The 71,455-nt window shown below is 49.4% G+C and overlaps 1 protein-coding gene across 2 annotated transcripts; it reads right to left on the bottom strand.

The window, feature by feature from the left end:
- Window positions 1–37,405: 37,405 nt before the first annotated feature.
- Window positions 37,406–70,169, bottom strand: OLFM1 (olfactomedin 1; the record flags this gene model as incomplete). Of its 2 annotated transcripts, none has more annotated exons than XM_084272598.1 (6): window positions 37,406–38,242; window positions 41,349–41,455; window positions 48,545–48,764; window positions 51,260–51,415; window positions 56,831–56,980; window positions 70,104–70,169. In XM_084272598.1, 6 exons carry the CDS (start codon window positions 70,167–70,169, stop codon window positions 37,568–37,570), a joined length of 1,374 nt encoding a protein of 457 aa, XP_084128724.1. In that variant the 3' UTR covers window positions 37,406–37,567. The 2 variants fall into 2 exon arrangements, with proteins under 2 accessions (XP_084128724.1, XP_084128723.1); XM_084272597.1 differs by lacking the exon at window positions 70,104–70,169 and adding an exon at window positions 58,910–59,059.
- Between the last annotated feature and the right edge of the window lie 1,286 nt (window positions 70,170–71,455).

Below are 71,455 nucleotides of genomic sequence, written 5' to 3'. Positions count from 1 at the left end.
CATCTCAAAAAATAAACCCCGACAACCCCCAGGCTGCCCTGCAGTTATAAATAGCAGGGTGCCAGTCTGAAGCACCATGGTTTACCTTAAAGTCAGGAGTCCCACCAGGCTAGGTCAGGGATGGCTTGGGATGGAGAAGCTCAGTGAGGCCCTGGGGAGAAGGTAGGGAGAGGAATTAAGCACCCACTTGCTGCTTCCTCCCGTGCGAAAACTGGGTTTATGGGAAAGAGAGCTCAAGGGCACAGTTCAGAGCAAGGTTTGTTCAAGGAATTGGCTTGAACAGCCTTAAGATCTCCCTGATTTCTCATCCCCAGGGGCCCAGGAGGGGCTGTGTCCTCTCCTGCATCAGGGCTGGGGGACTTGGCACGCTCCCCTCTGCCACGGATTTGCTGGCGGTTCCCCTTCTTAAGTTATTTCCATTTCATGATGTCGCATTCCTACTCCCTCTCCAAAGCATTTCAGCCACTGAAGTGGGACAAATGGCTTGAAGCTGATTTCATATTTATTTGTTGTCCTTGAGATTAAATATTCTTAAATAATAACACCAAAAAGGCTTAGAGCAACAGATGAAATTCTTCTGAGCTCCCATTAATTCAGCGCAGTGAAGAGACATGAGATTAAAGGGGTGGGATCAGGCTCTGCCCACAACAAGGTATGGGATTTATTTTTCCTTAAACAATGGGGTTTTTCTGAACTGGTGCATACAGAGTTTCACATAAAAGCTTAAAGTCAGGGGAATGTTAATCTGCTTTTATGGTCCGTGCCTTTAATCAAAGGCCATTGTAATTAACGCACACACTAATAATTCCCTAAATGCAGGATGGATTTGATAGGAAGAGTTGGCACAAAAGGATTTTCAACCCCAAAATGCAGTTCAGGGTGTTTCTGGCTGTGGGTTCATCCTGAGTGAGGAGCATCCATCACCGGGGTACATGTGCCCTTGCAAACCCTGGAGCGTTTGCATCCCTGCGGTCCTGGGGGGGAAGCCTGGAGCGGGGGCTGGGGGGGGACCAGGGAGGAAGCTACACTATCCTTACACTACAGCGTGCCAGTTAAATTCCTCATATGCAAAATCCCAACTGATCTGGTGAATGATGAATGCCAGAAAAGGCAGCACAGGGAATAGGGTGCATGGGTGGGTGTTTTCCCCATCCCCGCACCCTCCCCCTCAGGAGATGCCACCCCATGTGGTGGCTGCCAAGCTGGGCCAGATGCAAAAGCCACATCTGGAAAGCAAGGCACTGGCATCACAGTGCTCAGAGTGCCAGCATGGGGATGGAGAGTGCTTGGAGTCCTGCCCCACCATTAAACATGGAGTACTTCCCTTAAGAAAAAAAAGCTTTTGGTTTCTGGGCAGAGGAAACAAGGAAACTTGTTGAATTAATCCAGAGATTTAATGTCCAGCTGTTGTGGAGTTTACAGGCATAAAAGATTATTGTGCTCGGAGGTCCTATGCCACAGAGACTAACAATTTTTGCTGCAATGGGGCTATCAAGAATTGGGATTGTATTTTATGGGGCTGATATACGACTCCATAAAGGACAGACAAGATCTCTTTCTTTTCTCTTTGAGCAGCTAGTGAGCAGGGCTACAAAGCTACAATAAACTCCGTTTGAGGATTCAGGGATTCCAAAGCAGCAACGCCAAAGTCTTCATATTATTACTATTAATTATTACTATTATTGCATTAATTTCTAAGGCATCAATCTCCATACTATCTGGGAACTGTGACATAAATTTAGCACAAAATTAGCATACATTAGCTAAATTAATGTAACATACCATATGTGGCAAAAACTAACGCAACATAATGTGGAATAAATTACAATAATTTAACATTGACTCTCAGGACTTGATGAGACTGTAAATCTTCTTTAAGAACTAAGATTAAAGCAAGAAACATTAAAAAGTGGATTCATTTTACAAAGGAACAGTCTTTGCGAACGCGGTGTTTTGAAACACAGTTCATTTAGTAAAAGGTTTCATCCAATTTGCCACTTAATAGCATTGCTTTGCAATTACAACATTCCCTTTCACCCAAAGCACCTGCAGCACTTTACAAATAATAATTCATTTGCACCGTGTCTTGTGAAGTCAAAGAGGAGCAACATCCCCAGGTTTTGAGCTGAATGAGAATGAGCTGTGGATGAATTAAACCGTTTGGCCAAGCGAGGCAGAGGCAGGGACTGTGCCTCAGAAATCCCCATTCCCAGGTCTTTGTCCTGCTCATCCATCGACATGCTCCTGCTGATCCCACTCGTGTGGGCGATGAAACCTCTTCCCAGCTCACTCTGCTTAAACACCAAACCCTAATTTCTACTCTCAGTGAACGGCACGAGCCCCATGGGGTGAAGGTGCTGGGCTCCAGCCACCCTGGATGATGCCCACCCCACTGCTGCTCTCTCCTCTCCTGCCTTTCCAAGGAGGACCTTAAAACACTTTCTTCCTACCACCACACACATTGTTGGAGGAGCCAACTGCCTGTAATGGAAGGGATGTTTTTACTGCAACAATCATACAGAACTCAATTTCACTCCTGCTGAAATGACCCCCCCCCCCAACACGAGCTGCTGATTTGGAGCAAACAGCGACCCTGATCTCTCACAGGTCCCCATCCACCTCTGTTGGGTACCAGACAATAACCACACAACACAGGGAAACCCTTCACCTCTTTCTGTGCTCCCACACGGTCTGCTAATCGGAGGAACACAACATCACTCGGTGCTGCTGGGAGGAAAACCAGCTGCAATTTCCCCTCCATGTAAAGCATTTTACTGCTGTTAGCGGAGAGCTGTGCTTCTCCAGGCCTCAAGGGGAGGAAGAGAGAGGAGGGAGAGTCAAGACATTGCCCTTGAAGAATGCAGGAGCAAGTATATTAGTCATAGAAAATCCATTACTCAAGATGATGAATGCCCTTTCCTGCTATGTTGCTGGTAGTTTCCAGAATTAAAACCAGGACACATGATGCAGCTCTGTAAGGACACTAATTTACATGACAAGAGCACAGATTACAAAACACGGTATTTCACTGGGCCACAGAGTCGGTCTGACCATTGGAGAAGTTCTCCTTTTCACCCTTCACCATTAGAATCCCACCAAAGAACCCCAAATCCCCCATGGCATGTGACAGACAGTACACACAGCTTTCCTCTCTGAAGAGTCATTGTACTGCTCCATCTGCACAGGCCAAGGGAAAGGGGGGTGCATCTGGGGGGGGGGTATCCTTGGTGGTATCAGAGAACTACTCAGGGCTGGCCATGAGATCCTGACTCAAAGAGCTGCATGTGAGGAAGACAAGGGGGGACCGGTGTCTCACACATGGATCATCCTGGGCCATGAGAGAAACCTGCTGATGTGCTTCCAGTGCTGGACTGAGTCCATGGAAAGCAGTAGCCCCAGCTGGCAGCAGTGCACTGAAATGATATTCCCAGGGAAATTGCCATTTTCATAAATGCAGAAGAGAGAGAAAGGGAATTTAAGCCGGGCAGAAGGATGACGAACGCCTCGGCATCCCAGGCACCATGCTCATTGGGAACTTGCTGATGGAGGGAAATGTTATTTTTCAATATTAAACCAATCTCAAACTGATTCAGAATCTGGTGACAGCAGGGCAATTTAATCAACAGCTCCAAAACATTTCACCTTTGGAGTGAGAAAATGTGCTATGGAAATACTAAATGCTCCAAAACCGCCTGAAATCTGGTTTTGTTTTCTCACCTGCCATCCTTTGAGGTGTTATGACACGATGACAAACTGTGGAAACACGGAGATTTTCTGAGGAATAAAAATGTAAAGTTTTGCTTATTCCCAGTTAGCCCTGAGTTCAATATTATGAAGCAGGATTTAAAGTTGTAGAGGAGGTGATGAAAGAATATTAATGATCTTCTTAGATGAGCAGTAAAATCCACTGATGCTGCTAATAAATTGTAGCTGCTTTTTTCGTCATTGGGATATTGGATGGATACAAGCTGATCTGCAAGACAATTTTTGTTGTGCTTGGCTGGAAACTGGCAGAGGAGAAAGGTTAAAATTGGCCACGTTGCCTGTACCAGGAAGGCATCACAAACCCCGGGGGTGATTCATCAACACAGAACAATGCAGACCAGGACTGAAGGAACTGTTATAAACCCAGGAAGGGTATCATCAAACCTCCGAATTATTCATCAGTCCCCAACCCAGGCTTCTGCTCGGGCTTTTTATCTTGCAAATAAGATGTCAGATCTCAGGAGGCTTAATTCAGCCTCTGCTTCCCCAATTTGGTGGGCCATCTATAACGATCTGCCATTAAATATCCCACATTCACAAATTTCTACATTTATTGGCTTCATTTTAAAACATCATGGCTATCTTTTTATGTCAGCAGGAGATATGACAGAGCTCCTCAATGAAGAGAACTGACTATAAAAGGTGCTAATAAAGAAATCAATCTAACATTATAGCACATATTTAGAATTAATTCTACCTATTCTCCCTCCCCCACCCCCCCCAGCAATAGACAGCACCTAATAACAGCAGGATCATCTGAAAAGGTATATCCCTTGATTTAAAAACTGATGTGTGTCAAGGTAATGGGATTAAAAATGAATTGCTGCTTCTAATAGCTTCCCACTGGCATCTATCTCAGTGTCAGGGCTTCCCAAATAACAGAACATGAAGACACAGCCTGAAATTAGCCCATCGCATTATAGGACTCATCCTAATGATCTTCTGAATGAATTCCTGCTATTTGGCAACATAACTCTACAGTTAAATACCAGCTTCTTTTTTTCCTTTTATGTACTGATAACAAGCGATGGGTTCTTCACTCAGCAACCGTGTCTTGCAGAATAAACCAAAGTGAATTCTTGGGGGTGTAAGGGAGGGAAATCGGTGCTTTCATTGGTCTCTTAGCAAAGAGGAGTGAGTAGCCCCTTGTCCTGCTCACAGGTACGGGGCAGAGCCTGGCCTAGTACTGCTTCTCAGGGGCTGGATGGCAAATGAAACTTGGGAGATCATCCAATGCTCCTCTCACAGAGGGTAAACGTCTGGCTGGAGACAGGGCAGCAGGAAGGCAGGCAGGGGCAGGGAGGGCAGGCAGAGGCAGGCAGGCAGGCAGAGCTGCTAGCTCAGGCAGACAGAAGCAGGCAGGGACAGGCAGGGACAGGCAGGACAGGAAGGGCTTCTGGCTTGGGCAGGCAGAGGCAGGACAGGCGGGGCAGGCAGGACAGGCAGGGCTGCTGGCTGGGGCAGGCAGGGACAGGCAGAGGCAGGCAGAGCTGCTGGCTCAGGCAGGCAGAGGCAGGGCAGGCAGAGCTGCTGGCTCAGGCAGGCAGAGGCAGGGCAGGCAGAGCTGCTGGCTCAGGCAGTCTGCACCAATCCCAGATTTATATTCCTGCGTATTGCCGCCTGCGCTCTCAATTGACGATCGTGTCCCGGTTTTAACTGCAGCCTTGACACCACTCTGTTTCTTTGGTGTACAAATCTGTCAAGGGCGCTGGCTGAGAGAGTACATAAAAGCCTTTTTTCCCCACTTGCTCGTGTCTCAGTGTTTTACATATCCGAAGAGGAATAAGACGACGATGAGTCTTTGATATTCCGTGGCACATCTCGTGCAAAGATCACTGAGTCTCTTTGGGGTGTCACTACCCAGCTCACGACATCACGCCCATGGTTTGATCAGGGTGGGAGAGGCAGCTTGGCTCCCTGGCCAAATGCAGGGGGTTGGGGGATGGGGGGGTGGTGGACTCTAAATAAATTTGGGGCTTTGCTTTTCCTCCTGGCAGGACAGACACACAGCACACAGGGGGCTCAGGCTAAGGGGGGGTGGATGCATTCATGCCCCTTGACGTTGATACCCTCAGAGGTCCCGATGCCTGTGAATCTCCCCACACAGTGGTGGGTGAAGCAGGTCTGACCCAGTCCTAGCACTCTGGTCCAACTCCAGCTTTCCCAGTTCTGGGTACAGACTGGGCGTGAGGATTCTTGTAATTGCAAGGACGATCCCTCTGGGTACCAGAGAAGACATTAAAGGAGTTGATTTCAATTTCCATCCTCTAAGGGGTTTATTAATAAACAGTGTGGGTAAATATCCTCCTTCCAATTATGACAAATACCTTGAAGGTATAGTGTCCTTTTAAACAAACATTAGATGCCTTATTAAATCTAAATTAAACGCTCACTAAGGGCCATTCATTGACAAAAAATGTTTCCAAAAGTAATGAGCAGGTCACCTCACTGGTGTATTACTGCTCGACCTTGGCTTCCCTGAGAGACAGCCCTAGATAATGCACCAAACATTTGGCTGATGAATGGCTCTGACGAAATGCTCTTGACCTTAGGAGGCACTCCAAAGTGATGAACAGTTAATGATGAAAGGCTCCAGAAAGAGATTGTTTTAATTTCTGGCCATAACATGCTATTTTCAGGCCATTGCTTGGGGAGGGAGGGGAGGAGAGCACAAGGAACAGACAGGAGGTTATACTTTGGTATTTAACATAACATGGTTTAACAGCATCACTGAAAGGCACTGTGCTTCTGGTTCAAGGGTGCTGTTAGGGGATGTACAGTGCTTTCTTCAGCCCCTCTAAAGCCATAGCAGGGAGCCTTCTTCCCTCAAAGCATTGATGGGTGTGACTCCTAACCCCCTCCACTCTTCTCCCTAGCTTACAGGATCCTCCGAGCTGTCTTAGTCTCCCAGTGAAGGTTCCCCTCACCCTTCATGCCTGAGGGGCACCAGCTGATGACGCATCTCACCCCATCCCTCCGTGTTCTGCCACCCCCAGTCCCTTCTCCCCAAGCTGCATCAGCCAAGGTGCCAGAGTCCAACACCTATTCGTCAGCTTGTGATTGCTTCAGCCCTGAAGCACTCGCTTTTCTCCCATTCTGAAGGCAATAAAAGTAATGAGAAGAATGATTGTGCCATCTGCTCCCCAAGCTTTTCACCTGCACTGGCAAGGCAATTTATTTCCCCGACTCTGTCAGACACCATCCCTTGGGCAGCAGCAGGCAAGCCCAGCAATCTGGGCTCCTTTGCCATCCCATATGGACTTTCCCCGGCACAAGGAGCTGGGCAAGAGGTTTGCAACTTGAAAAAGAAACATCAGGGTGCATCTCTTCACTTGAGAGGGACAGAGTAAGAGATACAGAAGTTGCTTCTGGGCTAGGGATGAGACTAGATCTGGCTCCACATTGCTTTATGGCTTTGAGCCAAGCTGACACCGATCTGGGGTGCTGTGTACCCCAAAATCTTTGCCAGTCATTCTGTGTGGTGCTACAGAATGTCCAGAGGAGGATGTGGGCATTTTACTACTCAAAAGAAGAGGTGAACAAAATAAAGTGAACAAGAGGTAAAGGGAATGGAGCAAACAGCTTGAAGATCATCACCAGGATTTTGTTCTCTCAGTGGGTTGGCTGGGAAATCAATGGAGAAGATAAAAAAAAAAAAAAGGGAACAAAGAGAAGCCTGGGCTGGAAGAGTCAGGCTGAGATTTGCTTGGAAAGAGTGGCTGCAAGCACGTCAGTGTCCCCATGGAGCGAGGCTGGAGCAAGGCTTGCCAGCAGAGCTGCAGGTCCCCACAGAGCCGGGCTTGGTGACAAGAGCAATCTGTGCGCACCCAGAGTGCTTCGTCCTCAGGCCCAAACGCTCCTTGGTAAATGGGACCGAAGTGTCACAACTCGCCCTGTGAATATTACCACAGCACCCTTGGGTAACCTCAGATACTGAGAGCTGGAGGACTTGCTTGAGGTCAGAAGAGAGAGGCAGTGGCTGATTGTGGCGTGACCCTTCGCATTAGCTACCAGCTCACACTTCTTCATCCATCTCTCAGAGGAAATGAGAGCGATTTTTTTTTCCCCTTTCCCTCCTAGCTGAGTGCAGAAAGATGTATTGGTTCAATCTAAAGGCACGGAAAACAGTCACAGGGCCTTGGCTCCAGAGGGATTTTTTGTTCTTTTTTATACCAACTAATTACATTTAAACAAATTCTCACTGTTGAGCTTGTTGGGAAGTGTCAGCTCCTGTTTTTGTCATCTGGCCTCACAACGCTCATTCTGGCTGAGCTTGCCTAGCACTTTCATTAACCTTTCAGGGCATTTTGCTTATGAAACAGTGAAACAAATGAACAAGGTGCCACTTTGCCTGAAGTTTCAGTTCAGCCACACTTTAATTGGCCTGTGGCCAGAGTTTTGAAGTGGTCCCATCTCCACCCTGTGTGTTCATCCATGCCTGCTCATCACAAAGCTAACCCTGGAGAAAGAGAGAGATGCAATGCATACAATACGTGTATGGCTCTCTCTGCATGGATATTTATAAAAATCAAGCTGTCTCCTCTGCTTTGGCAGGACTTCACCTTACTTTAAGGCATATGGTCTTTCATGATGGGGAAAATGAAGTTGCAAAGCCTTTCAGGGACCTTTCGTACTGCCTAACTGTAGGCATCTAACTAAAAAGCCTCATTGAGGACCTTAACCCATGTAAAGACAGAACAGTGGGGTAAGAGAGAACCAAATGGCTCCAGAGGGCTATTCTGAGTCACAGGAGACAGGGTAGAAGGACCTTGAAAACAATCATTGAGTCTGTTTCCCTGCCTCCAGGCAAGATCAGCTCGACCAAAACCACCCCTGACAGATGTTTGTCTGATCTCTCCTCCAGAATTTCTTCTGCTGCTATTTTAAGCCCATGGCTTCTTTTTGTGAGACCAGTGAACTTGTAAAAAAAAAAAATAAAGTAAAATTGAAGTCTCTTTCTCTCTGTGAAAAACTTGAACATACTTGCCAAATTATGTTTCCCTTCAGCCTTTTCTTCTAGACAGCAAACAAATCCTGTTCTTGTTTTCTTCTGCTGAGGTGATCTCTGGACCCCTTGCCCAACTCACTGCCTTCTTCCCCCCATTCCTACTGCTTTCTGTCCACCCTAGATGCTCTTAGCTCATTGTTAGGAGGTGTATGTTTTTCTTGATCTTCCTTCCAACCACCCGTGTTTGAGTGAGAGTCCTACAGACCCAGCAGCAACACTCCTTCACAAGTTATCTGCAATTGCTCACTGTCTCATCCAACCAGGAGGGAGGTCAGGAAAAACACACTGATTTTACTTCATGTGGTTCCTGCTGATTGGTGTGAGGGCTGCAGAAGAATTTATAAGGGGTTTCACTCTTCTTATCATCCAAGGGGAAACAGACATTCCAGGGCCAGTAAGCTTAAAGGAAAGCTTTTAAATGTTTCTGGCTTCAGGTAAGGGCTGCTAACTCCAGTGTCTCATAACAGATCCACCCATCACATCCCAAAAGAAAGTGTGCACCACAGGAAACAAACCTGAAGGTGAATGGTACTCAGCCAATCTCTCTTCTTGAAGCATGTTTCTCATTAAGCTCCTCTGCTGCCTCTTAAGTCTCATTCTGTTGTGAATTTGCTCATTGCTGTAAGGAGTGGCCAACCCTACAGTCTCTTATTTATACCCTTTGTCCCCAGGCAGAAACCACTACTTCATTTCCTCCAAAAATGCAGAAAAAACCTCCTTGAAACATGAAGTTCTTCCTGACCCACCAAGTGGCTTGGGACACTCAAACTCAAAGTTTCTCTGTAGTGATCACAACAGATGGACTTCTCAATATTTTTGGCTACAACAGCTCCAGCTGGTGATGATAAAGTGGGTGGAGAGGAAAGATATCTGAGGATAGGGCCATGGCACATCTTGAAGTCAGGCTATGCAGAGCCAGGGCAGCCAGTTTGGAATGGCAAAGCTTCCAGCTTTTCTCCTCCACCAACTTCCACTGCTCTGTGACAAGTCTAGTCCTTAATCACAAATCCCTGACCCTACATGTGCTGCTTGCCCAGCCAGTCTCTTAAGTAGGAAACCCTTGATGGGAATCAACTGGGCTTGGTCTCATCACAGACAACCCCTGCAGTCTTCACCTGTTAGACTGGTAAATGCATTCCACCACCCACTGAAAGTCTGGCCTTTCTTGCTCCTAGTAAAGCCCCCATGCAAGAGATGCTGCACATGGATCGATGGGGAGTGGGATGTCAGGAACAGGACATGGACAGCAGCTCTATGGTGCCCTTGGCTGCAGCTCTCCACCCCCATTAATTTGCCACACCCCAAAAGAAGGGCTATGCTCTTGGAGCATCTCAGAGCACCCATCTAAAGCTTCATTTCAGCTGCTAAAAATATTCAAGAGCTGAAAATCTCCTACATGTTTTTCCCCTTAAAAGGCAAAAATCCTTCTGCTGATGGCTTGTAATGTCCCTGCCATTCCTAGTGGCAAATAACTGGTGAGTCTCGAAGGGTGAAGGAGCTGACTCCTGCTACTTTTGTTCTTGCAGATGGGAAACATTAGCACTGACAACTTGAGCTGCACAATATGTTTTACTCCAGGAGGAGAGAAGATGGATGCTGCAGGGACAATCCGAGTAAAACTGCAAAGCTGTGTAAACCACTAACTCAAAGACTCAGTGCCAAGCAGGGAGACACCAACATCCTTACTTGGTGCTCCAGCAGTGACCTGACCCACTGTTATGCCTTGCTGTCCAAGCCAGCCCTTTGCTTCCTCCTGCCCCCATATCACCTCTGGCCCCAGAAAAGCCTTTTCCTGAGGCTGGTGCTGGACCATTTCTGCACAGAAGGATGAGCTACAAGTAATCTTCTTCAGCAAGATATGGAGGCAGCTTTTTGGCCAGAATCCAGGTTTTTATTAAAATCCCAGGCTGGGGGAAGGCAAAGCTGTTCTTCCTTTCATATAGCAAGTACTGAGAGGAAGGAGAGAGACACATTTCTGTTGAAGCCTTCTGCAGCCTGGAGGCTCTTGCTGCCCTGGAGGGTTTCTTGTGGGTATGTTTGCAGGTCAGCAGGAAGGCACAGGGTGGTGTGGATCAACTGTGGCAGGACATATGTGTCAAATCCCTTTCTCACTAGGTACACTGGTAGGTGGAACTGAGAGGGAGGGGAAGTTTGTTGTCTGCTTAATAATTTATTTATAATCCTAGCTCATGGAGAAACCAGACTCCTAGGATGGCAAATGCTCCAGCCAGAACAGAACTGCAGAATTCAGTCCAGTTTGGGGAGTTTTAGGGTGAAAAGCATTGCTATAATCTCTGTCCACAGGGTCACAGCATGTAGTCAAGAAGGGAGGTTGCATCCCCAAAGGCTGCTCAGCCCACAGTTCCCCAACAAGAATCACAGTGCCTGACTTGGGCACCTGAGCTTCACCCACAACAAACATCACCCCTCTGACAATTATTTGGTTTAGAGCAGCCAAGACACACCCCCACACTCCCCTCCACCCCCCCAAACCACCACAGGCAATTCTAAGTGCAAAACTGCTAGGGAAGGGTTTGAGGATTATCAGAAATATTCATGGCAGCAGAGAGGTGAAGACACACATCCCAACCTCCATGGGCAGTGTTTATTTTTAAGCTTTTTTAAACTTCTTTTCCACAGCTGGTGGAGGTAAGGCTCTAGACTATCACAGATGACATCATTAATTTGGATTTCAGGAAGAATTTGAGGAAGGTTTTTTTGGTGTCAGTTTATTTTTTTTTTAAGCTACTAGGCAAGCCAAGATGATGTATGAAAGCCCCGAGGGCACAGCAGGAGGACAGACCCACTGCCAGGTGAAGGCATTGGCAGGCAGCTTGGGATGGGCAAGCTCTTGTGCATTTCATGGAAAGAGCACTCAGACCTGGTTTGTCTCCAAGGAGCATAAATCAGTCTGACACCAGGAAGAGGAGGCATCCTACCTTTGGGAAGTGTCACCCTCATTCCAGAAGCATCATATCAGCTTTCCTCAGTCTCAGAGACTCGTGTTTCCCATGGCAGCAACACCAGGATTTTGGAAGCTGAGAGGCCATTTTCCTGCTCCTTGAGCCACCCAAGACAAGGCACCAGAAAGCACCTGTCCCATCTCCTCCTGAAGGAGAGGAGCTGTCTCTCCCCTCCAGCTCCCCCTTTTGCACTTCCTGCGTGGTGGGGACAGCAAAACATGGTCTTGATAGGACTGCTGTGGGCTGTAAGACTTAATGTCTTTTCTGGGGGATCGACTCTTCAATTTACTTGCAGTAACTTCTTACCATTGCTGAGTTTGAGTTTTCATAATGCTGTGATAGATAAAGGGGGTTTTGCTGCACTGAAGCTTTCCCACACAAGCAGCATTAATCTAGGCTTAGCAAATTCTTTCCAATGACTAAAGCCTCACCCTTATTTTGTGATCTCCAGCAGGGGCAGCTCACAGCATTCCCATGCCAATGTACATGAAAGCCACCAAACACCTGAAACTCAGGATCTTAGGGAGTAGCAGGAACCTGGAGCCCAGCCAGCCAAAGCCCTGAATTACCCAGACAGCAGGGAGAGGGATAGCAGTTGGGTTTGTAAATAGCTTGTAAGGAACACAGAGAGAAAAGCCCTTTTTCAGGAGTCTGCAGAAAGAGGAGCACATTTCCTGCACCTGCACACCCATACATCCTGGACCATGTCTCAGCTCCCAGAGACTGAAACAGCACTGGAAGCTGATTTAAAGGCAATGCTCCTTGGGTTGGGAAGGGCACGTTGCCATTCCTTGTGCTGACCTTCAAGGCCACAGGCTGGGAATGAAAAATAAAAAGAAAAAAGGAAATTAAGAGGATTTTCTGTTATTTGTTAACCACACTTTGGAGCTTGTTCTCACTGGGCAACATCTGTGCTTAGAACAAATCCCTGTCCAAATACAAGTAAGATGTCTGGCTTATAGACTTGTTAAAGTGATAGAGAGCCCGACTGTTCAAACGTTACAGCCTTGTGTGATTGTGCTACTCGAGTGCAGTCACTATCACTGGCTTTAATAGCTGTGATTCCTAACCCATCCCCTGACTTTTACAGGATGCCGTGTATATCCACGCAGAGTTTCTCTCTAAGGCAAATCCTGGAGTTCTTGAGGAGCAGCAAGAGCCACTTGAGAGATCTCAGGGTTTATCTTAAGCATCACTGCCATCAGAATGTCTTGTTATCAATTTACTTCATTCAGCTCTGAGATGCTACATTGCACTGAGATGATGTGGTCCCCTGGTCTTTATTTAGGAGCCAGTTATGGCAGTGACCATATTATATGTTTCTCCCTGCTTCCAGAAGCCTGCGGCTCTGCTGCATTCTGGCAGGGCTAGGGCCTTTCTTTTCATGATTAAGGAGGCTTTCCTGCTCTGAGAAAACAGCACAGGTTGCACAAGGAAAAGGCACCATGAGATCAGGTCAATGTACAACACACAACACTAAAGATGTGTCTGTAGTTCAAGTTAGATAAAGCAAACCCAGGAACTGGCTTTAAAAGGCAACCACATCAGCAAGTTCCACTTACAGACATTCAGACCTACTAATTCAGCAATTCCATTTTCAAATTAAGCAACAGCAGGAGGCAGTGGTGGCATGGGACAAGCATGTGTGATGGGTCTATGGGATCTCAAAGTCTTGCAAAAAGCCTGAACTGAAGCACTGCACTGCTCCAGTCCCAATCAGCACTGGCCCACAGGCTCAACAAGCCCAGGACAGTGATTGCTGCTACAGCCAGCCCAGTGAAACCATCCCAGAGCATCAGCTTTGGCAGCTGGCAGGACTGTACCAGAGGACAAGGATAGCCCAGTAGCTTGCAGGAAAATATTGGCCAGTTTAGCAAGATTGATAACCAAAATAACCCCACAGCCGGAGTGCAAGAGCCCTGACATCAGTATTTAATGTCCTGGGAAGTGGCAAATCTGAGAGAGCCGAGTCTGCAAGCCAGGAGAGAGAGGCTGCGAGAAAAATGTGCAGGGAACAGTCTATTAATACCTGCCTGTACTGCCATTGGCTTTAATCAACACTAATAATCCCTCACTGTCAGGAGCATTTCCATTCACCCTCTAATTTTAAATAATTATTATAATAAGGATTCTACTACAAAACACTAGAAACAGCATCCTCGTCACTAAAACTGTACCTAGTAATTGAAAAACAAACCGACAGAGGATCTATCAACTACACACACAAAAGAAAAAGAACATTAACCACCACACTGCAAAGCCCTTTATTTGTCATAATATATTAGGTGTTGCATTACACATCCTGCTGGAGCTGCAAACACGTAGTAACCCAGCTAGCATGCAGGAAGGGAAGACCTAGAGGGCCAACATCTTCTGGAGAAATAAGGTTTGTGGTAATATTGTCCTGCCCAAATTAAATGGTTGTCAAAATAACCAGTCTTATGTCCTGCTTGGAAACTTGAGGATAATTTTGGGTGTCTGGGAAACCATGTACTGCTCACAAGGTGTGAAATCCTTGATGGACATCAGCACCATCCATATCTGAGTTAATTTTGTGCATTGATTTTTCTTTCATTACATTAATTCCATCTTATTGAGGAAGCTACAACATCTTTTCCTTCGAAATCATCACCACTGTAACTCAGCTCCAAGATTCACTGTGCTGGAAGCTATGCCAGGAACCAGACTAACAGTGCAGATCTAATTAAGACATAGAGGAAGAGAGGCTGCTATCTCCCTTGTCAATTAATCAATTTCTCAATTAGGTAGAACGGTTATAGGTGGGCAGAGACCCGGGCAGTTGGGCAGTCAGGGAGATGGAGTATAAGGTAAAGAGTCTTTTAGGTTGGTTGCCTGTCCTCCACGTGAGCCAGACCCTGGCCACCCAGCAGACCTGCTTCCCCCCAAGCTGCCTCTCACAGCCACCACTTCCCCAGTGAGCATCTTCAGGGATGTTTTCCAGCTGCTCATTTGTGATGCAAAGAAAAATGAGCTCATAAAGAAAATAAAGCATTTGTAGATTGAAGTAGAAGGGATGGTGGTGGTGGTGGTAAAGACATGCTACGAACCATTCCCCATGGCCACCTGAATCCCTGTACCAACTTCCCTCACCCCAGCGCTGTTCCACCTCCACCATTTGGTTCTCAGGACAGGTGATCTGTGAGGATGCTGGCTTGTTGTGGGGAAGGAAATATTTTACAATTCTAAACCAGGTAAAGCTGAAGCAGAAATTGTGGTTTGTCTCTACTCCTTCCCTCCCCTGAGAAGCCTGCATGGAAAATGAAGCCTGTTAATTACTTGAAAACAACTCCCCAACATAAATGTAATTATTTTAAAAGCATAAAAGCATCAGAGAATGAGAGGGCAGTGGCTGGAAAAGTTGTTCTCTACAGAAACCAAAATTTTGTTATTAAGAATAACCACAGAGCCAGATTTTCTACCAGTCCTGCCCAAAACCTTTAAGTACTTCCCCATGCAGCACAGCAACAACATTACACTATGAGAAATCCTCCTCCTCTCATTACAAATGGCTGTGAAGCCCAGAGAATACAACAATTTGCTTCAAACCAGAAAGAACCAGGAGCAGGAACCCAGAAGTCTCAGCCCAGTTTCTCTTCAGCCTTTCCACAGGCTCAACTCTGCTTTAAAGAGCTGGTTTTATGTGCCAACGGCTTCTTCTCCTCCGCATTTTACTGTCCTTGAAAGCAGGGAGTCCTAGCTTTGCTTTAAATGTATAATTGATAATAAAATAAATAAGCAATCATTGCAAAAAGCCCTAAAACACTTTCATGCTTAATTTAAATGCACCAGTCTAACATTTGGAATAATCTCCTGAATAGATGCAGGAACTAAGATCACGTAAAATAACGTCAGCGAATTATCTAGTTGCCAATGCAACTTTCTGATAATAAAAGGCAGCTCAGGACAATTTACCATTGTTTAACCTAATTTATTTATCTGCACATAATCGCAGTGCAGCCCTAAGGGAAATACAGAGGGGGAAATAATTGGAGTTGATTTATTTGTATTTGTTTGCTCTGAATCGGAAAAGAAAATGAAAAGGTGGAATATTTTACAGAAAATCATTCCAGGAAAAAAAAAATGGAATGTCTTTTGAGGGAGCCAGTTTTCAGCTGAGGGTTGCCCACCTGGCTGGTTCTTCTGCAGGCAGAAAGCAAAGCAGACAGCAGCCATCCCAGTAGGCACCAGGGACCTGCAGTTCCCATTCCCTCCAGTGGAAAAATCCATTCTTTTATTCGATAAATCCATTTTTTGCTGCTGAAAATGGTGATTTTTATGGAAAGGCTATTTTCCTGTTAAAATGCCAACCCTATATGGAAATAATAGAGCAGAGCCCGGTAGCGAGGAGTTTGAAAAGGTTAAAGGAAGTCTAAAAGCTATTTGGGAAACACATGGCCACTGCTATGGGAAAGAAAATGCATCATTTCAGAGGTGAAACAAGAACACCTGGATGCTGCAGCCTGCCAGACTTGTTTTTGGAGGCAAGCAGAGAAGATGCAGCAGGAAAACAAGAGGTTGGGGGGAGAAGAATGGAAAAGCTCATTTTGTATCAGAGTTGATGCATTTCAGGCACACGCTTGCAAGGGAAGCAGAGAAAAGGCAGGGAAGGCTCAGCAGAGATCTGCCTCAGCTCTGTGGAGAGGAGCTAGGATGCTCCCTGGGGCTCTCCAGGGAAAGGAGAGAATGGTACTCAGGATTGGGCCTTGGTTTATCAGTTTGTAGCCCCTCACTGATCCCAGAAGTTTGGGGGATGGAAGGTGCCAGGTGTGGCAGCTGCCAACACCAGCTCAGTACATCACTAAAGGATGCTGTCTCACCTTTGAGTCCCCCAAACCCTGGGAGGTTGCCTGCACACGTTGTGGCATCTGAACCGATTTTCTCAGTGAGGATGCAAGGAAGGTTACACCAGACTAATCAGTTTGGGCTGAACTCACTTCTAGACCTAGATTAATTTTAGATTTAGAAAGACCAGAACTGTTCTCAAGTTCCAGCAAAACAGGAGGCAAAGCTCTTAGTTGCCAAACTGGAAATATGGTGACTAAACCAAAGACTAAAATATAACTCTCAGTTTTGGATTATAATGTCTACTGAGTTCCTTCCTGCAGAAACATGCTGTATCTTAGCATTTCACTGCACCTGAGTGCAAAGAGATGCTTCCAAGACTCTCACCAGGAACACCACAAGGACCAGCACAGGCTGGGAGCGCAGTAGTCCTCTCTCCTGGAGCACCTAGGCTCTCCCAAGCCCTCCTGGCTCCTGGATTTGATTCCATTGCCACAGCAAAACCTGTGTTGTGCATAACAGATAGTAGGAGTTCAGGAGAAACTCTCTGCTTTCTACATAAAAGAAGCCATCTTATATATATATCTATCTAAAAATATTATTTTTTTAAAGTCACACTTGGAAACAGTTACTTTGCTAAAGCCTTGCCTTATAGCTCATGCAGAGATGACTTCCACCCAGAAGCAAGTTTCCTTATCCAATTCCCACGGTGCTGCTGATCCCCCCCAGGTCCCACATTCAGCACATCCCAGCAGAGCTGCTCAGCACCGCAGGGTCTCCCCCAGAACCCCCTCCCACAGCATAGAGCTTCACAGGAGCTCACTGCTTGCTGCTGCTCAGCTCTGTGCTCGGGAACTCCGAGCTGGAAGCGCTTTCGGCCGCGTGTTTGTAGTTTTCCTCCCTTTGTTATCCGTTTTGCATCTTTATACATCAAAGCAGCCTATTTACAGCGGCTTTCCCGAGGAGGATCCGAACGGCTCCCTCGGCTGGAGCCACAGCCCACACCAAGCAAACACTCAAACCCAGAGATCCATCTTTGTGTAGGACTGCTCTTCCAAATCTGCCTAGAGCTGGAGCCAAGTAGGGTCAAGGAGCCCAGTTCTCCCAGGGATTCTCCACCTCGTACACCGAAAGGAGAACGCCTGGCATTTAGCTATCACTAGCCTCAGCTTGTAGGTTTGTCTCTTTGGCAAGAGCAGGAAGAAGCACATCATCACCACACTGCCAAGGCTGAGACTGCAATTAATGACTTAATTTGGGTACGGTTTCTCAGATTGCTTGGGTCTAATTATTCCACTAGATGGACCCATCTCATTCTCAGTGTCCTGTGCCCTGTGCTCTGACTGGCTGATGGAAAGGTCTTCCTGAGCAGGAAGGCATCTGTCACAGCATCCTCAAATATAAAGTCTCATTAAGGTTTCTTCTTTTGTCCCACCCCAACAACCAATCTCTAAGGAAACAGTTTGTCCTGGTTTCAGTAAAATCACGACACAGTTCCATCCAGTTCCTCACTTTAACAGAGCATGCATAACGACAATCTTGAGTCCTGTTCCAGTGCAGCCTGTGCAGGTAGGCAGCCCTCATGGGGTGTTCCCAGGGCTGTTTCTCATCTGCATGCTACCGAGTGTGGCAGTCACAAACACCAGAGAAAAGGAATGCAAATCCCTCACAGACTGCCCTGTTATTCACTGGCATCCTGGCCATTGCATGCCTACTTTTCCTGGGAACAGCTCTTGTGTTGTAACATGGGTGTCCCATCCTGACAGGGCAGGAACCTCTGCTGCTCCTGGCACCCAAGTAAGCTGCCCAGTTGGTATTTGTGTTCCCCATCCACCCAGGGGTTACAGATGGCATGCCCCTTCCATATTTTATTAACTGCTGCCGCTACCTAAAATCCCCAAGCAGTTTAATTTCTTCTTTCTTAAATCTACTGAAATGGAAAGTTTACCCAGAGTGATTTTCAGCCAAGATGACTCAAGACAGAGTCCTCAACTGAACTCACTTCACTCTCCAACGCTAAAGCCATTCTGAGCTCTTTTTACTTGCAAGTAGAGATGAAATCAAAGCACTGTGCTCTCAGCCGGCTCAGTTGAGCACAGTTGATCTTTACCAGCAGGATGCCTGGCCCCAGCCATGGAGACTGCTGAACCTTTGCCAAGTATTACTATGTGCAAGCATACAACTAATTCTTGTGACACCCACAACAGCCCATCAGAAGGAACTAGCGGCCCAGGGAGGATGTGTAACCTCATTTACAAGTAAGCTCCAAGCTGCTTTCAAGCATCTTAGAGAATCACTAGAAATACAGGAACCTTTCCCCCAAAACACTTAGGAAAAGCAACCCACTACAGCTATGTCCTGAGCAAAGTTAAAATATTTAGCCACATGAAAAGTAAGAGTGGGTTAAATAGCCATGTCCAATTTAACACTGTCAAGGGAAGCTGAGCTGTGTTTAACACAGGCTGTCACTTGTGGGCTTGAAGCCTGGCACCACGCAGAGGTACAACCCTTCCTCACTGCTCACATCCCCGGTGCTGCTGGTGGGTTCTTCCTCTATCCACACCAGTGACTAATAGACACCCAAAGTGGGGAGAAACCAGCCCACTTTTCTACAGAGGAGGTGACATTTGCATCTCTGTTGCCACATCATCACCAGTGACTGAAAGCAGAGGGGAAGGATGGATGTCAGAGGCAACTTCAAAGAGGTCCAGCTTGTTCCCTGCAACAGCCTCCAGGAGCAAACCCTGAACCCAGGCTCTGGAGAGCAAGTGCTGACAGGGCTGTGTCCTTTGGACAAGGGCCTCTTACATTGCTGGGAAGGGGCTGCCCAGCCTCCTCCACAGAGGAAGGAAACCAAGGAAGGCAAGCAAAGCAACGCAGTCAAGGTCATACAGAGAGCAAGGATGCCTGGTACTCACTCAATGCAGGATTCCTCAGTCCACCTGACAGTTACAGTCCACATCTTCCACTCGGTCCACTCTGGCTCCGGCTCCCTAGCCAAGGGCAATCCTCTCACTGTGGGAACTTCAAGGCTTTGGGCAGCTGGAAGCTCATTAGCCTTGTTTCTCACCTATTTATTTTTCACCTGTTTCCCCTTTCAATTAGCACCCTCTCTGCGGGGGTGGGGGGGCTAAGAGCAAGCCTTGCCAGCCCAGGTTTAACCCTTCCCCAGCCAGAAAGGATAGTATGAGACCACAGCCAGGGACACCTTCCCTCCTGGTGCTCAGGAGGTGGGTTTGGATGTACCTCCTTGCTCACAGTGATGGTTCCATGGCTGCAGAGCAGTTCGAGGGGATGTGCTTCCTGACTGGCTTTTACTTCTTGAGGCAACAGTGCAACTACACTTATTTTCCTGCAGGTTCACCCCTCTGTTTAGCCAAACTAACAATTCCCTCCTCTGTCAGATTTGCAAAGCAGCAAGCAGAAGGAGCTGAGGAATTGCTTGACCACCCAGACCCCCATGAGATGACTGGGCAAAGGAAGGAACAGTTTTCTTTTGTTTACTTTGACCCTAACAGTTTAAGGTTCTGCTGATAAATGGTAACTCATTAAACCCCCATAACTTAATCTCCTGTAAACATCTACCCACATCCTGAGTGCTGCCAACAGTAGGAAATGTTGTCTTTGCAACTATGGCAATCCAGAGGGATGTTTTAGTGCACCCTGAATCATCTCATCTAATTTATGTACACATTTATATATGTACCTATAGGCAGCACCTTCGTCTCTTCAGCTGGATGTTAAACTGGCATAAACAGAGCACCCAGAACCTGAAGCAAGTGAATCCCCTTGTTTCTTGTGACAGCTTTTGGATAGGGGTGTTTATTGGTACACCTGCAGTGACTCCTGCACTGAAGTTTTCACTGGTTCACAAACAGGTAGATCCCATTACTTGGATACCCTGTGGGATCTGGCAGGGTGTGCTGAGCCCCTGTGCAAGCACAGCAGCAGCCTGCATTAGTATTCCAGAGTGGTTCCACTCATCAAATTTTCCCTGGAATAATTATCTAGAATCCAGAACTGATCAACGAGTGGGTGACATGGCCCAAGAAAAACACACAGCTGGAAATATACCAGTATGTCTGATTTCTCCAACTTGCATTATAATCCTACATCATACTTTATAATGACTAACCCTCTGGCTGTGTTTTCACTCCTGAAATATATTAACGTCAGCTGCTTTGCCCGGCTCCAGGCATTAAAAGCACTGCTGGATTTGAACTGTAATCCTCCATGCATGTGTAATCCAAGCAGGACTACTACATGTGTGTATAACTGGCCAAAATGCCAGATTAAAGGAGCAGCATCTGCCTCAAAACAGCCTTTGGAATTCCTGTGCCATTCCCTGCACGGAAATGAAATGACTCACGAGTTTAATTTTCATTTCAAAGGAACCCAAATCCCCACTTCTCATCTTCTCCTTGAATTTTGGGGAGGATTACAGGGAACCTTTGGGACATGCTCTCCATACCCAGCACATCTGTACTCAGATGTCTGGGTTTGCTCTGCCGTGGGGGTGGGCAGGTGGGATCCCCCACACCCCAAAGACACCAGCCTCCTGATGGAGGGTGCAATGAAAGGCACCAAAAATCATGGGCTTTTGGGTTGGCGGGAGGAGGGATGTGTGAGAGGCGCCTGGAATTTGGGGAGGCTGCAGGATGGAGTGGAACAGCTTTCAATTATCACGAGCCTCAGACACAGGAATGAAAATAGCATCCTGTGGAGCTGCTGTTGCTACCAGCAAGGACAGCTTCCCAAGGCACGCACGCAGCAGCCTGTGGGTTCTCTCCTGCGTGGCCGTGTATCCTGCCTACGCACAAGCCACATTGGGCTGAAGAGAACCAAGATACTGAAGAGGACAAACTCCTTGAAGCAGAAGGAACGAGACTAGTTTGCAGCAGCTGAGGATCGGGCTGCTGGGTGTCATGGTTTTGCTGGATCTGGACACTGGTGTCTGTCGCCTGGACCTTCAGGACCAGATGCCACCCCACACTGGAGGTATTCACAGGCAGCTTGGGAAGCAACAGGGATTGCTGTCTCTGCTCCAGGCTTTACCTTTCCCCTGTCAGAGGTTGCAAGCTGAGCTCTGGAGCCAAACTGCTTGGTTGTCTGTCCTCTATCAGAGGGCAGTGTGAGAAGGACCCATTTGCACATCCTCACCATAGTCAACTTCTTTTCTTCTTGCCCTGCTCCTTCCAGCACCTTCATTTGCAATTTTCACTTGTTCCTGCTGTGTCTCCCTGGCCCATAAATCATACACCCTAGAAAGGCAAGCTGGGCTGACAGGAGACATCAGCAATAAGCCAGACAAGACAAGAGATACCATGGCAGCAGAAAACAGGACGGTGCTTTAATAATAGCATCTATTTTATTTATCATGCCATCTAAAAGTTCTCACTGTCTGTGTCTCAATGCTCTGTGCCGGGGACAGGAGGGACAACTGGAATGTAATAAGAGCTGACCTGAGCTGTTATGAGGAGCTTAAACAAAAGACGACTAGGAAAGGACCCAAACGTTAAAAAATAGTCTCCATACTACAGTCCTTCCAGTCCTGCCTTGTCTTTCTCACATCCTTTGGGGCTGATACACACTGGTCCCCATTTGCTATTAATGGCTGGGATGGAGTTCCTGGGGTCTCCATTATACCCATTATTATTATTTGTTCTTGGGACAAATGAGTGTGAAATGCCACTGACTGATGGAGAGTATCTACCACTGGCTTTGCTTGGGAGAAGGTGATGACCTGAGACACCATGTGATGACAACCAGACTCCTCAGGCTTACAAACCTTCCTGGAAGGACATGCCATGTGTTGCCTGAGAAAGGCTTGTCCAAAGTGTTGCCTTCCCTCAAGCTGTGCTGCTGCCTGACACACCACAAAGTGGAACAGGTCCTTCTAAGTACAGAGGGGTTTTAATGGCTGCAAGAGGTGAAAATATCCCAGATCCATTTATCTTTGCAAGGGAGCACCATGAGGATTTCATAATTAAACTGTGCACATCCAGTTGCTATGGAGCTTTTACCAGTCCCTGTATCCATCATCCGGAAGAAAATGGGTCAGTGTAGCTTTCCACAGTCATCAGTCCCCAAATCTGGTTCCTCCATCATAGACCGGTGCTTGAGCCCATCACATGTTCACACCAGCATCCAGGCTCAGCACTGAGCATGGACCTCACACTGTAGCTTCTAAGTCTCACATCCCAGCCCGTGGGAGTGTCCACTTTGTCACACCAACGTGGTGATTCTGAACTCAGACCTTCCAAGGACTCATCAGAAAAATCTGGCTTGATTTTTCATCTCTCAAGCAGTGCTGTCCCCAAATTTTGGAAGAAAATACCCCAAAGAAGTAGAAGACTACACAGCCTTGCTGAAGACCACAGCTTTTCCTTCATTTTTTGGTCATAAAATTCCAATTCCAGCTTTAGACAGGGATATTCTTCCTGGAGGTAGCCTTTCTCTACTTAAATCTCTGTTTAAAACCATCAAGAGTCCTGCCACCCTCTGAGCGATCTTTGGGAGAGTTGGCATTGCGAATACAACACATCCCAGACACTTCCTTCAAACAGCTTTAGGAAATAGATGTGTGTTTCTTGGTCACCTTTAACTAGGTTTACGTAAAAGGTCAGAGCAGCTGTGTCCTCCCTGGATCCAGAAGAGGAAAAGCCAAAACAGACAGCAGAGCAGCTGTCCTCAAGGTGGTTTTGACCTTATCAGACGTAGGAAAGCACATTAAAAAAAATATTGCTGGTACAATTAGGGCAGATGCCTCTGAGACTGGGACAGTGAAAACTCCTGCACAGCCAGCGTGGGCCCGTGACATGGGCTGGAGAAGCATCACCACCAAAAAAATGTCAAGCAATGGAAAGCAGTGGGGTACGTGCATACATTACAGGTTTAATTCTAATCTCCCAGCCCCCCATTTGGAGCAGTCAGAGGGACACGTTATTATCAGTGCAAGAACTTCCAGATTGTCTCTTTTTTAATCACTCAAACTGCTGGAGATGATTAGTGCTTTGCTCTCTCGGAAATAATGGTTCTTGGCAGGAAAGTCCATCCCAGGAGCTGACTGCATCAGCTTGCAGCCTCTGGTGAGGGACAGCCATCTCCTCCTGTGCACCCGGCAGGGCACAAGGACCAGCAGCAGGATGGGACCAGCTGGATCATCCTATGGGGGGCAGGGATGGGCAAGGACCCCTTATTTTATCTGTGGCTCGTGGCTAGTCCCAGAACAACAGAGGCACCATGAAAGCCCTGATGGGGAGGGGAGATGCCAAGGGATTTCTTTTCCAACAAACACCCAAAGCTCCTGGCCAAGATGGTAATTTATAAACCTCGTTAAGCCATCAAAACAAATTGGCTGGAGGCTTTGGAGCACCATGGCTTTTATGCAAACGAAGGCCTCTCTTGGGACACTAATGGTTAGAGCTCAAAGAGAAATAGGGACATAAAAATTATGACGGATAGTTCTATGGTAAGGAGGGACTTCCAAAGGGAAGAGGTGATGCTTGTGTGTATCCAATGGCCATGGAGACTTGGCCAAGCCTCCATCACCTGCTCACACTGGGAAAACCACCCTGAGCAACCACCAGCTGTTTGCAAAGCCTGGGAAGATGCTGGGGGACAACAGGGAAGGGGAGACCCCACATCCCCATCCCAAAGCTACGGTGTTGCAGAAAAAGAAACCAAACAATTCCCAACCCCAAGTATGGGCTCTTGTTAGCACAGTCCTCCTTCCCACTGCAGGGCTAAGCCAGGATCTGACCTCTTTCTGAGCAAAATGCAAAGTCCACTTAACATGGCTTAATTAAAATGTAGAGACTGGTGCCGTGCTCTGCAGCTGCAGGCACCTCAGCTTTGCCGTTAGTACCGGCGCGTGCTGGCAATTAAACAGCACTGGCAATTACTTGTTTACTGTTTTGTTGGACTCGCCCTTGTTTTTCACTCTCTTCCAAAAAAGGGATGCAGACCCCATGCACCCTTTGATGGAGCTGGAAACTGGGCCCTGCTCCGAGTTAGATTTGGAGGGTTATCAAAGACTTGGTGTACTGGAGACACAGTTGAACTGCAGGGAAAGAGAAAATTACCTAATTTTAATGTAAAAACTAATACTGCAACAGAAGAAAATTAAATATCCCATTCTTTGATATTTTCTAAACAAAGGAGCAGTCCCAGAGGTGATCCCCAGCCCTGCCAGAGGAGGAAAAGTATATTGTGCAACTCTGAGATTTTCCAGTGCTGTTCTGTGCTCCTGAGGTTATACCTTGTGCATTTATTTATATGCCGGTGACTTAATTAGATGTTCTTTTGTCTCAAGTGGCAGCAAGATGAATCAGCACTCTCTGTACGTGTGCAAGGTCTCTGCTCAGGACTGGCTCCCGGCAGCTCCATCCCTCTGAAAAGCCATGGCAGGGGAAGGTGGGGCTGCTCTTGCCCCTCACCCAGAACCCCAGCCCAAAGCCTCCAGTGCTGCATCTTCCCAAGGATGGCAGTACCACCAGCAATTAAAAGCAAGGGCATCCCTATGCTATCAATTGAGCTTCAGGCTGCAGAAACCCAAGCCCTGATCAGTCCCCAAGGTGATGGGCTTGCTCAGGGGCAGAGGGTGGGGGCACAGGCGGAGCTGGTCCTGCCTGTCCTAACTGTCTCATCCAAGGGACTCACTAGCTCCTTACTAGGAGCTTATGTCAGGCAGAAGAGACAAAAGAAGCAGATAAAAAGGCTTCCTAGGATTGACCTTTCTTTTATTCTGCCTTCACTAGTTATCCCAGACCAGAGCCCTGCATCCAGCATGCAGCCACACTTCCTAAGGTCTCCAGTGGGTTGCTCTCACCTTTTGGCACAAGAAACATGTTCTCAGAGAACCTGTTCTTTGCAGAGCTGAAATCATTCATCCAATACTCCATTAACAAACCCAGATTTAGGGGGTGGGGGGGGATGATTGATGCCTTGCTGTACCCAAGAGAACCAAGTGGGGCAGGGTGCAGCCTACAATGCCACCCTAAGGGCCTGGGTGAGATGAAGCCAGGGGACATTGGGTCCTGAGAGGTATTGAGCTTCTTCAAGGCTGTGTGAGGATGCCCCACCTCCCCTGAGCTGGTCCCCGAGGCTGGCCCATCACCCAGTGGGAGCAGTCATGTCCTGGTGTGTGGGCAGAGCCCCAAGCACGTGTAGGTGCAGTGGTTGCAAAGATTCCCTCCTTGTCTTCTGCACTGATTTTTCTTTTCCCAGCAGAAGAAACTGTTCTCTTGCTGTTGTTTTATAAGCTAAGCCCACACGGTCATGTTCAAAGTGATGCAAGTCTGAATTACAAAGTTTTACACATTTCCCCTACTATCTGGCTTCATTTTTCATCAATGTTTTCATAGAACGTTGCCAATATCATATTATAAAGAAAACGCATGACTCTGTCAGCCAGATGTCTGCACTCCAGCATGTTCATTTGCAACCAGCAAACTCCTCCTGGCTCAGGAGAGGAGCTGCCCACCCGATTCCTGCTCCAACAGCTCAATGGGTGCAAAGCATGAACCAGGTGCCAGTGCCCTGGGTACAGTGCAGGACACAGTGATTCTTCCCAGCTCTCTCTTGCTTTCACTTGAGCAGGATTTCTTGCTAGCAGATGGGAGTGGGTTGCAGCATTATTTGGTTGCTACCTATTTATGTCTCTCTCACAATATTCTGTTCCACCAGGGCCAGAAGCCATTTGCAGGGGTTGGACATGTGAGTGGGAAGTCCTTATGAGCTGCTTTTCTTCAGCCCAGTGATTATGCAAGAGAAGATGGAGCGTCCGACCTGCAGCATTTGACTGGAGGTCTGTCCTACAGAGACAGGTCCGTCAGGGGGGCAGGGAGGGCTCTGCCACCTCCCAGCAGTGTCTGGTGGGACACAGTGTCCTGCCCAGGGATGGAGGTGACAAACCACCCTGCTCTCCCTAGCCCAGCTGCTAGGTGCCTGCATCTCTCAGCGCTTCATGGGAGTTGTAGTCTGCTCCGGTCTCCTCCTTGAGCCCAGCTTGCTGACCGACTTTGCTCCTCCAAATGCAGTTGGTTTTAGCGCTTGGACAAAGCTTCTTTTCATTTGTATTTTCAGTGAGAAACTGTGATTTAGCAAGGAAATGCAAAGAACAGAAGCCCAGCTAACCTCGCATCCCACCACTGCCCGAATTTCCCTTGCAAACCAGCCTTCCTCAAGCGAGCATCCCCAGTACAAACAGCTGAACCACTGCATGGAGCAAAAAGCTCCTGAAATAGCAAGGGAATACTCCACCCTCCAGCACAGAAGTGAATTCAGTAGGAATAGGCTTTCCCCAGCCTCTGAATGTCTCTGGCTGCCCCCTGCCCCCCCATTCTGAGCACAGCTGCCTGGGGGAGCAGCTCCAGCCGTGCTTGGAGGCAGTCAGGGGGATTTGGCAGGGACTCACCTCGCTCACTGGTGTCAGAGCAAGCTTCTCCCTGTGCCTGGGGTTGCTGGCGTTATTACTTCCGCAGCAGAGGCAATATGATTTATTTAAGCTTTTTTTATTTCCCAGTGGCTCACCCAGTGCTGTATGTATAGGGAAGACAAACTGTCTCATTATTGCCCCAATCTCTAATCATGTCACATTTTCAGTCACTCTGCAGTGACACGTTGGTGTTTCGGTCTGATCTGGTATAAAGACAAAACAAAAAGAGAGGAAAGAGGAAGGGGAGCAAATGCAAGTGTGATGCCAACTCCAAAATAACATCATCCTGGCCTTTCCTCAAAGACCAACATGCACATGCATGACTCTGCTTGGGTCTGTGGTGTCACTGGAGGCAGCACGATGGTGGTGTGTGAAGTTATGTGCACTCATGTAGGAAATGTAGGGGTTCCTCAGTGGCATGTGCACCCTCTTAGCTCTGCCAGCGAGGGGCTACATGCCCCAGGTGAAGGGAGATGGCTTACCTGAAGAAGAGACCTCAACCTCTGCTGCTCATAGCATCTGTGCTGGGGGGTCTTAGGCAAGAGCAGCACAGGCTTGTAAAAGCTCCAGGAATCTTATTCCAGTTTGCAGAAGAAAAATGGGATTTTTTATCCCTCCACATAGCAAAACAACACAGAGAAAGCAGGACACCCCCCCCCCCCCCTCCCCGAACACCCCCATCCTCTTCAGAGCCAGAAGGTGCTCACAGAGAGGTCATTTACCGCCTCTGGAGATGAATTTATAAGCCTGCTCATGGTACAGTGCTGTGACACCTCTGGGCCAGCTCCACAGGATTTTCCTTTCCAACAGCAGCATCTCCTCTTTGGGATGGGGATGCTGGGGAGGGGGTGGCAGGGAGGGGTGTGAGATGGAATCACACCCAGCCTTCCACCCTGTGCACAGGCTGAGCATGTCTGTAGGCTGCAAGCCCCTGGTTACAGGGCCTCTTCCTTACCTGCATACATGATGGCACTCGTTATGTAGGGCAAAAGCTCCACAGAAAACGCTTGAGGATTTTTTATGCTATCCTTAAGCAAGGGAATAATATGACCAGATGCTTGGAAAGAGACTGCTGGATCCATCAGTGAACAACAGAGAAGCTGTAATGATTAAACATATTAGATAGTGAAAGACAACAGAGGATTAATTTCAGCACTTAATTAGAGTACCTCTAATCTTCTTCATCGCTATTTTCCTTCTCTTCCCTTCTCTAGCTTGTCCACATGTGCTTCCAGAGAGCATCCTTCAGGGATGAGGGAGGTGTGAGATCTGCCAATGTTTATTTTAACAGCTCCTTTTTTAGGGCTCTGCTGTGAACACGCTCCTCCTGTTGAACGGGCTTGTTGCTATGGGATAAAGTGATCCAAGTTCCTTGTTCCATACTTTTTCTCCCTTCTGCTTACATGCCAGTCTCATTCCTCACTGAAGGACACCCCAGGGTGTGCTCCCTAGGAACCATGGCCTGGCTGGAGAGTCCCATAGGGACCCACCCCTCCATTTCCTTAATTAGTGCTCCCAGGGGATTAATTAGCAGCTTTCTGCCCTTGTGGATGTTCAGGTGCAACTGGGCTGACACCAAACCCAACCCAAACTGGGAGGGTCTGGGCTGCTGTAGCAGCCTGGCAGTTTCTGCTGTGCTTGAGGACTCCTGCAAGAGTCAGGGTGAGTGTCTGACGTAACAGAGTAATTATGATATTGATTTAACAGATGGGAATTACAATATTAATACTGCATTTAATATTTAAAATGTAAAATGTATTAGAGCAAAGCTGTGGACTATCAGGTCTGGGAGCCAGTTTCCAGCAGCAGCTCCTGCTGCCCGCTTTCAGCAGAGAGCACTGCAGCTCCAAGCACAGTCCATTAGACACCATCACCCCTGGGACAAATTTCTTCCTGACCCTTCTCTGACAACCATTGTGCTCCCTTGTGCACGAGGGCTGATTGCCCTTCCACAGGTTTTATCCCATCTGGTTTCCTCTTCTTTCTGCTGAAGGCTGGAATGTTTTACAGCTCTTTATCCCAGCTTGGAGCATGCTGGGGTTGGGGTTCCTCACCCTGGCTCCCAGCCGGGGACAGGTAGCACCATACTCATCGCTGCTGTAATGAGCGGGCGCGGGAACATCTGGCGGTGGCAGCGCGGCTTCGATTCACTTGCATTATGATAACACAGTAACGATGGCTGGTAATTAAAAGTCTGACAGTTTTTCCTGTGCAAAACACAGGTTTATTGAGTTTTTGAAAGGAAGTGTTATGGCTAAAACCTGGGCACGGAGCCCTGTTCATTTACAACAGCTTACCCTCCTCTGTCTTTACTGCAGCGGCGGCTGCGCTCCAAACACCTGCACTCGAGTGGTGCGTCTGTCAGGAAGGTAGTAAGTACTGTGGGATGCTTGGCAGAAATTCAGGATCTTCTCCTGCAGAACACCCTGTGATGCGCCCTTTTTGGGGCCTTCCCAGGGATGAGTGGGGTTTTGATCCTAAAACTGTGGAATGCCAGTGCCCAGCCCTGTGCTCAGCAAGGAGACAGGTGCGCAGACCTGGCCTGCATCATCCCAGTCATCAGTGCTGCCATGGCAGAGGATTGCAGCCCTGTTTTGCTCTGTGTGCAGCAAGTCCTGTGTACCTCTGGTGACAGCTGCATCGATGATTCGGGCTGATTCTTCCTGCTGTTTCAGGGGAAATGATAAGAAAGAGGAAATGTGGAAGTTCAGAAACATTTCTTGGCCCCTGCCCCAAGCTCTTCAATGTGCCCTGCAGCCTGTACAATAGCAGCTGAAGGCTGCAAGCTCTCCAGCAGTGTTTGCAGGAGGAAATCTTGCTTGAGAGGACAAATATTTGTGCTCAAAGATGCTGGGCCTAACCTAAATGCTTTTTCTTCATGTAAAACCCTCCTGGGTTGCAGGACTCATAGAAGTCTCATTTCTCAGAGCCTCCCCTCCGTGTGCCCCGAATGGTCCCTCTCACCACGATGCTCCAGAAAGCCAGATCTGTCCTTTCATCCTTCCTCCATGCCTTCTCCCTGGTGATCCCACGCTTGTGCTTGCTCATCCTAATAGTCACAGAAAGCAAAGCCAAGTGCACGGTGTCACCGGTGTGTTTTCCCTGGACCTCAGTCCCACCGCTGAGCACAGCAGACTGCCTGGTGCTCACGGCCAGGATCGCTGGCAAATTCGTGCTCAGCTGCTAATTTAAAATCCCAGCGCAGCTATAGAGCCTCACCCTTGCAGCCTCACATTGCAGAATGGCAATAAAACTTTAATTGAATGCCTCCTTCAAAAGTGGGCCTCCCTGAGTTAATGTCAGCCCTTCTGAGTGACCCTCCGTGGCCACACTATGTCTGCTTTATTATGGCACACTGTGGCCAATTTGATGGGAAAAGGAGACTGTGCAGGCCACAGAGAGGAAGCGCTGTAACGTTCATTCAAAGTGACAGTGCCCTGGTGCAGTATGACTGGTAAATGCTAAATTGCCACAGATGGCAGATTTATGCTTCCTCTCCCCAAGGTCCCTTGCCTGCCTCGCTGGGGGCTTGCTCTGCATGTTTGAGGAAGGACCCACGTTGCGGCTGCAGGTGCTGATCTGCCTGTAGACACCTTTTTTCTTCAGTAGCTGGGTGCTCAGAAAGTGCAAAAATGGGTAAGTATGCAGAGAAGGGCATGAAAAAATGATCCTGGATGTGATGAGGTCTTTAAAAGCCAGATCAAAAAGCCAGAGGGAGGTAGAGAAAGAGCTCAGCCCTTGTGTGTCATGGGGGAGATGATTCATGGCAAAGCAGCCCCAATGCTTGGAGGACACTGAGATCTAGGGGGGAAGTAGGAGCCTACAGACCATTGCAGTAGTGCAGGGGCTGGAGAAGGCCCTGAGTCCCTGTCCGGGTGCCAGCTGGTGGCCTGGGATGCTGCTCTCTGCCCAGGCTAAAGCTGGTTTTGAGACTCACTTCTATCTCCTCTTGGAGGACAGCAAAGCCATGAAGCTGCTGGTGCCCAGAGCGGCCATGGCTGTCTGTGCAGTGAATCCCTTATGCAACGACTCCATTCCATTCCATTCCTTTCCATTCCATTCCTCTTTTCATTCTCTTTTTTTCCTCTTCCTCATTTTATTTGACAAATTTGCTTAAAAAACAGCTTGGGAATACAAATGACATGTTCAATACAGATCAGCTCTTGGCTTTACAACGGCACAGGCTGAGAACAAAAGCCCAGTGCCTGTCGCTTCGGCACGATGCTGTTTGTCACAGCCTGCACAGGTTCCTCCTTACAGCTCCGCTGTGCACCCAAGCCACTTCCCTCAGCCATCTCCCCTTGGTGATACGTGTCCTCCTACAATGATTATACAACAGACTCTTAATGGCTGTGAACTTGTTCAGCCTGGCAGACCTGGGGACTATTTTACAGAAGGAAGAAGCTGTTTGGGGTCAGTTAAAGCTCTGTGCAATGGTGTCTGTCCTGCTGCAGACAAGCTGCATCCTTCCCTTACATTCACCGGCTGTGAAGATGGCCAAACCTTCCAAATGGCTTGGGAACCATTTTTAAGAGGTTTTAAGCAAATCACTTAATCCTTCTGCAGGTTAGTAGAACCCTTGCTGCTCTCCTTGTTTCACACTGGGTCTGCAGGTTTTAGGAAGAGTTCAGCCCTGGGTTTATCAATCTGCCACCAACCTCCCCATTTTTTTTGGCCAACACAGTAGATAGACTCATCTGAGGAACCCAGATGAAGCCTGTATCACTCCGTGCTTCATAGGAGAGACCCATTTTCCTTCTGTGTATGCACCCAGTAGCTGCACTCCTTCAGCTAACAGCTTGCACAGTACAGTGAATGTAATCCATGCCCATCTGGCTTTTATTTATTCATGATGGGCCTGATCCTGCAGTGTGCTGTTGGGAGGAGCTGAGCCTTTTTCACCCCTGCAGAAACAGAGGGTCTCAGCATTTACCATTGTCTGGTAGGAACATATCCAGGGTGAATTAGTACAGAGAGGGATGCGTACATTTGTTTTTACAGTGCTGTAAAAGTAGAGTTATTAGGAAATCAGCCTATAATTGCCCTCTTAATGATTCTTACTCTTCTGCACTCATTCAGAGAGAGTCATCTCTATTGTATCAGGTATAAAAAGAGCAGCTTCACTGACATGGTTTATGACATTTTTAAAACCAAGGATTTTATGTTAATAACTATCCGCTCCTCGGCTATATTTCCCCAGTGAAGGCAATGTGTGTATTGGTGTAGGTCCAAGGCAATTTGTAAACACAGAGTATTAAAAGGCTCAACAATTCTAAAAAGTTTTAATTGGAAACTCAACAAATTGCTTCGCAACGTCTTAATGCTTCAATATGGAGCTCTCAGATAATGAGGAGCTAATTAAGGGGCCAGGATTCATTTTTTTATGATAACTGTCTCCATATGGGCTCTGCATTTGGTGCTTGCAGAACTAATGAAGGTCAGAGAAGTAAGAGCAAAGGAAGAAAGGGAAATTTTTATCTCTCAGTGTTGTGATGATGCTGAGCGACAGTCAGTAGCTCTGCTGGGTTTTAGGCCAGGTGCTGAGTGAGCTGCGTTTAGTCGAACGGGACAGTCTGTGGAAGTGCTGTCACAGCTCTAAGCTGCAGTTCACAGCCCACTGCTGCTCCCCGTGGGCTTTGCCACCAGCCCAAAAGCTGGGCAGGTATCCTCTGGGGATGAGCAGCAGGGCTCCAGGGAATGGAGGTGTCTTGAGGTGAAGGATAGAAAAGGACCACAGCTGGGTGGAGTGCAGGAACATAAGAGAAGCCTGTCAGATACACCGTTCACCCCGGGGCAGGCATGAACCAGCCAGAGAGCATCAGTTCATCCAGCTCAAAGGATGGAGCAGTGTGTCCTGGTTTTTGTCTGGGATAAAGTTAATATTCACAAGGATCTGGGAGAGGACACAACCAGAACAGCTGACCCAAGCCAGCCAAAGGGATATTCCATACATGATGATGCCATGCTCTGTATATAAGAGGGACCTGGCTGGGAGGAGGATGGATTGGGCACAAATTGTGTTGTGTATCACCTGCTCTGTATATTCTGTTATTTGTAGTGTTGTCTTTTCTTTCCTCTCCCTTTGCTGTCCTGTTAGATAGATATCAGAAAGAATATCAGGAAGATAATTAGCTATCAGGAAGAATTTCTTTACTGAAAGGGTTGTCACGTACTGGAACAGGCTGCCCAGGGAGGTGGTGGAGTCACTATCCCTGGAGGTATTTAAAAGGCGTGTAGATGAAGTCCTTAAGGACATGATCTAAAGGTGGAGTAGTCAGGGTTGGGCTGTGGTTGGACTCAATGATCTAAAGGGTCTCTTCCAACCCAGGTGATTCTATGATTCTATATTATTAAGCTGTCTATATCCCAACCTATGAGCTTTACCTTTTACTTCTGAGTCTTCCCCAGCATCTCACTGGGGAGACAGGAGTGTGTGAGCAGCCACAAGGTGCTTAGTCACTGGCTGGGGCTAAACCATGACAGCCAGCAATGTCATGACATGACAAAATCACATCTCTCCAGTTACTCAGCTACAGAGCTGGGACTCCTCTTGGCTGATGGAGCTGGGAGCAGAACGCTCACAAATCTCTAGTACAGTGCTTTTGAATGAAGCCCTGTAAAATACTGACAACACAGAGAAACACATGTATTATAGAAAGTACCATCAGATGTTTCTCTGAAGTAATCAGCTGACTCCAGTCACTAAATTTGGACCAGCAAACCTCGTGCACCAAATATTTAAGTCATAGGCTATAGAAAGCAATCCTCTGGGACGTACTTGTCTTTGAATGGCTCATCCACTTGAAAAGTAATACATACCATTAAGTATATGACCATATGGCATCCATTTATAGAATATTGCACTACAGGCAAATAGGACAAAGGTACACCCCTTAAAGCACTTTTCTCATCTCATTAACTTTGGGTACATGTTACAGAAAAGCTTCTCTGTCTTTGTTGTGTTCAAGGACATTTTGTGCTATTGAGTCTTGTATTCAATGAATTGCACTAGGAAAATTAGAATCTAAATGTAGCCGTGCCCTAAAGCAAACAGCATTATTTTGCCTTTCTGTAATTCAATTTATTTTTTCAGATCAATGTTTTGAAGGAAACGTGTTCTTTTGTCCTCAAATCTCTCCTAATGACAAAGCTGACTTTGGGTTATTTGGTGCATGGCTGTGCTTTGGTGTGGCAGTGTGCCTGGCCAGGGAGCTGGCCGATATGGATAATGCCCTGCCATGTGCTCCGATCTACCTGAATGGTCTCCCCAAAACTGGACAGATTGGCTGGGATCATCTCTGTGAGACCCTACAGAGGTCTGGGAGAAGAACTGCCTGGTGCTCAGGGTGAGTAGCAGAGCTCCGTGGCGTGTAGCTGGGGAGGAAGCAGAGTATGCAAATCCCAACTGCTAGGACAACAGCCAGTGCCGACAAGCAGGTGTAGGTGTGTAGTACAGCTGACAGCAGCCACAGTTGGGAACAACAGTAAAACGTGCAGGAGAAACCCTCCAGTGCACCCGAGGAGCTGTGCAGGTTGCTGCAAAAGCCTGGCCCCTCCTGTAAGCATCGTGTCCATCCCATGGATCGCAGTGGCTGCTGGATCCAGCTCTAAATCCTACAAAACCAGTGCCCTCCCCTTAAATGAATTTGGGTGGAAGAAATGCATTAATTAGATAGAAATGACGGCAGGTGCCTCACAGCTTTTTGGCTCAGCAGATTTCTCTTGTGCACTGAAGATCAATAGTGCTGCCAATTACACCCTGGGTGTCTAGCCCCCTTTTTTTAGCTTCTTGGAGGGAAAACTGCTGCTGCATATCGAAGATCTCCACAAACCTGGCAGTCCAGAGCACTAGAAATATACTGTGTAGAGGAGGAACGAGTCCTCGGAGAGCTGTCCCCATTCTGGATACAGCCAGCATTTCAGTAAGAGGAGGGGTGCTGACGCGGAGCAGCATCTCAAAGCCGGGCAACTGGCTCAAACATCTTCATGTGGAGGACTGTTCAATGCTTGTGGTTTAATCCAGCTCTGGGAAACCACATTACACCATTTTTATTTTTTTTTTTTCCTTTCCCCTCTCCTGCTGAAGAGCTCAGCAGGGACCTTCTGCTAAGGCCAAGAGGTTGAAATCCATATGTGCAATTTGCAGCAGTCACCAATTGCTTCTACTCAATTTCCTGACCTCAGTGATCCGTGCGCCTTCCAAGGGCCCTAATGCATCACTCTGCCGAGTTCAAAGGCTGAACCTCATCAGCGAACAAAGCTGCTCACATACCATTTGGCTGAAAAATCGTCATGCCTGGTGGTGCTAAACACAGTCACCTGCTTCCCTCTTTGGAAAGGAGGTGAGACCGAGCGAGCCCTTTGCAGCTCGCGCAGGGCTGCCCATGAGATCCAGCTCAGTGGGCTCCTTGGGTGAGCAGAGAAGGCAGGATGGGTCCTGTGCCTTCACCTGGAGCTGGCTATGGTGTGGGGGCTTGCTGGGTACTCGTCTTCTTGAGGTGGTGGAGAGAGATGGGGTCAAACATCTCACACCGGAGGGAGAGATGGGATCCCACATCTCACACCAGGCAGTGGCAGCAGAATGAAGCTGCCAGTGGTGCTGGATTCCCAGTAAAATGAGCTCTGCCACGGGGACAGCATACTGTGGAAGTAAGGGGAGAGCAGGAAAGCACAGGATTTATTAAGGGTAGTTGGGAAGAGCATGTTAGCACCCAGCACCTTAAGCTTCCAAATATGAAGAGCTTTAGGAGTGTTCAGCGGGAAAAGCACCTTGGCTCATTTCAAGGTGTGTGCTGCAGTACCGCAGCATCCTGGAACGCTGCGAGGCCCCTGCTTTGGCAGAAACAAGAGGAATGATTGTGTTGAGTGCTCAGGCCCTAGCAGCAACAGTTGCTCATTATCCTGAGCATCACAGTGCTAGCTGCGTTAAAAGGAAGGAGATTTTTCCTAGCATCAGGTTACAGCAAAGGCAGGATGAGAAGCACTCTAAGCATCTGAGAAGGAAAACGATCGCATTGCACCCAGCAGTCCCAGGTACTGTGTCTCCAACTCTAATGAATGAGGCAGACGAGGCAGTTTCCTCCTGTTGTAGCACTGATACTAAAGCTCTGCGGGCAGCCAGAGTCCCTGTCCCCATCAGCAGGCAGCAATGCAGACTTGCTGCAGCCACCTTCGCTTCCCCCTGTAGTGGAGAGCAGCCATAGAATCAGAGGCAGGATGTTACCTCCTTGAAGTAGTATCTGCTCCAAATGCAAACGGGAAGGCAATCCCACTGTGGGAGCCCTACAGATGCAGAGCCAAACCCTCCATTCATCCCTTCAGTTCCTGGCTCCTCACTGCCAGCCCCTCCAGCTCCCAGCTGCAGCTCCACACCAGGTAACAGAAAGGTAGGAAAGTCAGGGTGGCTGCTCAATGATTACCCAAGAAAAACCTCCAGCAACTCCTGTTAGGTCACTCATACAGATAAGACAATAAGCAAAGCAGGGAAGTCTCCTAATATTTTTATTGTTCCTTAGATAACTGTGGATAGTACAAAGTTTTCCTCTTAAAAAAAATTAATTACCTTCACACTTCCATAGACAGGGCTTCCCATGGGAATCTGATGCCACAGAATTTCCAGGGAAGCGATTTCCAACCACCATAATGCTATGCAGATAGTATAACAGTAAGAGAATATTCTTGTAATTATCAACATGAAATTGGTTATCTGTGTATAAGGGTGAACACTGATCTTTTTTTTTTTTTTCCTTTTTAGAAACAAAACCATCATTTATTAATCCAAACTACATCATTGCATTTACAACATTCATTGCATAAACTGGACATACAAAGTTTTGCCACCTCTGGTAAATAACAGACATACATTATACAATATATTTGCTGAATACATAAGTTCAAACAATATGGGTACAACAACTTGTTCATAATACATACTTAAACCATCGTGTTTAATAAGTTACTAAGACACAGATCCATGAGCTACTTCGGGTCTCAGCACAGTTAATCTAAGTGACAAGAACACAGTTGAGAGACAGTAGCTGCAATGGAAGGCGAAGAAAACTAACCTGTGATAGGTCTTGTTCAGACAGCGAGAGCTCCTCACGGGTCAGCTTTGTCTGCTTAGAAATACAAATCACACATCCATCACAGCTGACCGCGATGCCGGGAAAATGTCCATGCAACCCACACACAGAAGAGAGCGAGTCTCCCAAGGATAAACTTTCAACAGTCATTGCCTTACTTCTTTAGTATGTACTATAGGTTTGCTATCGGAACAGAAACGAAACAAAACCCAAAAACTTAAGTGGTTCTTTAAGTGCAGTTCCAGCTGCAAGTACATGGTTATTCGTGAGTCTATAACACAGGGCCAGACTTCTAGAAATGTAGAGGTAATGCTGAGCTGTCAGGTTTATGCTGAATAATCCTCCATGACGTTGGTCTTAATTTTGGCAGCTGTTTATACATTTACTTATTTAAAGTGTGTTTCCTCGATATTAGTTATTTTTCTTTTAAAATTAATTTCTCCCTTTTTTCCTTTTTTTAAATTTCTTTTTTTGTTTGTTTCTAAATCAGTTTCTAAACAAGGGTGGACTACAACTCGTCAGACCTGATGACGTGGAAGAGGGTGACATTGTAAAGTATTTGGTGCCCGTTGTTCCAGGCATAGAGAGCCCGATCCTTGGGGTTGTAGTCCAACATGGAAATGTGCGAGTACTTGTTTTGGAAGGGGATGTCGATGTACTCGTAGGTGGAGGCGTTGGTCTGGTAAGCGTAGTGCACCTTGGTACCTCCCGAGTAGCCGTTGGTGACGTAGAGCGTGCCGCAGATGATGAAGGCCTCCCCGGCGCTGCGTTTAGGGTAGCTGGTGTTCCAGGTCTGGAGGCTCTGCAGGGTGTTGGGGTCCAACTTGCTGATGACGATGTTGCCTGCGTTCTGGTTGGTGGCATAGACAGCCCACAGCCCGTTCTCATCCACCATGAGGTCAATGTCCGAGTGGCCACCCCAGGCGTAGTGGTACATGTTGTTGTAGCCGGCATAATCCAGGCTGCGAGTCTTGAGAATGGTCTCTGTTTTCAAGTCAAACCTGATAATTATGTGGCTTTGGTATTTATTGAAATAGATAGAGCCATTGTAGACCACTTGACCGGTGCCTGACCATGGGTGAGGGAGACGGTGAGAGGTAAAATTGTCAGTATTCATGAAATCTGCCATGGATTTATATTCGCGGACGAAGCGGTTGTTGTGGTAACTGTCCATGTACCAGACCTGGGCAAGCAACAGAAACATGGGGGGTTAGAAAACAGCAGAGCCCCAGCTGAGCCCTTTGCACGTCACCCTCAAAACTGAGCTGTGAGAAAAACACAAAGCAAAGAACCCAACCTGTTGGAAAATGATGTGTCCAACGCCTGCCACCCACGCCCAGAAATAAACCAAATTTTTGGAACCTCAAATCTGTCAAGAAATCAAGGGAATAGTAAAGCTTTCCCAGGGGGAAACCTGACATCTCCCCAGGAACCGGGAAGCCTAAGCTGCATTATGGACACTGTCCTTCCAGAGGGCAATTACCAACTTCTCCCTGGCTAAACCCAGCATGTATGTTGATGCTGCTTCTGCTCCCCAAAAGCCCCAACGTGGCAGCACTCAGTGTCATCAGCTGCTCTGCAAGATTTCCATTAATTCAGCATGCAGAAGCGATGGATGAGATTGCTCCTTGTCAAGGAAATGCAAGCAAAGTCCATATTGGTTTAAAAATCCTACATTTCTGCATCAAAAGCTGAAACCAAGGCTGCCACCATATGAGACAAAGACATCAAAATCTTGGTACTGGTAGATGGAGAAGAGATTTTTAGATCATCATTTAAGTGCCAATTCACTGGGGACACTGTCTAGACTCCTTAGAAAAAAAGGGCTTTTGTCATATGAAACCATTTTGAGGCAAATGACAAAGCTGTGCAGTTAATATAAAGAAGAAATATCCAGCCAGCGAGTGACATTCGGTATGTGGTTGCTGCCTAAATGCAAGATAGCTGCTCACTGGAGGAACTGCTTAGGAAGGAGAAAAAGTAAATTAAATAGCAAGAGGGAAGCCTTTAAGGAGGCAGATTTGGGTAATGCTGTCAAGCAAAGTTCTTTTGCAAACCCCTTGCATAATGTGATGGTATCGCCCCTGCAACGTGCTGTCTCCAGGGTCCCTTAAAAGAGCAGACAAACATTTACACACGGCGTGAGCATGTGAGCTGCATTTAGCTGCTCTGTTTGAAAGGCCAAGTGGGGTCTGCAAAAAACTTTGTTGGGAACTTCAGCCCTCTGTTGTTAATGTCCCTGGAAACACTGCAGAGGTGGGGAACGGATGCGTGGCAGTGGCTCTGACCTTCACGCCTCTGCTGCGGGCTCAAGGATGCTGCATGTGCAGCAGGGAAAAGCCATGTGTGTCCCTGAGCCCATGGCAGAGAAGTGCCTGTGGCCTGGGAGAGCTTCTGCTGCTGGATGTGGTGTTGGAGAGCATTCCTCACTTAATGAAATGCCCATCTTCAACTAAGCCAGCTTGGGAAATTGCAGAAAAAAAACCCCAAAACCCCTCCAGAAAACTGATTCTCTCTCTCTGTTGCTCCCATTTCATTGTTTGGTGTTAAAAATCACACATGTGCTCTGTCTTTGGAGGGACAAAGAGAAGTCCAGAAGAGCAGAACCCCATTGTCATCACAGCAGGGCTGCAAGGTGGTAGGACCCAACAGCCTTTCATGCTCTGGAGAAGCAGAGATTGATGGATACCAACCTCTCATCGCACCGGCTGGCTCTGAGCAACCTTCTCCTGCCAATACACATCAATCCCTGTGCTCAGCATCCACCCCGCTGCTGGGCTGCTCCTGTGGGACTCCCAATTTTCCCCAGTTGTGTTCAATGATTTCATGACATGAACAAATGACCACAGGAACCACCAAACACCTTCTGGGGCTCGACGACATGAAGATGGATATGATGAACTGGCAATCCCTCCCCATCCCCAGTTTCCTACTCTACCAGGAAGCCAATGAAGTTCACTTAATTGTGTGTTTCTAATAAAATTCACGGTGGATTTATGTATTATATACACATACACGCTCGTGAAACTTGAGCTAGAGTCCAGAGAAACTGCTTGTCTACTCTCACAACAAAAATACTCTGCAGAAAAAGGCATAAGGAAGAAAAAATACTGAAGAAAAAAAATACTGAAAAAAAAATACTGGTTTGAGACAAAACCCCCTGAAGCCATAGGGAGATGTTTAGCATCTGAATGCAACCAACACAGCCCGAAGGGGACAAGTCTGTCCCCTCTCTTGGGCAGAACAAGATGTGTAAAGCCTTCACACCCCACTTCATAATTTGAGGGCTATTGGTGGAATTTTGTTTAATAACTGTAAAATATGGAGGTGTCGTATTGAGGAACCGGTGCCAACCAGCTGGCTGCAGGAGTGAAGAGCCCGACATCTCAAGTCACTGCTGCTTCATTGCTACACATCCCCAGGCAAATGGAGCCACTCCCAGGGGTGGCTTCTCCAGAGCATTCCTCATCCTCTCTTAGCTACAGAAAGCCAATCACGGGGCAAAGCTCTCAAAATAGCTGCCCTACACAGGACCTGCTGATGCCCTCCTCCCTTTGATGAAGGATGCTGCATGCAGGAGGGAATTGCCACGCAGCCAAAGCTCTGTGTTTTCTGTTTTGTTTTGCTGCCTGCAAATCCTCAGCAAACACTCGAGATATTTTCCATTCCATCAGTCATGGGAAGCCTGGATTGATTTTCAGCCAGTTATTGGCCTCCTACCTCCGTGGGATCAAAATTGAACGGTCTGAATGGAAAAAAAACCTGACCAAAACAAAGGAAAACAAATCTCTCTCTGGCTGCAGTCAGTTAATTCCTCACAACAATGAAGGTGGAGCATGGAGGACAAATGCAGTCAGATGCCATTATTAGAGGTGCTGGCAGCAAAACAGCAGTGGGGACTGGGACCATGGGTCCCTCTTGCTTGGCCCCAGTTCCCTCCTGGCTGCCAGATCCAGATGAGAAAGACAGTATTTGGTTTCTCCTCCCACAAGGGGACAGACCTTATGGGGACACTTCTGAGACCACACATACTCATCACCGCAGTGAGTTTCACCTGGCCTGGGATGAGACCACTGCAGGAGGCTGCTCAGCCTCTCTCCCTGTGGGAGATGCTCAGCCCCATCCTGCTGCAGAGGCGGCCAGCAGAGCCCTGTGAGATGAATTAGGACCATCCACAGGTTTCGCAGGGCACAACCAACACTTTGGTGCTTGGATGTAATGAGTTTTCAATGGCCTCAGCCACATTGGTGGAGGTGGGCAACACAGGGACGAAGGTGTCACGGTCTTACCTTGTTCTCTCCCTCGGGAGCGAGAGGGTCTGTCATCCATGATCCAAACCTGGACCCCGAGGTTTTAATTGTGATCGGGTCACTTATTCCCGTCAGCTTGCCACAAGCTGAAAAAGAGTGCAAGGCTGGTAAGCACCATGTCAGACCACCACCACGACTCATTTGGCAGTGGGTCTTTGTCAGCCAGCCCCAAAACCCCAAGGAGAGGCACCAGCCACCACCCACACCGCTCTGCCCACTGCTCTCCCCCGCTGATGGGCAGGTCTGGTTTGATTTAATTAGAGATAATTACACCGAGAACAACTGTCAGATGCTTATGGTCATTTCATGCCTCCTGATAACAATTGTCCCTATCATGCTGCCCCCCCAAGAAAACAAGCCTGCCTTGAACCAGCGTGCTGCTGATGTCGCAGAATAGGAAATGAGAAGAGTGAGCCGGGGTGGAGAAGCCAGGTAGGGAAATTAGCTGAATAGCTCTACTCATTCTGCTGTAATAGAGTGGGCACAGCCAAGATAGAGAGACAGACGTGTCTGTTCCAGCCCTTGCTGGAAACATGGGTTTGTTGCAGGTTATGTGAAGGAGGGGGAAAAAAAAAAAGGTGGGAAATTATATGCAATGTAAATCTCTTCCCTGCAAAGACCATTTATGGGCTTGTACCAGCCACCTCCTCTGGTCCCTATCATGTCTGCACACTCAGGAGACACTAATGAATTCATCAGTCTCCTCCCGTCTCCTCCGCCAGGCTGGGCTTTGCCAGCTCCAGGAGAAGACTCAAGTGCAACAGGATGGAAGGCAGGAGGAGGTGGTGGGGTCTCTTGAGTCCCTTAGGAGCTGCCCTGGGAATCCTGCCTGGACTCAGCATCACAACAGGGATGTGCCCCCACGCAGTGCTGTGAAGCAGATTTTGAAGCACATTTAGTCGCCCCACACCACTGGTTTCATGCCACTGAATTCACTGGGCTCCTCAGCACATGTGTGAGCCCAGCTAAGTGCCTCGCTGGGGTTTTACGCCCTAAATATGAGGTGAAACAGCAGCATTTCTCCTCCAGCTTGCTGTGCCAGCTGCCCCTGGCAGTTTGTTTCCCTTCTGTGTGGGTCCATCCCCTGACACCAAACCCAGCATCCCTCTGGGGACACCAGTGAATAGATGCCTGCAATGCTACAGCCTCGGCGTCGAAGGCACAGCCACATGCCAGGTTCCTATCTCCAACAGTACCCCCAGGATTCAGCAAAGCTGCCATTCTGGTCTGCAACCCCAACATTTTAGCATATGTGTGCTAAGGAATGACAGGCAAAGAGATGAAGACACCGTGGGAGGGACTGGGGGCTGGTGTTGGATGCTCTGTTGCTACAGGAGCACACATTTAAATCCTGGACACATCGAGTGCAGAGCTGGTCCTGTGGCAGCATCTCCTGAGCAAGACAAGTTAAAGCCAGCAGCACCAGGGGCACAGCCACAGCCTGAAGTTCACAAGGTGTTTCCTGACTTCTCCTTTTTGACATGGAAGCCCTGGGCAGGCCAGGGAAGGGGAAGGTGAGGTGCTGGGATGGAGTGGCTGCCCTGGGTGCTGGGTTTGCAGGCTGAGCTGCAGCTGCTCTAAGTATGGCTGGAGGTACCCCAGGGCTGAGACTGGTGGTGGGAGCCTATGCAGGAGCTGCTGAAATATATGTGTAGCTTGGCCAGCTCAGGACAAGGTTCTTCTGCCCCCAATTAGCAGGTAGAATGACAGAACAGTTTGGGTTGGAAGGCACCTTTAGAGGGCCCCTAGTCCAATGCCCCCACAAAAAGCAGAGACATCTCCAAGTAGATCAGGTTGCTCAAAGCCCTGTCTAACCTGACCTTGAATGTTCCTGGTACACACACTCTGCAGTATCTTTTAGTGCCTCTCTCCTTGGCCTGCTCTCATCTGCCCCTTTGTATTCCTGGTTGTGACCACGGGACACATCCACCCACCTCAGCTCCAAGCTGTGGGCAAAGGGGTCTCCTCAGGCTGGGGCATGAAACAGATCAAGACACTCTTGCTATGCACCAGACATGGCCAAGGGGACCATCAGTCTTCCCCCAGCCTTCAGACAGCAGGCAGATAAAGAGAGATCCCACCAAAGAGCAGAGAGCTTTCCTGGCCTCACCGAGACACGATGTATGGGAATTAGTCTAATTCATTCAAAACTTCTCAGTTCAAGAGGAGAGCAAGGTATTGACAAGGGGATGCCATGGGTTAAAATCATAAATGCTTAATGTCTTGCAAATTCCTCTTGCAGAGGACTGGCCTTCCTCTAATCACAGATCTGCTCAACGCTGCCTGCCATTATCACAGCCCTCCATTGCTGTCACTTTATCTCTTTCCTTCCATTTCCCTGGAGAGAAAGGTTGTATGAAAGCTCATTGATTAAAAAAAAAGCAAAAAAAAAAAAAAAAAAAGGCAAAAAAAAAGCAGCAGCTGATAAGGGTAAACTAGTGCTGTTTGCAAGTAGTGAGGCCACATCTCATACATGGTTAGCTGGAGGCACATTCACAACAGCTCTTCAGCAGTGGAAGATTGTTGCTCTTACGCAGGGCAGAGTGTTTTCTTTCTATTGTAGGCACTCAAATGGTAGGGGGAAGTTTTAAATAGGTGCTGGAGCTGAATGTTTTAAGGACCCTTGCTAGTTAGGTCCCTGAAGTACTCACGGGCTTACCACCCAGGGATGCACAACACACTCTTAATGCCATCAGCTTTTTACCCCCTTCCATGGGGCCAGCAATCATTAAAAGCAGGAAGATCCCCTTACTGAGGGCAGAGGAGCCTCTTCTACTGCTTACCTTGGACACATCACAGTTTGAACTGGAGCAGTAGCTTACAAGCCAGGACTCCTGCATCTCCCTATCCTCCTGCACGAAGCAGCTGCCCGCATGGCCTCGAAGCACCCATCGACAGGCAGCACCTTCAGTCTCAGCTCCTCTGCAGACCAGGAGCAGAGCATGGGACAGGGGCTCAGAAGCAGAGCTGGAGCGAGAGCCCAAGGCACCCAACATCCTCTATCAGACTCTACTGACTCGCACCGAGGAGTTTTGAAGCCCTGGCTTCAATTGCCCTAAAACTCCTGCTTGAATGCCCAAGCAAAGCCGTCCTGCCCTGGGCAGTCCAGCACCTATGGGTGCTGAGCCTTCTGCAGCAAACCTGCTCTCCTGTTGGGATGGCAGGAGCATGGGATGCTGCAGGCATTTCAAGTCCCTCTGGGACAAATGTACAACAGGAAAACATGACCTGGTACCCATCCAGGAGCCCACAACAGGGGGAAAGCCTGTGAACAGCAGCTTTTGTGACACGCATGGAGGAACTGTTTTCACTCCAGTGACCCCAGCGCCATTCAGGTCCCTGAACCTGTGGCCCATGCATGTCCCTGTTCCTGGAAAACAGCACACATCAGCCTCTTCCCAAGTGACCCTTCGGGCTGGCCCAGCAAACCGCCTCCAACCTGCCATCCTACAATCCTGCAGCTCAGGAGAGCAGCAACGAAATGTCACCACCACACAGCCCCTTCCCCTAACCACACAAGGAATTTTCCAGCAGAAGACACGCTTTCTTCCAGCCAGTGAAAACAAGTGCTACCATCTTCCCAGGATACTAACACCCCCGCTCCATATTTCTCCTAAGGTCCAGCCCACAAGCAGCATTTAGCAACTCAGCAGCAATTTATCCGCCGACGCAGCCACCGTGCCGACACCAGCACCATCTCCTTCCAGACTCCACAGTTCTGCTCAGGCAGCTGATGTTACAGCTGAGTTCATTCCCAGCCTGGGCTTCCTACGAAGCTGAGGTCTGATCCGTGCCCCATCCCGGTCCCAGCCCATTGCAGCAGGGATGGAGCTGCAGTGGTTGGGTCGGGTCTTGCCCTCAGCTCTGCTGTACAGCCAGAAGCCCTCCCATCCCAAAACCATCTGGGACGAGCTGGCAGGGCTCTGTTCCCATCCCTGCACCAGCATTTTGGGCTGGGATTTTTTGCAAGAGTCAGGGAAAACTTGTGCAAAGCCATGAGCCTGCAGAGTGCAGCCGAGTTGAATTCCCCCTTGATTCAAGGAGTGACAACCTCTGCACTCCTCCAAGGCTCCTCTCAGGAACATTAATGGAAACATTAAAATCCCTGTATAAATAGTGATCTTTAAGACTGCAAACAGAATAACAGATTGAACGTGCCATTATTGATTTTTTTCTTCCCTTCACACCCATGCTGGGGTCAGGAAGCGTTTTCACTATTGATCCATCAATAACGCTCAAGAAACCCAAAATACAAACCAGGACCTTGTCTCAGGAAAACACCACTGAGCTGCTGAGCACCAGTGCTTCCTGGAGGATGGGGAGAGGTGAACAGGGCAGGAACATGGCATGTCCCTTTCTCTTCCCTTGTCCTGTGCTTACTGAAGCAGCTCTCTGATCCTGCTTTGGGCAATCTAAGATGTATCCTGACCTCTAGCAGGTCACGCATGCCAGGTGAGCAGCACTACTGGCCCATGGAGAAGCAAATCTAAGCTAAAACGTGCTACTTGAAACGTCAGTGGATCCCTCCAAGCAGATAATTTGCAGCAACCAGCAATCCACAGCAAACAGGGCCTCATCATGCAGCAGCAAAGTGTCTGTAAGGTTGTTATCCCAATTTAAGTCAATTAACTACCATTTTCACTGGTTTACACTCCGGAGCGATAAACAGCATTGGAAATTCAATCCATGCTGTTTGCTGTTAAGTGACCAAATAAATCACCCTCCTCAGTGAGCAGCAAACCCTCATGGGCAAACCCTTGTGAGACACAGTGTCTACCTCCATGAACACCCAGGGGTGCTGCAATGCCCCCAAGGTGGAAAAGCTGCCCTGACGCCATGGTCACAGAGACAGCAAGAGGAGAAAGAAGGGGCACAACCAAAAAGCCCAAATAAAGCCTCAAAAAAACTAATAAAATACTCCAAAAGTTTCTAGAAAAAGCTGCCTGTGAGAGCTTGCCATACTAGCTGCCTCAGTCTTACCTGGACTTAACCTTGGGTGGATGTCCCAGCTGGAGGACCTGAGCACGGGTGGGATGTGATGAGCCAGGATGTGGCCCAGAGCAGAAGGGGTTAGGCGTCCAAGAGGGAACTATTATTTTTGGAGCCCTGAATGGTTTGGGAGCTGCTGCTTGAAGTCTGGCTGAGGTCTGTGGGAGGATCATCACAGCTTCCCTGGCTCTGGTGGAGCCAGCCTGGGCTAGGCAGCTCCACTGAAGCTGGATGGAGAGGGGCCATGGGGTCCAGGACAGCTTTGTGTAAAGAACTATCCCTGGGAAAGGACTTCCACAGCCCAAACTCAAATCCTGGGTCCTGCTGTTGTTCCCTCTCCCTGTTACCCACAGCTCTTCCTCATCTTCAAGAGACTGGCTGAAGGCTATGGATGGAGCAAATGGGTCCCTCCTCAAGCATCATCTCCTCTGATCTCATCCACCTCTGCCTGTGGAGGAATGAGAAAAGGCCTTTGCAGGGCAGAGCTGCCCTGTGCTGGAGGTGAGGGGATGCTGGGGATTTTGCTACATGAACTTGGTCAACCAGACACTCCCAGGCCTGTTCTCCATCCTTTCTTATCTTACCCACCACAGGACTGTCATTCCTGAGACGTCCGTATGGTGACCATGTGATAAAGTTCCAGGAATTAGGTACTACTGACACAGAAAGCACCAAGTCATTACAACCTCCACCAGTTCTGTCCCCATTAAGCTTTCAGGGTGAAATTCAAGTGGGTGAGGACAGAGTCTGGACTTCTCTGCCACCCCCAAACCATACTGCCTTCCCGTGACCATCACGGGGTGAGGAGAGGAATCGCAGTAGTCATAGTGCAGAAGGTGACAGCATAACTCATATCTGTCTGCTCTGCCCTGAACCAAACCTGGGCACATCAGCACTCCTTAACAGAGGACAAAGCATCTCACTTAGCTGAGGGAGGTGGTACCTGCCCTCCGGGCAGCTCCCCGGGGGTATCTCAGTGCACGACTTGCTGCACACTCAGTTCAAATGCCTCTGAGAATCCAGGCTTAGGTGGAAACTCATTTTCCTCTCCGAGATGTTGAGAGGCAGCTTTTAAGGGACACACAAGGTATCAGAGGACAGGAGAGGGAGGCAGCTGGGCATCTAGAAACAAGCAAAAGCAATCCCACCAGCAGAGACAAGAGAGAAACAAAGCGTTACCTTGCCATGGATATAAAGTGCTCAGAAGAGATCTGATCCTCCATGAAGTTACCTGAGAGTGTAATTTCATATGTGCTACCAAAATAGACTGCAGAGCAGTTAATGTGTTTAGATTACCTAAATTGCTTAACAAGAAAGTCAATAATGTAAGTAGAAATTAAATCAAGTCAGAGCTTGGCCGACAAATGTCGGGGAGATTCCTTGCAGCTGCAGAAGGCAGTGCCCTTCTTCCCCCCTTCTCCACCCTCTGTTTGGGGCCAGATGCTGGGGCTAGCTACAGCTGCGTGTCCCCACAACACACCCACGGGGTTCAGTCAATTAATGCTCTCTGAGCGAGATTACAGATGAATCTCTTGGGTTTTAGCACTGCTGGTTACTTGGCCTGCTGGAAGGGGCTCCCTGTTCAGGGAACAGGAGAGGTGGGGAGGATTTATACCCTGCACATGGCACAGTCCGGACCAAACCGCGAACCCACACCAGCTACGTCATGCTCTTCTCAACGGGGATTTGCAAGATGCAAAAGGAAAAGGGGAAAAAAAGGGGGAAACCGAGTCACAGCCTGCACAGGCACGCTACTTAAAGCAGCTCAGGGACCTTCGCTGGTGTGCCAGGTCCCCTCAACAAAAAGATTGGGCATTGATGCACAAGCAAAAAAGGGGTGCATGTGTTTGCTTTGCATAAGCAGTGCCTGCAACAGGCCAAGCATCTCACCGGCCACTTATGCAAACGCTGCACAAAGTCACATGCCTAGTCAAGGGCCCGATCCTGAAGCACTTACGCCACGAGCAACATCGGTCATGCAAGTAATCCTTGGCAGGACTACTCCCAAGATTAATGTTACTTAGAGCGTAAATATTTACAGGATCGAGCCTGGCTGTGCCAGCTCATCCCTCACAGCCAGGCAAGGCACAAGGAGATGTCCAGTCTAGCATCTCTGCCTCCAGACGGGATGCGTGGTTTAACACCGATGGTGTTTAGCCAGTGCCACCATGTTGTTCTGAGCCTACCTAATTTTTGCATGCATGCACGAAGCCTTTCTTCAAGATTTGACACTCTGTTCTGAAGCTCTTCGTAGTCATAGGCGCCAATCTCTTCCTGGAGTTCGTTTAGAACTGACGTCAGATTCTGGACCTCCTCTTTAAACTGCAATACCAATTTTGCATCGGCTTTGTACTCTTCCAACACTGGTATCAAAGGCCTAAGTTCCTCCATTTTCGCTTTTATTGCCTGCAAGGTTAAAATAAGCTCGGTTCAGTGCTATGCGTGCAAAAATCTGCAACACTCTGCCTTGACCTGGTTGCTTCCTACGTGAGTGCAATGTTCATATCCCACAATTCTTATCATTAAAATTATTTTAATTATTATTTTGGTCCAAATGATGTATTGGAAAGAACATATTAAACAGGCTGCAGAACACCAAAATATTTGGGAAAGGCCTTTATTTGTCATTTTTAGAATGCAACATCTTAGGGTTACATGCTTCAGATCACATACACAAAGAGTTCTTTTTTTTTTTTTTTCTTTCCAAAAAATAAAAGAAAATAATATATATATGCATTGACAAGGGTTTCAAACTATTCATGAAATGCATCTACAATTGCATGCAAAGGAAGATCTTGGTTGTGTGGTTCAAGGTTCCTTAGTGAGATATGGTGCTAATTTGGAAAATAATAAAAAAAAAATAAATCAATGCATGGTGCAAAATGCTCTGTGGCCCTCTTTTCATGGTTACATGGGAGTGAACTGCTTCTTCAGTCACTGCAGCATTGAAAAAACTTGCTTTTAAGTTAGCCCTGTAAGCAAGAAAATGAAATACTGTTGAGGATCTAGCTCACTAACCTGCCTTATATAGATAGCCATTCATAGACAAATAACTCTTACAGCACTAAAGAGAAAAGAAAAAAAAAACCCCAACACAAGAGCTCCAAACCACTCACATTTTAATGCTGGCATTAGCAGAAACAAAATGCTGTGGCTGTTATTTAAAATGGTGCTTTGGCAGCAAATTAGACAAAAATCCCTTACTGCTTTTAGGCATGCTATAAAGAACATAAAAATCAAAGTCATTACCAAATTTATTTTGCAGAAACGAAGACTTGGGGTTTTTTTATCCCCCCCCCCCCCCCTCCTTTTCTTTCTTTAAATTAAATGAAGGCCTCGTTTAAAGGCACGGTACACAGCATTTTGTTAAAGGTGCTTTGCTCCAGCAGCTAATGAGTAGACATAAATATGCATGCACCTACCCGTTAATGAAGCATGTTAGTATACACAGGATACCTGGTGCTGCTTAAACCGCTGCACAGTGGCCAAGTTCACAGCGCTCAGGGCTGTGACATCTGTCTGTCTGTCTGCTGAAGCAGCTTGGGGATCAGAAATTGGTCTTCAGCCTCATTCCTTCCCTTCCCATACCCTCCTATTTAAGTCACTTTCCCTCCTGTGGTTGGCATGTGGGGAACATATTTAGTTTCTTATTTACTTGCACTTCCTGGTGCAAACTCCCTGGCAGGCAATGGGGAGGATTAAACTAGGCAGAAAAGTGTGGGGGAGGAGGGAGGGAGAACAAAAGGGAAAAAAATAAACAAACAGAAATGAAACTCAGGCTTCAGTCAGAGAGAAGGTCCTCACATCCGCGCTGCGGAGCTACAGTAGGGACCCAAGGTAACTGGAGATGGGGAGTGGGAGAGGTGGAATTGGTGAAAAGTTTTAAGAAACTTCTTCCCAGGGTTTTTTGTTTCATGTAAACTTGGCATTTTGGTATTTAACATATTAATTAAAAAATAAAATAAAATAGATCTGCTTTAAAGCAGCAGTCGGCTGGGCAGCTGCTGGGAAACAGGGATGGGAACCCGCTGCCAGGCTGATCAGAAATGTCCCCAGGTTTTACTAGGAATCTTCTCAACTTGTTTTTCCTATCTATTTATCCAAAACATTACTAAAAATTGAACCAAACATTGCTGACAGCTTCCTTTTGGCTATCTCAGTCATTATCAGCACAATGCTTCAAAGTTCAACCATTGCTCACAATGACAGCTTCACTTAGAAGGCTGGTATCTTCTCATTGCTATGACACCAGGACCAAACACACATACCCCAGCAGAAGGTGCTGGCTCTGCTGCCAACACCACTGCTTCAAAACTGGACATTTGCACATCCCTGAGCTGGGCAGTATTCCACCCTGAGGATGGCTGTACTTCGGTGGAGGTTTTTTTTGGGAGGGGGGGAGGGGTTTGATTTGTTTGATCACTTGCCCTGTTGCTATAACCATCCCAAGGAGGGACACGATTTGGTGACAGCCCACTGTGGTTTGCCACGTGCTGTAAAAATCAGAGCCCTAACTCCTGGCTCTCTCCAAGGAAACTGTGCCCTGGACACTGGGAAACTCACCATGCCATGGCCTCAGCTGCCCCAGGGTCTCCCTGCAGACCCCCTCTCATGGAACAATCACCCGCTGCCCTATTTAGGGCACCCAAGTAGTTTGTGGGTCCAGGAACATGGAGATTTACACTTTGACCCTACAGAAAAATGTATTGTGGCTGAGGATGCTGCACCCTGGATCTGTCCATCCTTTGGACAGGAGGGAGCTGTATGGGTGGGTGGCCACCAGCACTGTGTATGACTGGACCAATGGCTATGTGAGCCGATGGGACACTGGCCACAGTCCCACGTGCACCCCACTAAATCCCTGGCCACAGCTTTGTTAGCAGTTTGGAAAGTAGACATACCTTAAACTGCCTTGCCAGGTGCTGCTTGTGGCTTTCTTCCACTTGCTTAAATTTTGATTCCAGTCCCCTCATCTGGTTTTCCATCTTCTCAACGTACTGTAGGTCTCTTTGAGTCCGCCTGTCCAACACCTCTATCGACTGGGACATGTTTTGCACCTGCCAAATGAGAAGGGGTTCATTAAGAAGGTGTCACTTCCCTACAGCAAAGCAGCCCCAATGCTGAACGCTGACCTTTTCCTACACGGGCAACAAAGCTAAAGGGTAATCAGCCTATGCATTATTTACTAGTTAATCAACAGCATCTCGTAGCATCGTGACCCCCATGCTCTAAAATAGAGCAAATCGGTTTCATCAACATTTATTCTGCTGTGCTGCAGGGAATATTTTAACAATCACACATGCAAATAAGGGTTGTAGTCAAGCTAAAATGCATCACTTGTGATGGCCTCTCTGAGAGGCTGGGATGGCACCAGCCGTTGTGCAGAGAGCAGCTCTTAGCTGAGCAGAAGCACATCTGGCTAGGAGAAACACTTCTGCTGAGGTGCACATTATCATTTCTTCACGTACACAAGTGACACTCACTGATTGCCTAAGTGCAAACTTTACTCCCAGCTAGTAAAAACTTCATTACCCAAACAGCCCTACTGTTTATACAGCATCTGCCACAACAAATCCAGCTGCAGGTGAGGGCATCCGGAAGCTGGGAAGTACCACGGGAGCTCCCGCTCCGGCTGGCCCTGCTGGTGCCTGCCCATTTGGGCGGTTGTGCCACGTCGGCATCTTTTCTAGCCGCCCGATGCCGCATCCCCGCGGCTCCCCGCGCAGCGCCCATCTGGCCCTGCTGAAGGAATGATGCAAGAAGGTTGGCTGGGCTCATCGTGAGAAAAAGAGCTGAAGGTGTAAGGAGGGGGGGGAAGCTATAGCTAGGCTGACCTGATTCTGAAGGTTGGCTGCCATCTGATTTATTAAGATGTTCCCTTCTCTCGTTTTTTCAGGCTAGGGGAAGGTAAAGGAAGCTCTGATTTCATCAGGCACCTAAGCGCCTATTTAGCATCAAGCAATGGGTGTAATTTAAGGTCTTTGCACCAGGATGGTTGGGTTTGTACGTTAACAGGGCTCACCCCACTGACCAGTGTTCCTGCCACCGCCGCGTTACCCACCGAGATAACGGCTGTTGGCATCAGAGGGGATGACGCCTGTGTTTAAAATGATTCAGGCATCCAAGCACGCTGCTGCGTCATGGCCCTAACTAAAGGCATCCTGGTTCAGGTCTCTTCATCTGTGGGTGTCTGAGTAAAACCCAAATGCAAGCCAGCGCTGTCTTTGTGGATTCACTCCAAGACACCTCCCAGAGCCTGTGCTGCCACATCCGCTCCCGTCTCCGTCCTCGCCAAAGCCCCGTGCAGACAGGCTGGGATGGGGAATGAACGGTACAAGCGCAGTGTTGCCTCCAGCAAATCACACTGGGCTGCTCTGACTTACCTTGAGTGACAGAGTGAGGGGACAGCAGGACACCCGCACGCAGCCAGGTCTCGGAGACTACTTGCTGAAACCAGCATAGGTCAAATGCCAACTTTGGCGCCTGCATCTCTGAAGGGATGAAAATGCCCACTGCTCATGCACGATGACATGAAAACTATTACAGGGAACTATTAAAAATGTATGGACAACCTGTATTTCAAAGGCCAACAGTGAGGAAACATTTTGTACAACCGGTACAACTGCCCTGGGGATCTAATGGTCTTCTGCAGCAAAGGTGAAACTATTTTCAGTCTCAGAGTCCCAACACATCACCCAGAGATGAACCAGCACCCATCCTGACTACCACCAAGGACCTGCTCAGGGAGGCATGAGGAGCAGGGAAGAACAGAGCAAGACTCTATTGGTTTGAGAAGGAAAAGAGCAAAACTGAGCTCAGCCCTGCGCCTGCGTGGCTCCCATTCAGCTGTGCCTCCCCTGGGGTATGTGAGCTCACAGTGGACACAGCTGGGTGCTAATTTACCTGGGCTGGATGCAGAGGAGTTTGAAGACCTCTCCCTGCCCAGAGGCAGGACAAGGGAAGTCTTAGACAAGCATGACTGGTCTGCAGATTACTTTTATCCTGGTAATCCAGTCTATCCTTTGAGTCAAGCTGTATCTACACAGGGGAATCGTTCCAATGGCTTGGAATAGGAGTGACTTGTAGGGATTGTACAAAATTGATCTAATTTATCCCACTAATGCATAAGCCCAATTAACGGCCAAGCTGCAAGTAATCTGAAAAGAGCATTTCTGTAACGATATGCTGGTGTCTAACCCTGCAGGGGCTGAGTGAGGCTACAGGATGCTTCTTACGCTGCATCTTGGATGGCAGAGAGAAAGAGAGAGACAGACAGACTCTGCTAGGAAATGAATCAGAGCATCTCGCTCAGGCTTGTGCTCTGAATCACCTCTGGAGGAGTCTGCCTCTCCCCTGACTGCAGAGGAAAATAGCTTCCTCACATGTCTCTAAACTCAGAGGCCTAAAATTAGTTGCTGTGCTATTCTGGGGACGTGTTTTACAAGTCCAGACTCACGCTATTTGTTGCTGATATTGTTTTCAACCAGGCAAGATGCTGGCCAGGCTTGTAAGAAGTCAGTCTCCATCAGTCCTCATCTCTTCGTGCTTCATCAGCTGAAGATCTACTTGTTTTCCTTCATTAGCATATTAAGCCCTTGATCCAGCACAGTACTTTGGCACGTGATTAGACTTCAATGAGTCTGTTCACAGCCTAAACTTAAGCATGTATGTAAGTGCTCTAATGAACTGGGATGGAAGGATACAGTCTCCCAAATTCCCTTGGCTTCATCCACTAACTGCTATCCTCAAACAGCAGCTAAAATGTTTTTTTGCCTCCATTGGTGAAGCACAAACTCTGAACATGAAATCTCATTTTTCCATCAAATAAATGGGAGAGAGATGTGTGACTGTCTTGGAGGAAAAAAGCTTAGCATTTGAAATAGAAAACTGACACAAATGAAACTTCCAGTCCTTTCTTGACACTGAGTTGTTTCAGAATTAAACTGCAGTAATGGAGGGTCACTATTGGCCTGGTGGCTCTAGTATGGTCAAAGCCAAGGTTTAAACCTAGATCAGGCTTCCCTGTGGATCAGCCTCCTGTGCCAGCTCAAAAGAGCTATTCTAAGCCCACCGTGGGTTTGAATTAGGATGAATCTTTAGGTTTGAGTAGCCAGACAAACTGGTGGAACAATAGCACGAGACATGTTGGGGGAGATCTTTGTGGTCTTCAGGAAAAATTAGCAGATAGGTGAGTGTGGCTGATGGACTAGGACACGAAAAGTTCATCTTGTAAGGTCTGTAGAAGGCAAAGTGAAGTCTGAGAAGAGATGTCATTGTCCTCTCTATATACACCTCAGAGTGAATATCAAAGGAACAGAAAGAACTGTTTAATCTGGAAACCAGTGCTGGCAAAGAATAAGAATTGGCAGGAAACCAAAAATGGTTTAACTAGCAGAGGAGGAAGTCCTCCCAGATAACAGGGCCAAAAAACCAAACAAAAAAATCTGTTTGAAGATAAAACATAATCTGTTTATGAACAGGATTTAGGTGATGTCTTGGTTTGGGACCAGTCCAAGATCTGGACTCAGCACCTGACACATACAAGGCTGGAAGGACTCCGCGTACTCCAGCCAAAGATGAGCTCAGACACCTCGGTGTCAAAACATGGGCTGAACAGTTTGTGCGGTGGCGAGCAGACCTGGCTCCCCTCCCCTCACTTAACGCCTGCTCCTTAAACTGACGGGATGCCCAGGATTCACTTGCAAGCAGCATCATCTGCAGTCTCTCTGCGTATGCCTGTGCCCACGTGTTGAGGGTAGACGGGGTCCTGGCAGCTCTGAACCTCAAAGTACCTTCAGCTGCTGAAGCTCCAGGACAGAGGTTTGGTTTGTGTACACACACACAAACATGCAAAGGTAGCTTATTTCTTGCCCATAAAAACAGTGCCTTATTATTTCCATAGATGACTGCCAGTTCTCCCTTGAAAACCCAAACAAAACTACCTCTTGACACATTATTCTTCTTCATCTGCTGGCAGAGAGAAATCAGGAGATGCGAGTTTTCCCATCACAAAGCTAGAGTTAAAATGTCAGGTGAAGGAAGGAGTTTTCAGGTTTGAAATCCACCCTGGGAAGCTGGAAGCTCTTCCCTGCAGTTGCATTTATCCTATAGTGATTATCATTTCAGCCTCTGTCAAAATCAGATGTCTCGCACTAAGAGCCTATTCTTTATTTTGGGGTTTTCATATAGGTTAGCGTAGGAGTGAGATGCAGACAGATTAGCAGGCAGGTAACATATCTCTAGAACACATGCCTTGAAATACCGCTCCTCCCTCACTTTATTCCTTGGCAGCCAGGGAGCTGCATAAGGGAGAAATCACTGAGCACTTACACCCTCCACATGGGAGCTGCTGGTATCCCAGGTCTCGTACACCCAACTTGCCTGTCCATTAGCAGAGAGCATCGGGTCAAATCCTGCTCCTTTAATGCACGAGAGCAGTTCTGGGAACACGATGGCTCTTAGATGCCCGTGTCAGCTCCTAATATAACGCCTGCTGCCTCTTAGATTAATGTGCTGCTGGACCGATTGCTGCTATTGCTTAGAGGAGTAAAAGCTTGAGTGGGATTATTTTTAGAAGCCTCTGATATACTGAAGCATATTTTAGTGCTAAATATTTCCTTCCTCACTTCGCTGTCCTTATCACATAGGAAAAATCAGTTAAGTGTAGGTTTAATATTGTTATGAGTGACTAATACATCAACTTCCCAAAAGCAGTGGGATAAAAATGATTTCGTCATGCACAACGCGTGCCAACATGGCATTAGGGCACGAGGGGTAATTACACACCCAGCACAGGAGCCCACTTGTATTTTCAAGAGAGGAGCCCCATTTCACATGAAACGGCATTTCTTCAATGAAATCTATTATCTGGAAAATTTCTTGTTATCGGGAATGTTTCCCTAATGAGATTCTTTGATCTCTCCGGACAGCAGACTATTAAAAACTAATCAAGTGGATGTCAACATTAGGACCACTAACTGTCATTTCTTTGCTATTTGATGTCGACAGCTTGTACTGTTTTATTCGACCTCTTTAATATCAGCTTGGCTAGCAACACATGGGCTTTGGGTTTTTAATTCTATCTTCTCTCATCTTGTTCAGGCTCACCCTTTGAAACTGCTCGTGTTAATGTAATGGGAAAAAAAAACTGAGTAAATTGCATCTCTTGCTTTTTCTTATTTTTTTTTAGTGATGTAGTTCAATATTTCTGCTTTGATCTCAGCAGTTTTAACCTGACCTTAGGCCATGGTCCCGTTTCCTCTGTGCCTCTAGACACACTTAAGAGAGATTTAGCCTCCTGACTGCAGCTGATTATTCCCCACTACACGCACGGGGACAGCTACGGCACAGGAGGGCTGGGCCAAGGGATCCCTCTGCCCTGGAAAATTCAGCTGAGCCCAGCTCCTTCAGGTTTTTACCCCCCAATTTCATGCCAAACCAAACCACCTTTCCCAGATGGGGTGAACCATTACCTTTTCTAATAGTTGTCTCAGCTGCTTTGTCCTGGCATCACGCGAGCACATCGTCTGTTGAGGTGCCACCACTGTGCATATACAACGTCCTTCGCTATCCTGGGCAGAGCTGTAGACCTGCCAGCTTTCCTCTGGGTTGGTAGGCAACACCTAATTAACACAGGGAAAGATGGATTAAGTAAATGGGGGAAGGCCTGGTGGGGGTGTGGGAGGTGAAGGGGGCTGAGTGGAAGATGCAGGATGGATGTGGCAGGTGCTGGAGCTGTGCTGGAAGCGGAGGGAAGCTCCTCTGAGGATGCCCAGATGGCAAAATTCACTTGTAATGCAAAAATATGCATTGGGGACAAATAAAAGAAGGGTCTGAAAAGGAGAACAAGAGCTGAGGTAAGAGGGCAATGCGTGTGGGAAAGCATGGACACAAGGAACCCCACGAAGCAGCGAGGGCAGTAATGTGCTGTAAGGCACCGAACGCATCAGTGTGGGGAACCTGCTGCCCAGCCATCATTACAAAGCCCTTGACTCCTTGACACTGAGAGGAGGATGTGCCCAAGCTACCAGTGAGGATACAGTACCCTGGCTGAGCGCTGAGCAGGGATCAGTTTGCCTTTGCAGAGCTCTCCCGGATCCGGCAGCGGGAAAATCAGCTCTCCTCAGCAAACGGACACCGGGAGTTACATTTCCTCCCTCCTCTGCCTGACTGCCCCAGGGATGGGAAGGTTCACCAGGCAACCAATTCCCTCCAAACGTTTGATGGGTCCCGGGCAGGGAAAGCAAGCAAAGAAGGGATGCGGTCCGGAGGGCACAAGCAGTACCTCAATCTGAGCTTCCAGGACATGCCGCAGCAAGGGAGCCCAGCCACAACCACAGCACGTTCCCAGCCCCTTCATGTACCTTGCTCTGATCTTAATTTTTCTTTGATCTCACAGTACTTTACAAAATACATTATTTAAACCCAATTCAGCCCCTGATCGCTTTCAAGGCACCAACGTTTTGCCAACCAGGAGGGAAATGTTCTTTGTACTATTTCAATATATTACAAATAACCTTGCAAATACCCATGTTGACAGACGTGAACTGAGAGAGGCGGCTAGGCAGACAAACAAGTCGATTCTCTAGCTAAAACAACCAGGAAAAAAAATTATATATAGGTCTCATACTCCCTGGTAACGCAGCAAAAGAAACACATCCCAGTTTCATTCACAATCGGCAGAACCACTACATGAAATACTCATCTCGGAAGAGCAGAGCTGTAATACGTTAGCTCTTTTACAAGGCACAAGCATGCAGCCTGGAGGCAGAAGGTGCCCATTTTTTCCCTGCGAAGGGAAGACAGACAGAAGGATTCTTTTTCTCAGCCATTTCCGAAGTGGCGAGAGCAGGCACCGTACCAGCCCTCCGGCAAAAACGGGGACAGGAAACATACGGCGCGACCGAAACACACCGCGACTTCTCCACTGCGTTTTCCATCCCATTAACAACTATTGATTAAAAGCAGGGAAGCGAATGCGATCTTGCAGGACTCGCGCCTGGTGTCCCAAGCTGCTTCGCCCTGCGACTGCAAAGCGGCGACGAGGGAAACTTTGCAACCTTCTAGTTTGAAGCCACGGAGTGGGGGGTCACCCAGGTAGCACCCAGCCCGGGGTTGGCTAAACCTGAGAGCTGGAGGGGTAGAGGAGAGGTGCTCCCCGCATCGCCATCCCGCTCCCCCATCTCCTGCCGTTCTCTCCCCCTCCCCGCCGTCGCGCACCGCCCAGACCCGGCTCCCGCACGGCCCCGAGGGGCACTTGGCAAGCGATGCTCCCCAGCACCCCGAGGGGCGGCGGCTCTGCCTCTCTCCCGGCTGCTGCTCTCTGCGGCCGGGGATGGGGGGGTTTCCGAAGGGCCTCGCAGCGGAGGAAAGACAGACAAAGAGGAATTTTGGCAGCCCGGGGGGCATCCAAGTGAGGAGGGTCCGGGCGGCCGAGGGGGAGCGGGGCGGGTGGCGGGCGCAGCCAGCTCCGGGGGCAGGGATGCTCCCCCTGCTCCATCCTCCTGCCCGCCGCGCCCCCCCCCCACCCCCCCCAACCTCCCAGCACTTACTCCCGTGCTGCGGTCCAAGGTGCCGCCCGAGGCCGCCGTGAGTTTGGTGGTGTTGAGCCCCACGAGGGAGGGCAGCGTCTGCGACATCCAGTTGGTGATCATGGCCATGGTGCTGAGGACGACTCCAATCTTGAGTAAAGGCACAGACATGTCTGCGGGGGGGGGCGCCAGGCACCCTTCATTCTGCACCGGCGCCGGGCTCCATGCCGCTGGGGACGGGCTGCGCCAGCCGCCCGGCCGCCGCCGCCGCTCGCCGCCGGCCCATCATCCGCCGCCGCCCCGCCGCGGCCCTGCCCGGCGCTGGCGATGGTGCTGCCGGTGCCTTTGCCGGTGTCGCCGGAGCCGGTACCGAAGCTGGGCTGTTTCCCTGCGCCCGCCGCCGCCGGGCGCGCCCCAACCGGAGCGGAACGGAGAGAGCGGCTGCAGGAGGCGGGACGGGACCGGGGCGGGAGGGAAGGAGGGGCGGGGGGGCGTGAGCGCCGCGGAGCGCCCAGCCAGCCGGAGCGACTGCGGAGGGCGGGTGGGAGGCAGGGGGGAGAGGGAGAGGGAGGGGAGATCGGATTTGGAGAGGGGAGGGGGGAGCAGAGGGGAGGAGAGATTTGGGGGAGGGAAAGAAGTCTTTTTTCGGGGGACGGGGGAGATTTGGGGAAGAGGGAGCGGAGGGAAGAAGAGATGATTTGGGGAGAGCGGGAAGAATTGAGGCGAGTGGGAAAGAGTTAGGGAAAAAGACTTGGGGAGATGCGGAAAAGCTTGGGGAAGAGAGAGGAAGGTTTGGGAAGAGGGATAAAGATTTGGGGAGGGAGGGGAGCGGGGTGGGGGGACGGGGAAAGGAAAAAAAGATTCGGGCAAATGGGAAAAAAATTGGTGGTGCGGGAAGAGACTTGGGGAGAGCGGCACGGGATTTGGGGAGGAGAAAAGCGGTGGTGAGGGGAGGCTCTGGGCAGGCCCGGGAGGGGGGGGGGGGGGGGGTGTGCAGCTCCGGGCAGGGCAGGGCCGGGCGGGGCCGGGCGGGGGGCGGCTCCGGGCAGGGTAAGGGCCGGGCGGGGGGCGGCTCCCCCGTTGCGGCGCGGCCCCGCTGCGGCGCGGCACTGCGGCGCCCCCTGCCGGCTGCTGCGGGCGGTACCGGGCGCGGTGCAGCGCCGGGCCGGGGTCGGTGTGTGGGCAGAAGCGCCGTGCCGGAGGCTCCGCTTCTCCCGGGGCCAGAGGGGAGCTGCTGCCAGCCCGGGCGGCGGGGAGTGGCGTTCCCTGCCCTGGGGCTCGCAGGGGCTGCAGCCCTTCCCCACAAACCCACGAGGATCCGGGCAGGGCACCTGGTGGTCCCCAGACCTGCGGTCTTCCCAGGCTGTGGGCTGTCAGGGCATCATCCCCCCCATCCCTGCCTGCCCCCTCTCCACACCCTGCAGACACGGCCCTCTGTTAGCACGAAGGACACGACACACTTGAGCTAAATCCAAATGCCCTGGCACCTCTGCCTGTGCTCGAGGCAGCAGCCCTGCTCTCTCCCCATTCCTGCCCCAGTGCTGCTCTTGCCCCATTCCCAGCAGACAGGGCTGCATGGACTGGAGAGATGAGGCAGCATCAGGCGTGGCCAGAGCATCCCAGTCCCAAGTTCGAAGAAAACTCTCGGCTCTCTGTGGCTGGTGAGGCTCTGAGGCAAACCTTGCCGAGGAATCCCATCGGCTGTTGCACTGCAAACAGCGTACAGCCTGTCTGTGCAGCGAGATGGAGCTTGTCCATGACTCAGGTTTCCTGAAAGGGTTTGCAGAACTGTCCTGGTCACATGAGAACCAAGGTCTCTGACCAACAGAGCTCTGCAGCTCCTTGCAAATCCTTTTCTAACTGGACCTTTAAACGCCCTGTTTAATGCAAACTATGAAATGAATCCCCTGTTCCTCTCCAGAGAACAGAAGTGATGCCTCTTGCTCCACTGGTAAAGCACCAGCCTCAGCATGTTGGAGCAGACACCATTGCCCTGTTCCAGGAGACCCTGCACTGTCCATAGCCCCACCTCCCCCAGCCTGGCTAGCCCCCAGGAGACACCCCAGACCCACCGGGTTCTGATCAGCCCAGCCCAGCCCCAAACCTGCCACCTCCAGAACCACTCTTCCCAAAACACAGCTCCTTGGGGTCATGGGTCTCGCCCCCATCCCCTGGAGCTGGCTGGGATACAGCTGCAAGTAGTTACAGACTCTCCAGTACTTCCTTGCCGTACAGCATCCAAGCTGGTGTGCAGAGCAAGTCCCAACTGGGGAAGCAGGGAGCTGCTGAGTTGGCTTGTCCCACCTTAAAAAGACCTTGTCCCTAGCTGAGGACCTGGCCCTTGACGTGGGGTGATCCCAGCGCACCCTGGCACTGCTGCTTTGGGCAAAGGGAGCGGAGACTCGGTGACAGCCAAACGGAGCAGTTTCTGCAGAGAGCGCTCGGGAGTTTCTGTACAGCACTGACATGGAAACGCATCTAGCAAGTCCACCAGGTGGAGAGAAAGAGATGAGTTAGAAGAGGAGCGCTGACTCCAGGTCGGATCCTGTCCCTCTGACAACACGGTGGCAGAATCAGACGCTGGTAACTGGGAGGCAGCGGCTGGTGCGTGTCACAGGCTGCAGCAGCTGAAATGCCATTCCCTTCCCTCGCTTCCCAGCACCCTCAGACCATGTCACCCCTGCCCTTTTCCCCTGCTTATGCCAGAGCAGGTCTAATCTGGTTAAAGTCAGGTACCTGGCAGGTCAATCTGCTGCTGAAACTACTAAGAAAACACTCCTGCCCTCTAAATTGGACACTGTCCTGCTCAGGGCTTCCTAAAACACATAAACTATTTCCACCCCATGAAATTGGCATCACCCAACACCCCAAGCATCTCTTCCATGGCAAAACCTCTGTCAGGTCACGCAGCACTGTGCTCGACGAGGTCAGCACCAAGGAGGTGTTTCAGGCTGCAGTTGTAGGCACAGGTTCACTATGCAGAAGCCTCAGATGGCTTTGATCTTCTAAAATAAATCCCAGCTCCCCATTCTGCTCCCGTTCTAACAGGTGCTTATGCTATGCTCAGCACTGTAGCAGCCGAGCCCCTGATTGCTTATCTGATTTCATACCACATAAAACACTTGAGTGCTACACTTAAATCATCCTAATGTTCACTTTGAAACCGAGTTTTTAAGTAAAGTTTATCCCTCATATTTGTCTATGCCAAACACATACAAAGATAATTAGACCTATGGATACTGTGTCACTTAAAATGGTGTTCAGGGGGGTAACAAGAAGTCCTTTGCCTTGCTCTGGATTCCACCTGGACTAAAGGCTCGCAGGTGATTTCATTCAAGTGCTTTGCAATGATGAAAGCTCCTGCAGACGGGGACAGTGAGGCACGGAGAGAGGAGCAGCAGCCACAAATCCCTGCTAAGTAGGGGTGGGGGCCATTCCCAGGAGTCTTTTCCTAGCACCTGGCACCAGGAAAGAGGGAGGCAGTCTGCAGAGCTGTCCAGCTTCCCTGGAGCAAAGCCCTTGTGTTTGCTAGAAGAGGGGCTGTGTGTGTAATAACGGGGGAGAGAGAAATCCAGGTGATCTTTCTTTCTCTTGCTTCCAGTGTTTATGAAGTAGCCAAAAGGAATTAAGACAGGGATACAAAGAGATGGGCTGTTCTTCCAGACCTGTTCAGGAAGTTCGGTCACTTAACACATTAATAACCTGTGCTGGGAGCAGGATGCCCCTGAGTCCGCAGGGTACAACCCATGGCCCTTCCCCAGTGCTGCCAGGCTGCCCATGGCATAGCCATGCAAGCTAAGCCCATGTCAGCTGGCCCAAAGCAGAGACCTGACAAACCTGAGGCTCCCAAAAATGCCACCATTTCCATTTTTGGGGAGGTGAAGGCTAATTCAGAGGGAAGAGGCGGTGGTTGCTGCTGTGCAGGGAGATGCTGCCGGTCGCTTTGTGCTGAGCCAGGTCATGGGCATCAAGCAGGAAAATGACCTGTGTTATCTCAGTGCCTGAAGTAGGTGATGTGCAGACAGGGAAAACTCTTCCCTACCTTAATGACTTCCCTGGCTTTAGAAGCCCAGCATGGCAACAAAATGAAACAGCAAAAAGCCAGTAGAGACATGAACTTGATGTGTGAGACCTGATGCTGCCTTTACTCATGCTGGGGCAGAGGAAACAGGAGTGAAAACACAAAGGAGGAGACACAGATGACTCTTTTTGACCTGATAGCATTCACTGATGGACCTTTCCAGAGCAAAGCAGGGTCTGCCCTTAAAAATGCAACTTTCCACTGGAACATCAGCAGAAATCTCTTCACCAGCAGCTTTGCTGAACCCATTGAGGTCACGGTTCTCCTAATCACTTTGTGGGTCAGGGGGTGGCAGTTTTGGGTGGGTTTGTTTTTTTTTTTTCCCACAGGGCATTGCCTTGAAAAAACTACTGCATGATGTCACCAAGTTTTTCTCATCCTACACACTACAGCTGCCCTCCCCACAAGAGCAGCGAGCACCCTGTCAGGGAACAAAAGATCCTCTTTGCATGCACATACTCTGAGCAGAGAAAGGTGAGGAAAGACACATAAAAGCAAAGAACAGGGTCTTCCAAAACAGCTACTTAGTGGAAAATTCTGCTGCTGGGAAGTGATAACGCCCAGCGTGGCTGTCTGCCTAAAGGAGCCCTGCCAGGGACAAGGGTTGCAAACGCCACCAACTCTTCTTTGTCGCCTGTGTGGGACACGGTGGACATTGTCTCCCTCTCCTGGCTGGTTCAGAGAAGAGGTGCTGAAGTTTCTGTTGCTCCCAAGCTTGTGTGGAGATGGTGCCTGTAGCCCCCAAACGGGGAACTGCACGGTGAGAGGATGGGATCTGCTTTAAAATACGTACACCTGTATTCCACCAACCTCAAATCTTGTGCCGTTGCTCCAAGCTGGCTCAGTAAATGCAGGAGACATCAACTCAGCTAACACCTGACATCTCCAGCAAGGAGGATATGTCCAGCTGAGCTGGTTGTCGGATGGAGTGCAGTGCCCCAGGCACCTTACCAGGGCTGGCAGCTCCAGTTCTGTGAGCACAGACTCGGTAATTTGGCAGGTTCTGCCCCGGGATTGCTTTCCAGTACATGGAACAATCCATCCTCCAGCTCCTTCCAACTCCTTCTCCCTCCACTTGAGACCCACAAGATGAGCTGTGCCCTCTGACCAGGGGCTGCGGGAAAGGTCTGTCCTCTCTGGAAGGACCTTGCTGTGTAACTTTAGGGATCCTCCTTAGATACTTGGACTAAGTGACTTTTCTCCAGAGCTCCCTCCTCTAGTTGATGGTGGCTCTGAACCAGCCTCCAGAGGACTCTTTCCAGTGGAGCCCTGATGGATGCCAGGCTGCTAGAGCCCCCTTGCTGCCCCACTGCCAGGTGCTGCTGCACTTGCACAGGCGCCTGGTCTGCATGGGACTAGGTGCATTGCAGGGTGGAAAAGACTTTCTGCCTGGCACCTCACAGTTACAGGGGACAGAGCCCTGGACTTTGCTCTTGAGAGAAGGATGATGTTTCTCATCCCTCTCCCAACACATTAAACATCCACCCCCTTCCCTTGCACCCTCCATTGCCTGGGCTTGTGGCAGGAGGTATCTGAAATCCTCCTGCACCAGCCTGGAAGCAGCACTGGGCAGAAGAGGCACCCCACTGACCCTGGGACACTGTGTGGGCAAGATCACCCTTGTCAAAGAACATACACTTTGTACCCCCATCACCTCTGGACCGTGGGATAATCTTCTATTGCATTTGCCGTGAGGCATCTGTCCCCAAGCACGTCACGATGGTCACAGCACTAACGTGGTACCAGGTTTCCCTGATTTTGGGGTCTGACTTCCAAATGTCCTTGCTTTTATTTTTTTTTTGCCTGTTTTTTGGCACTGTCTGTGCTACCATCACTCACACAAGCCTGAAGCTGGACCCTGACACCTTGGCACTGCAGCAACGTCAAGCAAACTCTTCCCCTCCTATCAAAGGGAGGATGGGGATGGTCAGACAGGCAAAGCAAAGGAAGAGAAGGAAAAGGCAATAAAAGACCCCAAAGTGCTTTGGAAACAGTGGCCCTGATGCTGCAGATCCCTGCCAGCTCCTGGTGGGACTCTGTGAGACTGCCTGTGCCTGGTGCTGAGCTTGGCTCCAGGAATGGACACATTTCAGGAGCAGGCAGCCCAATGTGCTCTGGAAAGTTAACCCCCAGCTACCAACACCAGGACAGCTCCTTCCTCGCGCAAAACACTCCGTAACCTTTCCTTCTGTTAGCCCCACGCTCCGCCACAGAAAGAAGATGCTTCTCATGCCACAGAATAATCCCCTTTGCAGGTCTTCACTTGGCTAAATCTGTGTTTAGCTAAAGCTGCTCTTGACATTAAACCCGTGCTCCACCAGCGTGTGCCAGGACACGTCCGAGCCACTGGGCTAGACCAGAGCCCAGGGAACTCGGTGCAGGTTTCTTACATCAGGAGGTTCCTGTTACTCGGGTGCTCTGGTTCACGATGATGATTTTTTGGGACATGTTTCCCTGGCTCAGTTGCATGCCTCTGGTCAGAAAGTGCTTTTACACTGAAGACTTGTCCTGTGAGCTGCTTGCTAGAAATCCCGGCATCACTCCAGGGCCGCTCGCTGCTGCTCCTGGACCCAGAGCTGGCAGGGGCTGTGGCTGTGCTGTTATCTCTGTCCCGTGGTTATCTTTCCAGGGGATCTGTTGCATTTTGGCTGGCTTTGAATGCTGCATCCCAGCTGGGGTGGGGAGAGGGACTGGGAACCAGGACCTGGGACCTCAATGGGGAGAAAGTTTCCCAGGGCCAAAACCCAGGACAAAGCTGATCTGGAGGCTGGGACCAGAGTTCCTGGGCTCAGCTCTGGGAGGGCAGTAGCAAGCTAAGGCTGCAGCCTGCAGAAGAGGGAGAATCAGGATTTTAAGGAGCTCTATCCCTACAGTTGGGATTTGCTGGTGCTAAGACACATCTCAGGCTCAGTGCCTCAGTTTCCCTAAGCACACCTTTCCCATTTAGGGGGACTGATTGACTGATTCAACCTCTTGGGCATCCCCCTGCCCTCCCAGGTCTCCCAAAGAGCCTGGCCAAGGCCCCCATAGGCAACAAAACCCAGAGGAACACTCCTTGGGTGTCCCCATCTTGTTCCCTTTCATTCGTAGCATCAGCACTGCAGAGCAAAGCCACTGCTCATCACTCATAACTCGAAAATTAGCTTCTTCCACCATCAACGCAGTCTACAGCCTTCATCTATCTAATTCACTCAGATAGTAATTAGTTTTGTATTACTTTACGCAGTGATGCTAATACTGATTACAAGGACTGATAACTTGAGTAATAAATACGACCCAGGGCTGAAAATTACCTTTCTTTTTTATTGGTTAAAGCTGAAGTTAGTGAAATGAGACACAAATTGGTTTATGAGATGAGGCAGCTGCCTCCTGTTACAAGCTGCAGATTTGCAGCTTAATCCTCCTAGTTTCCATGTGTTTCTGACAGGGGAGGGAAGAGCCCGGCCACCAAACTGGGCACTGGGAAGTCCCCCATGGATGGAGAGGAGCCAGCACAGCTGTGCTGAGTGCTGCTGGGGCAGAAGGGCACAGGCAGCTTTGGGGAGGGCAGTGGGCATCCCTGGCAGCACCCCAGTTTCCTTTGACTATACCCCTGAGAGGGACCCAATGTGCTTTTAGGAAAATCAATTGCAAAATTGGTTTTGTTTGTGTGTTGTGTGAGGTTTTTTTCCTTGCAGAAGCCCTAAATGTTTAGTAGCTGCCTGCTCCAGGAAGGTGTTTCTCCTGTGCAGTGTCAATGATTACTGGGTAAGTGGCTGTCAGAGCTGGCTGCCGTGCCCTGCGCCTGCAGAACTTTGAGGCATGCAAAGAGCTTTGCACTAGTAATACCCCAGCAGCTCACCAGCAAGCACGAAGCGTGACAAAAGGATGGGTTGGACAGACAGGCAGGCAAGTAGATGGCATCCTGAACCCCCTCTGCTGATACCCCTGGCTTTACTACAGCAGCCCAAATCCTCTACTGTTCTGGCAGCACTGCCTTTCTGCACGTGACAAGCAGATCCTTAGAGAGAGTAAGTTGGCTCTGCTCCTCCATGGCCACCAGGAAAGCCTCACTGAGAAGATGACAAAGAGAGAAAGCCCTGTTCTGGGTTGAGGGCTTCCCAGGCAAAGATCTGAGCGAGGGTGCTGCACCCTTGGGTCCCCTGTCCCAGCACCCATACCTGGCTGCTGCACCCCAAAAGCAGCCTGCTCAGCCCAAACAAAAGATGTCATTTCAGGTTTTGATCACTGACCTGTGGCAAGCCAAGGCAAGGCACAACACAATTCAGGAGACCTCTGGCAGGCAGAAGAAATCCCAGAGCCTCGTGCAGGTCTCGCTGCCTGCCATCCCCTTGACCCTGCACACGAGGGATCAAGGCACAGGGGCTTCTGCAAAGGGCTGGGGCGTGGGGTGTAGGGGCAGCTGTTTCACACAGGTAAAACCACCATTCACCTTAGGCAGGTCTCAAAGCCCCCAACAAACCTGGGGGTGCAGCCATGTGTGCATCACCTGTGTGCTCCCAGCTGGACGCAGGCATCCTTCCTCCTGCCCGAGGGGACCATCAGAGGATACTGCAGTGCCAAAACCTCGATGACAACTCCCTCCCCTCCACATAAGAGATTTTCCAGCACCCAGCTGGCAGGCCAGCCATGTGCTTACGCCTTCCAGCCCTATTTAGCCGCTGTCCCTCTCCCCATTTCTTCCTTTCTTGTGCCCTGGCCTGCCAGTGTCACCAGCAGGGAGGGAGAGGAAAAGGCAGCAGTAGCTTCTGCATTGTCAGGGAAAGCTGCCTAAATCAGCATCCTTTCTCCCTCGGACCTCGATCCCTCCTCCCCCTGGCACGGGATGGGAAAGACTCCACACGTGTGATGGAGATGTGAATCCAGCACTGAATTAAACGTAGAAGACACTGATCTGGGCGGTGCCTGAGCTGAAAGGCATATTTGGGGATTGCATCTGGCAGCTGTGCTACAGAAATGAGATGCTAAAACTCTGAAAGGGCTCTGCAGTGCCAAGCCAGTCAGCAGGCAGGCTGGCAGGAGAGCTCTGCATGGCCAGTGTGCGGGGCCTGGCAGGGCTCAGCTACCTGCAGGCAGCAAAGCCCAGGTAGATGCTGCAAACCAGAAACCAGCCCCAGCAAGGCAGCTCAGCAAAGCCAGGGTTTAGCAGGGGCTTTCAACCTCCTGCCAGCCAGCGGGGACAGGCTGGGAGGTAACTCTGCCCAAGCCAGCTGGCAGAGCTCAGCCCCATGGGCCAGAGTGGATCTGAATCCCCATCCTGACCCTGACTCAAAGTTAGGCAGAAAGTTGGCATGCTGCATTCACACACACACACAAACACACACACACACACACACAAAGAAGAAAGGGGAAAAGTAGCCAGGCACAGCGGCATCCCTGGCACGAGAGGTGATAACTCGGTGTCCTTGAAAGACACCAGCAATGCACAGCACTGGGGGCTGGTGAGACCCATGGTGGCAGCCCCTGGGGAACAGCGTACCTCCCAGGTCCCCAGGACATGGGTGCACTCCCTGGGGCTGGGTGGGAGAGGATGCTGGAGGGGCAGCCCTACCACACTGCTTCACCATGATGCTGCCATGACCCCGGGCTGGCTGTGCCCTGGCTGGGCCGGTGTGTAGTGAGGACCCCCCCTTTTTAGCTGATTCCTGAGCAATGCTGCCTGGCGCTGGCTGCTTTGTCCAGCGCGGCGCATGCGCACTCCCTGAGCATCCTCTCACACAATGGGCTTCTCCTGGGCACTCACTTGCAGCTCTGGTTCCTTCCCACCCCTCCTCATCCACCCGGCTCTTACATTTCTTCGCTTCCTCCCTCCCCCCTCCCCAAATTACTACCTTCTCATGCCTTCTCTGGAGGGCTCCATGCAATTAAGGCAGCTCTTTCGTTAGCCATTTCTTCTCGGGGGCAGCAGAAATACTCTGAGGTTGCAAAGCCAAAAGGCTTCAGCTACTGAAACTTCAGCAATAGGGCAGTGACAGGGGAGAGCATTGTCAGCAGGAGAAAGGAAAAAATAATCTACATAAAGCATCCAGGATGAGAGCCCAGCTGCTAATTGCTTCTACACTAAGAAGCCTCCATTCCCCTCCTATTTATAGCTTCTTTTTCTTTCTTTTTTGCTTCCAGGCAGCATCACAATTAACCCCACAATCCAGAGCATCCTCTTGCAATTACTTTTCTTCCTTTCCTCAGTGACTGGGAATAAAAACACAAAAGACAACCACCCTGCCTGCCTCTCCCCAATTATCTTAAAGAAGTCAAATGGAGTTTTATTTCCAACTTGCAAGAGATGGCTTTTGTGTGCCTCCTTTCTTCCCCCTCCCCGCCCCCCCCCCCAACCCCACTACTCACTCAGACCTGGGGCCGGGACAGTAAATGCAAGCATTAAAATCTGGTATTTATAAAAACCCCAAACAAACAGAAAAGGCAGAGGGGGGAGAGGAAGATAAATAAGATGCTTCTCTCTCCCACAAGCCTGTCACAGATGGAAACATCAAGGGACATTTAAATGTCACCTAAAATCAGCAAAGCTACCCCCACAGGAGGAGCTGGTGTGGAGTGTGGGGGGTGAGGAGCCAATGCCACCCTGCACTCCCGTCGCGTCCCCGCGGGGACCGGGACAGGCAGCCCCGAAGTTGGCAGAGCCCGAGCCCCGGGTGCCGGCCGGGGCCAGCCGAGCCCGGCGGGGGTGTGGGGGGGATGGTGGTAGCGGGGTGCTCCTGCTGCACCCCTTGCCCGCCCAGCCCCCCCCCCCCCCGACAACTTTCCCCACAAGCGGGGCGAGCAGGTGCCCCCCACCCCCACCCAATACCTTTCGGGGGGGTGGGAGCACACCGGGGCATCCCCCTTCTCTCCTCCACCCTGGGGTCCGGTCTCCTGAGCCCCTCAACCTGCACCCATCCGCCTCCCTCTCCCCCCCCCCCCCCCCACCCCAGCCCGGTGGGTCCACCTGCACCGCGGGCTGAGCAAAGGGGGGGGGTACCCGAGAAAGCGGGGTGGAGGGGGGGGTGGGGGGTACGAAGATGCAGCTTCCTACTCCAGTTTTCTTTTGTGCTCTCGAGGTTTAATAGAAAATGGCGTTGGGGAGAAAGGGAGAGGCGAAGGGGGGGGGGGTGTCGGAAAAGCAAGAGAGAAACCTACTTGAGTGAGTTCTGTGCCCATCAGGATGAGGAAGCAGAGGGTCAGGAGCTTGCTTGCCGGTTGCATCTCTCGCACCCAGTTCTAGGCACCTCGCATACAGATCACCTCCGGGCGAGCCTCCCCGTGCCGATCCCCGAGCTCCTCGCTGCCTCCTCAGTCCTTTAGTGTTAATATTATTTTAATTTAAAAAAAAAAAAAAAAGGAAAAAAATAGGGGGGAAAAAAAGGACAATAAAATGCAATTTAAAAAAAAAATAAAATAAATCAGAATGATTTTCCGGGCGGCTCTCAGCACCCCCTGGAAGCAATGCAAGAAATCTGCTTAGCAGAGCCTTCACTTTGCATATTTATTGGGATCCCAGTTTCTCTCCTCTGCTCTCGGTGCTGGCTCTCGGGTTAATTTTTTTTTAATTTTTTTTTTTTTTTTTAATGACTCCCCCGATCGAAAGACATTTGCGAGGAGAAATTCAACGGAGCACGAAATGATTATCTCTGCTATTGCCAAAAGTTTGCCTTGGAAAAGGGGGGGTGATGGGGAGAGGACAGGGATTAAAAAAAAAAAAAAAAAGAAAGAAAGGAATTGGTAGGGCTGGCTACTAGCAGGGGATGGCTGTGGAACAGGATGTGACATCAACTAAGGCGGGGGAAATTTAACTACACACGGCAAAGGGAACGGGGGAAAAACCGGCCTCGGGAGCGGCGGTGCGGGGAGAGCAGGACCGGGAGGTGATGCTGCGGCACGGCGGGGAGCTGAGCTGAGCTGAGCTGGGGGTGTGTTTAACCCCCTCCCTCCCTGCCACTCGAGATCTTCAGGACCTGCTCAGGTGTCCCTGCTCTCTGGAGGTGTTGGGAGTGCAAGAGGGATCTCGTGCCCTCCGAAAGTACCAACCTCCAAGTGAAGATGCTTTCCCACAGCAAATGCTTCAGGAGGGCTCTGAGCAGCATCCCTGCGAGGCTCAGACCCACACTAATTCAAGGCAGCAGGAGTGAGGTGGCAGCCCCCTTGCTCTGCAGGGTATCCTCCCTTGCATTCCCTCCCAGTGTCTCTGGAGCTCAGCCAGGGAGGTTGCAGGTAGTGCCCACCTCACACTGTTCTGGCTGTGCCCTTCCCCAAGTTCCACAGGGACTGTTAACCCCTCATTTCTCTCTGACACACTTTTAATCCTTTCCAAACCACGCTTTTCCCAGGACCTCATAAGTATGATTATGTCCCTTAATACCTGGCACTGCAGATGAACAGCATCTCCTCCCCCTCCCTTTTTCCAGAGGCAACATATGCAGTGCAGACCCCCTTCTCTTAATGATTACCATGTGCGTTAATAGGAATCACTTGCCAGAGGCCTGCAATTAGCA

Source organism: Gallinula chloropus, assembly GCF_964237585.1.
Source record: "Gallinula chloropus genome assembly, chromosome: 18".
NCBI classification, from domain to species: Eukaryota; Metazoa; Chordata; class Aves; order Gruiformes; family Rallidae; genus Gallinula; species Gallinula chloropus.
Note: the sequence above shows the minus strand (reverse complement) of the source record. Positions and strands in the feature narration are given on the sequence as shown.